Source organism: Phascolarctos cinereus, unplaced genomic scaffold (genome assembly GCF_003287225.1).
Source record: "Phascolarctos cinereus isolate Bilbo 61053 unplaced genomic scaffold, phaCin_HiC Scaffold_4;HRSCAF=312, whole genome shotgun sequence".
In the NCBI taxonomy this organism is placed as follows: domain Eukaryota; kingdom Metazoa; phylum Chordata; class Mammalia; order Diprotodontia; family Phascolarctidae; genus Phascolarctos; species Phascolarctos cinereus.
The window spans coordinates 660,239,138-660,311,226 of NW_027555847.1; the positions used below are offsets into that span (position 1 = coordinate 660,239,138).

Below are 72,089 nucleotides of genomic sequence, written 5' to 3' on the forward strand. Positions count from 1 at the left end.
TCGAGACCAAGTAGATGAGTGAGTCAAAGAAAGTTTAAGGGTTTTCTGGGGCCATAGACAAATGGGACCCAAATTCTTTTTGAGGCAAGGGGCAAAGGCCTGGGCTTGAGCCCATACCCCATCAGAATATTTACCTTGGGACAGAGACAGAGCTATAGACTACATTTAAAAGTCCAAGAAACACACAAGGCATATTTCTCCCAAGTTTATTAAGTTCCAAGAATATGTATGTTATGGTCTACTTTCCATGAATAAGTCAAGAAATTCAATTCAATAAGCATTCATTGAATAAGTACTGTGTAAGAGCGTGTGCTAAGTGTTGGTGATAGAAAAACAGAAACAACACAGCCTCTGCTATGTGGAAGCTTATAATACATTTTGAATACACTTAGTATTTCCTTATATAGGGCAGCTCAAGACCTGGGAGGCTTGTTGATGGCCAGTTATGCAGAATGAGGGCAGGAATACAGACCAGGTAGGTAGAAGACAATGACATTGTCTGTTTTTCTTAGCTTTTATTCTGATTCAAATTTATTTTCATGTCAAACCAGAGATCTTGAGAACTTTTAAGACTAAGTAAGATGTTTGCGGAGGGGCAGGTAGATGGTGCAATGAATAGAGTGCCGGGCCTGAAGTCAGGAAGGCTCATCTTCCTGAGTTCAAATCTGGCCTCAGACACTTACTAGCTATGTGACTCTGGGCAAGTCACTTAACCTTGTTTGCCTCAGTTTCCTCATCTGTAAAATGAGCTGGAGAAGGAAATAGCAAAACCATTCTGGTCCCTATGTCAAGAAAACCCCAACTGGGGTATGAAGATGGACATCTCTAAAAGGACTGAACAATAACAACCAAAGATGTTTGTGTGTACAGAGTACTGGGACTTGACCTCAAGGAGTCAAAAGACAAGAGTTAATCTGAGCTGGAGGGCATTGTGATGGCTTTGGTTCTGCAGTCCCCATTGCTAGAAGTGGTGGCTCACAGGCTCTAGCACTAAGAGCTAGAAGCTGTCTGCCCTCCCTTAATCACAAAGTAGTTTTATAATCATTACACCCCATCAAATGGAAGCTGAGGTGGGCAGCTGGTAGTCCTGAGGAACTGGCCTAAAGCCAAGAAGCTGGAAACATAGAGAAACTTCAAAACCATGACCAGCAGGACACTGCTTGGCAGAGACCACGAACCAGACCTGCCAGTGGGAGCGGTTTTATGACATCGCCAGTTCTAAAGGGTCAGATGTATGAATTGCTTTTCCCTGCTTGTGCCCTGGCCCCATGTATTCCCTATATGTGTGCCCCTCTGCTACAAGTACCCTGGGCAGACACGTTGCCTAAGTATGGCCACTCTTTCCACAGATGGTGTGTATCTATGAAAGAATATGTCCCAGGTTTAATGTTCAATTACTTCTTTTCTTGCTATACTATTTCTTTAAATGTCTTTGCTTTGAACTAATTAGTAAATTAAATTTAAAAAACTAATTAGTAGAAGTAAATACATGGTGTCATGAGCTATAGTTTTGAGTAGACACAGACACACAGAACACCTTAAGCCTGGGGTAGGTTTTTTTTTGAGGGGGGTCCCACATGGGAGAAGGGGATGCCCCAGATGCTATACTTGTCTGTGTATATATTTTATCTCCCTATAAAATGTAAGTTTCCTGAAGCAGGAGATGTTTCATTTTTGTCTTTATTGCCCAGGGACCTTGAATGCAGTAGATGCTTAATAAATGTTTATTGAATTGACAATATGGATTGTATCTTTTAAAAAGTTTTAGCAACAATGTTTTATCAGCAATTGTTTTCCTTTAAAATGTTTGCTGCATTGGAATATAACCTTGGATTCAAGCCTGGAGCATTTGCAGTATTTCCTCATTGGTGGAGAGAATGATTCACTAATGCGTGCCTCAGTGAGGGTGGGGTTGCCATGAGAGCTTGGGAGAGAAGAGTCATTCTTCTTCCTTCCTGAAACCACATGTGACTTCAAACCTCCTTTAGAGAAAAACCCCCAAAAGAAAAAGGATAGCCTTTTTTTTAAGGCAGAAATATAAGAGAAATTCACATCCCAATATGTCCTGATTTTAAGCTTGCTTCCCTAGAGACTTCAGGAAATTTCCCTTTGGGTGAGACTGGGGACTCTTTTTTGGCTGAGCTAAGATATCTCTTTTTTTTTTTTGTGATGCATTCAGTATTAAGTGGCTTGCCCAGAATCACACAGCTAATAAGTGTCTGAGAATGGATTTGAATTCAGGTCCTGCTGACTCCAAGGCCAGAGCTCTATCCACTGTGCAACCTAGCTGCCCTGATATCTCACTCTTAGTAGAATTCATTCACTCTGTGTATTGTCTGGTATATTCTAATCTATCTAATTTTTCTGATTTCTGTTTAGTGTTTGGATAAATGAGTTCACTCACTATTCACTTTTTGTGATAATCTTTTATATAACTAACATTCGTTGAGAAGGGGTCAAGCCAATCCCTTCTTTAAGGTATACCAATCAGGAAAGCAGCTTGAACCTAAGAGGAAAAAAATTCTCTAGACTAGTAAATATTCAGTTGGCAGACAGATATAATTCTAGTCCAGTTCCCCATCCCATCCCTGCTATGGAGGGCAGAGTGGCCAGACTCATGTCCCCTTCTGCTCTCCTCCAGGCAAGAATCAAAGTATCTTCTGGAGAGGGCTGAACAAGATTCCAGAGCTATCTTTCCAAGCCTCACTTAGACAACCCCATGTGGACATACACATAGCATAGATGAGCAAAATGCACACCCTACATTTAAATGTAATTTTAGAGCTCAAAATTTTTTTTCATCAAAATGAAGCTCCAATTTTTATTAAAGTTAATGGGGAAATACCATTTAGAGAAATTCACTTTACAATCAACTTTTGAGAGAGACATTATTTATATAAAATGAGATTCACCTGTATAAGAACCCAAACAAGAGAAGAGTAACACTTTTTCATAAAAAAAGAATTATAGACATTCAATTATTTTAAATTAGGTTTCTTTCCTAAAACAATATTTCACCCTTTTGGAATTCTGTATCATGCATCCTTGCATTCTACTTTCCCCTCCTCCTTCCTCTCCCTCCTGCTTTTCAGCTTCCTTTTTTGTGTTGTCTTCTTCCATTAGACTATAAACTCCTTGAGGGTAGGGACTATCTTTATTTTTACTTGTATCTTCAGCACTTAGCACATAGTAGGTGCTTAATAAATGTTTCTTGACTGACTTGATTAACCATATACAAAAGGACCTAAAAGAACACTAGCTATGTGAGCCTCGGCAAGATTCTTCAGGCCTCTCTAGGCCTTATTTTTCTCATCTAGAAAATTAAGTGACAGAATTCTCTATAAGCCTTTCTGACTCTAAAATTCTATGATTCTAAGTCAACTATAGATAATCTTGGAGCACAGGAGAGGAGCAGTAAAAAAAGACAATCAATGTGGCTGCTTCTCATGGTCAGGAACAAAATGTCATGAGAATGGGGATGCCATGCTAACCCTTCATTACGACTGTGAAATCCATTTCCCTAAATTTGGATTTAGTAAACAGAAAAAATTCAGCAACACTGCAGTGATGTAGCTTTTACTGGCCAAACAACTTACTGAAATTGGAAACTGGCCTGTTTGCTTGCATTCAGTCTGTCCCTGGTACAAGTAAATTCACTGTTCCTTACAAAAGATAGATTGAATCCAAAGTCACTTTCTGCTTTCCCTTTCTTGTCTGATGCTGTGCTTTGATACCCACTTTGAAGGGCTCCCCTCAAGCCATGGAAGATTGGCCACCAGACATTCTATACACATATCTGTGGCAGCAAAAAAAAAATACGGGGGGAAAAGGATGAAATATTGAAGCTCTGCCTTCCTCCAAAGTCCAGCTGAGCCAGCCCGTGTTAAATCACAAGTACTGGCAGAGCCCTAGCTCTCCTCTTATTAACAGAACGATAACTGCTAGGCTGTTAGAACTTCATTTGATTGCCTGAAAAGGGAGAGGCTCCCGGGCTAATGTTGTATGACACTTATTTCCCAGAAGCTATGCCTATAACCGAAATGAAAGGATGAAGAGGAAGCTAAAAGATTACACAGTGACCCATACACTGTAATCATGGGCTGCTTGTCGCTAAGAGCCAAACCACAGGTGTTTGCATTTGATCAATGTCATCTCAGTTAATGGAAAAGAACAAACTAGAATGCAAATCGGCAGAACATTATGTTCAGCATATATATCTTAACCAGGAGATCATTGTACAAAGTAACAGCAATATTGTACGATGATCAACTGTGAAAGACTTAGCTATTCTCAGCAATACAATGATCTAAGACAGTTCCAAGACACTCATAATGAAAAATGCTATCCACCTCCAGAGAAATAAATTATGAACTCTGAGTGGAAATTGAAACAATACACATATATCTACATGTATTTATATATGCATGTGTACATATATACATGTACACACACATTCTTTGTGACCCCATTTGGGGTTTTCCTGGCAAAGATACTGGAGTGGTCAGCTCATTTTACAGATGAGGAAACTGAGGCAAACAGGGTTAAGTGACTCGCTCAGGGTCACACAGCTAGTGTCTTGAGCCCAGATTTTGAACTACTCCAGTCCCAGCACTCTATCCACTACGCCATCTAGCTGCCAGACAGACACATAGATACACAGATAGAGGTATATGTTAAAACTATACATAAAGGCGGCTTGCATACGAAAATGCTCATTTTTCCCCGCGTTTGTCGAGTTCAGGATGACAAAGAATAAAAAAGCATATTAAAAAAAGGTATAATGGGGAGCAGCTAGGTGGTGCAGGGGATAGAGCACCACCCTGGAGTCAGGAGGACCTGAGTTCAAATCCGAACTCACACACTTGATACTTAATAGCTGTGTGACCCTGGGCAAGTCACTTAACCCCAATTGCTTCACCAAAAAAAAAAAAAAGATATAATGAATATGGAGACTACTACAAAGAAGCTTGGGGAGACATATATAAACTAATGCAGAGTACAATAAGAAGTAGAAACAGGAAAACAATGTAGGCACTTGGATTGGATCATTTACCTTGGAGTCAGGTCTCTTCCAGAGAGACATGCACTCCCTACCCTTTCCTAAGGGACATGCACAAACTAAGGCTCCTGACTGCTCCCTTGGTCTCTATGCTAGGGAGGGGGGTATCACATAATAATATTAGAGACTGAGCAGAACTTGCCACTCACTCGGGGGCTTTACAGAGCAAGAAGATGTGGCTCAGTCCCTTTCAAGGCAGCCTCTTTAATGGAACAAAGTGCTCTATCAATATACATTAAGACAGAATTGTAAATGGAAAGAACAAAACAAAACAAAAATGGCTGCTGTGTAATTATAATGGCCAAATCTAGTCTTGGAAGAAAGTGTAGAAAATGTACCTCTTCCCCTTCTTTGCAGAGCTATGACTGTATAATATTGCATATGTTGGCAGAAACAGTGGATATGATCATTGTTTTTGCTGAACCTCTTTTTTTCCTCTTTTTTTAAATTCTTTGTTATATAGGATGGCTCACTGAGAGTTAGAGAGTAAAGATATATTTGGAAATGAAGGTAACACAAAATCAAAAGATACCTATTTTTTTTTAAGAAAAGAAAATTCTGGGATAGCAAGGTGGTGCAGTGGATAGAGAACTAGTCCTGGAGTCAAGAGGACCTGAATTCAAATTCATCCTGACACTTATTAACTGTGTGACCAAGGGCAAGTCACTTAACCTCAATTGCCTCAAAAAAAAAAAAAGAAAAGGAAACCACGGAACACTTGCCTAGAGATAGAGGACAAAAAGAGTCAGGCATCCAGGGCTGAAGAAAAGTTGTTTGAGGGATTTTGTTTGTTTGTTTAAATAGAACAGAAGAAGGTATATTTCCAAAGAAGCCAGTGAAATAAACCTGAGGGAGGAAGAGATTGGATTAAGGAAGCAAAGCTAGGGTTCTGGGTTGAAGAAGAAATGGACTTCCTAGTATCTAACATGGCGATACCCTTACAATGATGCACTTGAGAAATGTTTAATGAATTTAACCCAACCCAAAGAATTGGAGAAAGAAACAAAGCCATCAGAAAAACATCATGAAGCTAGATTCTGAATCTATCTTATTCTTCCAATTCATCATAGTTCATATTGTTGAAGAAGTAATTTAACATGCCAAGGCATTTTTACCACTTTGTGTACACAAGAAGATAATTAGACCATGGGTGGGCAAGTAAGTCTCATAATCATAATCTCTAACCAAATGGAATATGGCTAGTCAAATCTGAGTCTTCTGTTTCAGTTGGGAAGACAAAGAATAAATTGATAGAGATAAATAAATAGATGATAGAGAATTGAAAGATGGCTAGAAGGGTTGACTGGGTGGTTATTGTCCTTCGTTCTTGAAGAGGACCAAAATGACATCACTATGTTGGAACCACAGTGCAGTGTTTGACTGAAGTTGATCAGACCAATACAAGCTTGAAAAACTCTGCTACAGGTCAGGCACAAATAGTCCATATGAACATTGAGAGTGGAGATGTCTCTAAATTTACATATCTCACATTTCTTTTGAACCACTGCAATTCTGCTTTGCTCATACAATACAGGCCTTCTTTCATGTGAGGACGCCATGCTGGATGGTCCTGTGCCAATGTCTGTCATGTCTCATAATCAATTAGGGTAGTATGTTTGTGAGTGGCTAGGTGGCACAGTGAATAGAGTGCCAGCCTGGCGTCAGGAAGACCTAAGTTTCAATCTGGCCTCAGACACTTACCAGCTTTCTGACTCTGGGCAAGTCACTTAGCCCCATTTGCCCCAGTTTCCTCATCTGCAAAATGAGCCGGAGAAGGAGATGGCAAACCACTCCAACATCTTTGCCAAGAAAACCTCAAAATGAGGTCATAAAGAGTTGGTAACAACTAAAACAACTGAACAACAACAATAAAACAATTTTGGGATGGAAACTGAAGAAAGCATGATTAGTGATTGAAACATATTAGAAAAAAGTTCTATAGACAGCATTCTTTCCCAGAGGCAAACCTTTTCCCATCATATCTTCATGTTGGCAATGCCTACTCTACCTACAGGTCTTTGCAGTTGTATCAGACTCCCTAGGTGCACAGCAAAATGAAATAGGCCTAGCCAGGGTCCTGATTCCACAACATCTCTAAGTCCTTCATATCTGGAGTAAAGTAGTTGCTATCATAATTTATTAAAAAAAAAAAGTTGGGGCAGCAAGGTGGCGCAGCAGATAGAGGACTCGTCCTGGAGTCAGGAGGACTTGAGTTCAAATCCAGCCTCAGACACATAACACTCACCAGCTGTGTAACTCTGGGCAAGTCACTTAATCCTGATTGCCTCACAAAAATTAAAAAAAAAAGTTGAACTAAATGCTACTGGAATGATTTAGTAGCTACCTAATTTTTCTCTCATATAAAAGAAGGGACACAGATTTATAAGTAATAACAACAATGGTTAGCATTTGAGAGATAAATCATTCATAAGAAAATAGCTACCTGAGCTACCAGGAAAGTAGAAAAGCTCCCAATGGCTAATCTGTGATCTTATCAATATGTCTCCTAACTTTAAAGAGAAAGTGTGTTTCCACATCTTCTATCCCTCATTGTACTATAACAAATAGAAAGCCAATAATAGGCCCAAGGAAGCTGGGCACTCCATTTTCTTTCTTCACTAAGAGTTTCCTCTCAGCTCTGGACCCATGTGCACAGACCCTGGTTCTGTCCAGAGGAGCGGGACTTCCAAAGAAAAGAATCAGGCACTTTTGTCTCATTGCTCTTAATGTAGTACCCTGGAGAAGCACTACTTAAATCTTAGGTTTTGGCTAATGTATAGGGTCTCCCCAAAGAGGAGAGCAGAAAATTAACCAGTGTACTATATGAGTCAGGTATGGGACAGCCATTTATTTCCTCCACACAAAAGAAATACTAAGCACAAAAATGTCTCATAAACAAAGACTTAAAACAAGTCAAAGTAATATAACTACTCTTTTTGTTTTGTTTTTTTGTTTTGTTTTTTTTGGCTAGGCAATGGGGTTAAGTGACTTGCCCAGTGTCACACATCTAGTAAGTGTTATGTGTCTAAGGCCAGATTTGAATCCAGGTCCTCCTGAATCCAGGGCCAGTGCTCTATCCACTGTACCACCTAGCTGCCCCTATATAATTACTCTTTTAAGAGGCTGAGACTTAAAACAATAAAAATATAATGGCTTTTGCAGAACTGTTGAACAGGCATTTTACATTTCACTTCAGTTCTGCACTCAGGGACCTTCGAGGGGCTAAGCTCTTCCCAGTGTTGGTGGTCATCGTCTCCAATGCAAGAACTTCTCCTGTTGCCAGTGATTTCCAACCTAGGGACTCAGAACTTCTTAAACTCACAAGGGAGCCTACAAACCTGGACATGTCGGTTTCAAACTGGCTACATAATCACCTATGATCAGGCAAAGAAACACAAAGCAGAAGAGGAAACCAGAGGCCCAGGCTCGAGTTCATCTCATTGAGCCCTAACTCTAGTTATCATATGGGACCAGTTGCCATGCTGCTGGCTTGGGGGAAAAGTCACTCCCTTTTAAAGATCCACTGAGTCAGCAGCTCGTCCTGCTTAGCAGACAACAAAGTTATTGCTTCATTATTCCAAAACATCCAAGTCCTTCAGCCCCAAGCTGTTTCCCTGGAAGTGGCTAGGGCACAGGCTTAGCACTCTATGAGGTTTCCTCCGATCCAATTCCTACAGTTTGCAAAAGGAAATCACAGGGTCATGGATCAGGTGGGACAGCGGAGCCAGCACTCAGAGATCAGGCACACCACTGTACCCTGCCCACCACATGCTTTCTGCTCAATAGGAAGTCATGCCAACTAGTAAGATAGATGATCTTCTCTTATCTTCTCTTCAGGCTTCTCTTTCCCAGAAGTCTATAAAAACAGTGCCAGACAACCAAGGTCAACTCAACTGGTAAATTCTGCGATGGTCTTTGTTTGAGTCTCCCATCTCCATAGCAAGGTCTGGATGTAGATGCTATATACAAATAAAGAACTATTCTTTGGGAATAAGAACTGGGCAATGTTCCTTGGGCAGCAGTGCCTGAACAGATTGTGTAAGAGGTGCATTTACACCTTCCATTTCCCCTTTTTCTTGTACCCTTCACCAAAGGTCTTCCTTTATTCCCCAGAGATAACCAAAACCCAGAGTTTTCCCCACATGAAAGCTAAAGTCTGAAATCCAGCTCAGTCACCACTTTGAAATCTAAACACTTGAAATATTAATTCTATAATGCATTCCTTCCCATCTACCCAGAAATAGCCTCTTAACACTGAAGAGCAGGAAAGGAAAAAGGGGAAGTGACTTAAAGGTTGCATTGCAAATATTAATACATAATTACAAAGCTAGCCTCTTAAGCTGTCATTAGGGCCTCAGCTCTAAACATTGGACAATATCTACTAATTCCAGTAAAAACAGACATGAAAGAGCACTGTGTTTTTCCCACAATATATAATAAAGTGCCTCTATTTACCTTTCAGAGCACCTGCTCCCATACTCCAACTGCCTTGCAACAATAGAACCTCTTTTATGGAAAATAAAAAAAGCTTCCTCATGAATAGGCATATCACCTCATCCCAGAACTAAATAGATATTTTCTCCAATCTGGAACTAAAATTCTATCTGAAAAGCCCAGTTTTTCCTTATCCTTATGTTGTTGAATACAGGCCTAAAACCTGAACATCTCTTGGCTTGATTAACTTCATTCTTTAACTTCCTTCCTCTACCTTTTTTGTTCTCCTTAATTGCTGTAAGGGATTTCTAAGTAGGCATCTCTCCCTGTTGGCCTCAAAGAGTCAAGTTATATTTATGGCAGTAACTGCTGCTCAATACTGCAAGCAAGATTGCCTCTTAACCATATATCATGTGATAGATTTAGTGAATGCTTAAATAAGAAGTCTCCTGTCAAACAATCAGGACATGTGCACTCCATATACATTTATCAATTTTTTTAGAAAGACAAAAAGTTAATTCATCCTACAATTAAATCAGAGAAATTCCCTTAGAGAAAGGCTAGGTATTCTATAGCTCTGGTACAACTGTTAATGCTACTTTACCCACTCCCCATTCTAAACATATTTCTCTCTCCCCATCTCTCTTTACTATTAAGTATCTGTTTAATTATTAATTATCATTTATATATTTATTTATTAATATAGTTCCATTCCAGGCACTGTGCTAAGCACAAAAGCTCCCTGCCTTCAAGGAGCTTACAATCTAAGGGGAGAAGACAGCATGCAGACAAATATATACAAAGCAAGCTATGTGCAGGAGAAAAAGAAAATAAGTAACAGAAGGAAGACAGAGAGTTTGGGGAAGGTTTCCTATAGAATATAGGATTTTGGTTGGGACTTAAAGGAAGCCAGAGAGGTCCGTACTTAGAGAGGAAGAGGAATAGAGTGCCAGGCATGGGGGACAACCAGAGAAAATACCCAAAGCTGAGAAATGGATTGTCTTGTGCACGTAACAGCCAAAAGGCCAATGTCACGGGATCAAAAAGTACATGTCAGGGAGTAAGGTGCAAGGAGACTGGAAAGGTTAAGAAGGTGCTAAGTTATGAATACCAGAGTATTTTGTATTTGCTCCTGGAGGCAATAGGAAGCCACTGGAGTTTATTGAGGGGGTAGGAGGGGAGGAGTGGTTGTGATCAGACCTGCACTTTAGAAAAATCATTTCAGTGGCTCAATGGAGTATGGATTGGAGTGGATTGAGACTTGAGGCAGGCAGACCCCACTGAAAGGTTGTTGCAATAATCCAGGCATGCGGTGATAAGGGCCTTCACCAGAGTGGTGGCAGCATCAGAGGAGAGAAGGGAGTACATTTGAGAGATGTTGCAAAGGAGAAATCAGCAAGCCTGGCAACAACTTGGATATAGGAGGAGAGAGATTGTGAAGAGGCCAGGATGACTCCTAGGTTGTGAGCCTGAGGGAATAGAAGGATGGCATTGCCCTCTACAGTAATAGAGAAGGTGTGGGTGAAGGTGGTTTAAGGGGAAAGATAATGAGTTCTCTTTTGGACATATTGAGTTGAAGATGTCTACTGGACATTCAGTTGAAGATACCTGAAAGGCAGAGTGAGATTGAAGGTCAGCAAAGTGACTGGGGCAAGAAAGATAGATTTGATTTGAGAATCATCAGCATAGAGATGGTAATTAAATCCATGAAATGGGTGATCACGAAGTGAAGTAGTATAGCAGGCAAAGAGAAGAGGGCCCAGGATGGAACCCTGAAGGACATCTATGGGGTTTTTTTAAAGGCAATTGGGATTAAGTGACTTGTCCAGGGTCGCACAGATAGTAAGTGTCAAGTGCTTGGTCTGAGGCCACATTTGAACTCAGGTCCTCCTGACTTCAGGGCCGGTGCTCTATCCACTGCGTCACCTAGCTGGTTTTTAGACAGGGTGATCTGGAGGAGGATCCAGCAAAGGAGACAGAGAAGAAGGGGTCAGATAGGTAGGAGGAAAACTAGGAGAGAGGAGTGTCATGAAAACCTAGACAGAAGAGAATATCAAGGAGGAGAGAGTGATCAATAGTGTCAAAGGCTGCAGAGAGGTCAAGGAGAATGAGGATTGAGAAAAGGTCACTGGATTTGGCAACTAAGAGATCATATGTAACTTTGGGGAGAGCAGTTTCAGTGGGATAATAAGGTCAGAAGCCAGATTGTAAGGGGTTAAGAAGAGAATGAAAGGAGAGAAAGTGGAGGCACCTAATGAAGTTGGCCTTTTCAAAGAGTTTAACTACAAAGAGCAGAAGAGATATGGGATGATAGTTAGCAAGGATGGAAGGATCAAGGGAGAATCTTTTCAGGATAGAGGAGACATTTGTAGGCAGTGGGGAAAGGGCCAGTAGAGATGGAGAGATTGAAAATAAGTGAAAGAGTAGGGATGACAGAGAGGGCAATATGTTGGAAGAGACAAGATGAAATGGCATCTCTTGAACAAGCAGAAGGATTAGCCTTGGTAAAGAGTTGAGAGAAATTATGATTTTGCTATTATATTAATAGCCAATTTTTAAATTAGGATCCAGGTTTTTTCTCCTTTATGTCTTCATTTAGGGCCCAGCCCCTGTAGAAGATCAGTCAGTATCTGAAGGACGTGACTGTTCAACGAGATTGCCCTAATCCTCAAGAAACAGGCTCCTCAATCTTGGGCAGGACCCCACCCAATAAGGAGATCTTACTTCTTTTTAGATTGTAAAGAGAATCTAATCTAGGTGAGTTCTTGCCCCAAAGAAAACAGCCCCGTCCTTGCACCCCTCCATTAGAATTTAGGGTGACTCAGCTTATGAAGGAGAAAACCAACCATAGTGGTCTGGGCAGAAATGGAGTCCTCTGCCCAGACTGCTGGAGGTAGCTGAGCCTCATGATCAAGCCACATTCTGAGCAGGAAGGGCTGACAACTCCTAGCCTGCCTACTCATGAAATTTCCACCAATCAGGGTAAATTTTCATTTCCAAGGGAATTCCCTTTAAAATATGTATACTTAAGGCATTCAGTGTCTCCATTAGGGGTCCTTAGTTACCAAGAGAAACCAATTTATTGATCATTAACTAGCCTAATTAATAAATTGGTTATTAATTACCCAGAAATTCTGTCTCTCAGGTTTTTTTCATTGTCACAGAGTAAAGCCACTTCATCATATGAGATAAGGGTGAAGGAGATAGTAGCAGAAGATCTGAGTGATAAGAGATGAGTAAGAAGGGTAAAGAGGGAGTTTATGGCCTCATCTTTTTCTGTCAAATATGAGATAAGACATATACCACCTATGTCAAATTGCTTGCCTTCTCAATGAGTGGGGAGGAGAGGGAGGGAGAAAATTTGAAACACAAAATTTGAAAAAAAAAAAAAAGAATGTTAAAATTGGTTTTACATGTAATTGAGGAGGAAACAAAATATTAACTGTTAAAAATAAATAAATAAATAATGAGGTAAGGTTCTCTACTAAGAGAGTAGGGTGAGGGGAAGCTGTGGGAAGTTTGAGAAAAGATGAAAAGGTTTGGAAGAGCTGCTATGGAAAGTGGCCTAGTGAGCTAATAAGAGAGGTATATAGTAGGATTACCTGGCACCAATGAGAACCCAGTTGAAATTATATAACATAAATTTAGAGTGGACCCTTTCTTCTCTGACTGTACTGTTCTCTTTTTTTTTCCTTTTGTTTTCTTATTCTCCCTTTTTCTCTCTTGCCTTGTTGTGCCTTGTGTGTGCAGTAGACTATGTAGTCAAATTCTTAACTAGACCTAAACCTAGCTAACCCAGCCCTAATTTAGTGTCGGACATCTGATCATGGATCTGAAACACACTGTCCTGAGTGAAAGCTGACTTTGTAAAATGCCTCTTTCACATATAGATGAGGAAAAGAATACGGATACATGAAAAAAATTTCTTTTAGTTCAGAGAATCACTGAGCTAAACCACCATCATGAACTTCTCTCCTCAGGTACCAAAGTGGAGAAAAATGAATACAATTGTTATAAAACTGTGAAACTTAGTACAGTAGGAGACGCTTGAGTCTGTCATACAATTCAAAAAAAGAAAGAAAAAAGAATGAATGGAGGTACAAATCTGCTGGGAACCATCCTACTGTTGAGTTAGTCCTGAGGCGAATGTGCCACCCTATGGACATTTGTGTGATACAGTGACACAAGAAGGACATGGGTATTACAGCAAAAAATGCAGGGCATTTCACGTGGCCTCTCCCACTTTTCTAAGTATAGCCCCTCGGTAATTTTCTTGGGATTAGCACTGGTTACCAGGGACATGATGGTAGCTAAAGGGAATTTACTCACCCTAACATAAATAGCAAGCAGGCCTGGAGGGGCTCCTGCTCAGAAGCAGCAGTTGTCCCCCCAAATGACTGGCTTTTCTGTTTAGGTGTGCATAGCTACAGGCTTGAGTAACAAAAAGCTAAAACAATCCTAGATATTTTACGAAGGTTTTAACATCACACAGTTGAAAAACTGGAATGCTGGTGATTAGTACACTTTACCTGCCATTATCACAGAACTATAAGTTACTCAATCAACAGGTGTTTGTTAAGGGCCTACTGTGTGCCAGATAGTGTGCCAGGAACTGTGCAGACAAGAACAAAACTGAGTCTTTACCCTCAAGCAGCTTACTTTCTACTAATGTGGAGGAAGAGGTAAGTATAACATGCAATGTGTGTGTATATGTGTGTTCAGTCATTTCAGTTGTGTCCGACTCTTTATGATCCCATTTGGGGTTTTCTTGGCAAAGATATTGGAGTGGGTTTGCCCTTTCCTTCTCCAGCTCATTTTACAGATGAGGAACTGAGGCAAATAGGGTTAAGTGACTTGCCCAAGGTCATGTGAGTGTCTGAGGCCAGATTTGAACTCAAGAAGACGAGTCTTCGTGATTTCAAACTCAGTGCTCTATCATGTAGCAGGAGGGGGAATTGGTCCCTGACCAACCTCACAGCCCAGGATGTAATCAAAAAAAGTAAGAGGCAGAAAACAAATTGCTAAGCTAAATGTAAAGACCTGAATATACCCTGCATCCTTTTAGTAGTATAAAAAAAATTCCTTGATTGAATTAGGAGAGCATAGCCACTGGCTGGGGCCATGCTGTAGAGAGGAGGAGGGGAGAAGCAGGCAGCAACATGAGGACTTCACAAGGAGAGAAAGAACATCAGGGTCCTGTGGTGCCAAAGGTCTAAGTTGCTCTCACCATATGCACCAGTGTACCCTAAACTGGTAGCAATTTTTCCTGCTAATTTTGTGTATATTTATAGTAAATACACATCGAGTTTATAAGGACAATGTTTTCTAACTGCTGCTCTTAGTTAGAGCCATCTTAGTAAGTGCCTTTTCACTAAGCTAATTGTGTCTAATGACTGCCTATTAAAGGTAAACTCACTGATGGGGACACATAAGCTGTCATTTTAGGAATGCAGATCCATACAGCACCTTGAAACCTAAGGGTAAAAGCTAATATATGGGAAGATACCCCAGAGGGAGAATTACATATGAAATAAGTAAGTGATTTGAGGAAGGAGCACCAGTAACTAGAGCTTCAAAATGGTTTCTTATAGGATGCAGGATTTGAGTTGAGCCTTGAAGGGAGTTAAGGGCTGCAAGAAGCACAGATGTGGAGAGCATTCCAAGCATGGGGCACAGCAGCCAGAGATGAAATGATACTCAGGGGGAATCCTAAGGAGGCCAGTTTGGTGAGAACAGAGAGGGAGAAGGACAGAAATGGATAATCAGCCTGGAAATAGACTGCAGCAGACTGCAAGGAGCTTCAAATGCCAAGTTAAGGAGTTTGTATTTTATTCTGAAGTCAAGGGGTAGCCATTAAAGCTTCTTGAGCAAGACAGAGGTGGGGAGAGTTTGGGAAAGGAGAGGTTTTTAATTCTGGCTTCTAGCTTTGAGAGAAGATGTTCTTGGTTGGAAGATCTCTTCAGGGAGAGGTCCCTGGAGAGAGAGAAATATTCTGTGAAGGAGCTGATATGTAGAGGAACCAATGACTCAAACATGTTCCTATTTCCAGCTTGTCTTCTAGCTTCAAGGAATGTCCCATTGCATAAGATCAAGATGTCTGTCCATCCATCTGTTTCTCTGTCTCTGTCTCTGTCTCAGTGTCCCTGTGTCTCTGTCTGTCTCTGTCTCTGTGTCCCTGTGTCTCTGTCTGTCTCTGTCTCTGTCTCTGTCTCTCTCTCTCTCTGCATCTCTCTATATTGTCTGGTATCGTCTAATCTGCGTAACTTCTATGATTTCTGTTTGCTATATACTTGGATAAATGGGTTTATTCACCACTCACCACATATAACAGTCTTCATGTAACTGGTTTTTTGGTGGGAAGAGAATCAAGCCTTTAGACACAGCTTTGGGCACTCCTCCCTCAAGGAACAGGGAACCAGGAAAAGTAGCTTGAACATAAATGTTATTTCTTCTAGACTAACAATATAGCAGGGAGAGCAGAATAGATATGATTCTCATTGGATATCTGCTAAGTAGAACTGAGTGGTCAAACTCATAGCCCCAGTCTCTTACTACTCCCCTGGCAGGTATCAAAGTCTCCCTTTAAGAGGAATGGACAAGGCTCCAGAAACATCTATTTATATCTCCTACAAGCCACATTTTGACAAACACATGTGGATATATACACATGACCTACATGGGAAACACATACACATCTTACATTAGCAAACAAAATTCTATGATCAAAACTTTAACATGAATGTCTTCACAGGGCCACTCCACTGTTGGTGGAATTGTGACCTGATCTAATAATTTATGAAAACAATTTGTGAAGACAATTGGAATTTTAACAAAAAAAGTAACTAAATTGCTCATACGCTGTGGCCCAGAGATTCCACTACTAGGAAAATACTCCAAGAAGTTCAACAACAGAAAAAAAATGGAAGTTCCCATATGTGCTCAAATATTCATAGCAGCACTTTTTTGTAGTAGCAAATACTGTTAACAAAATGGATGTCCATGGATTAGAGAATGGTTAAATCAATTATGGCATATAATGTAATGGAATATTGTTGTCCTGTTAAAAAAAATGACTATACAGACTACATAGAAACACGGGAAGACGTAGATGAAGTAATGCAGAGTAAAGTTAGAAGGACAGATAGGTGACACAGTGGATAGTACACTGGGCTTAGAATCAGAAAGATTCATCTTCCTGAGTTCAAATCTAGCCTCAGACACTTCCTAACGGTGTGACCATGGGCAAGTCATTTAATCCTGTTTGTCTCAGTTTCCTCATCTGTAAAAAGAGCTGGAGAAGGAAATGACAAAAGGCTCCAGTATCTTTTGCCAAGAAAACCCCAAATGGGATCCCAGCCACAATTGAAACAACACAATAACAACAACAGAAGTTAGAAGAACCAGGAAAACTATGTGCACACTAATTACAATAATATAAATTAAATTAAAAGAATATTAAAATAAAACTAAATCCTGTCTATTTGTAATGATCAATCTTGTCCTTGAAGAATAGAAGAAGAAATATGCTTTCCTCCTTTCTGGAGAGGTGAGGGACTGTAGGTACAAAAAGTTGTATGTGATGACAGATGGATTTACTGTTTCAGTTGGTTTTAACAGATTTCTTTTGTTACAAGGGAAGGCTCCCTGAGGAGGGAAACAATAGGTTCTATTCAGAAATGACTGTGAAGGAAAAACATAAGACATTAATAAAATATTCACTTAAAGCAAAATTTTTAAAGGAAGACAGTTAAAGAGCCAGATCTTCTCATCTTTTTTTTTTTAAAGATGCTTCTATTTAAAACAAAAAAAAAAAGCAAGCCAAGGTTGAACAAACAAGAAGCCAGAAAACATCACACTAATGAAAAGCCTTTGAATTCCCATATATTATTGAAGGTACCCTACATGAGGCCCAAGCACGTGGATCCCAGTCTGAGGTCCTAAAAGCAATGGCATAGTCATGAAGGAGCAATTTAAAAAGCTAAAAGACCTATAGGAACTTCATGGGATGATAAGACTGAAATTATATATAATTTTTTAAATTAGAAAACTTTAATAGCTCTAAAAGTGATCCAGGAAAAATGATCATTAAAGATACAAAAAAGAAACACTTGTTTAAATTGATCAGTAACTGGAAGAAATCATAGACTATATAGGTATATAAAGGTGACTGTAACTACAAATTCTTGACTAGATCTGAGCCTCTCTGGGTCTGGTTCTAACTCCTTTGGTTTACCAAGGGAACTCAAAAATGTTTAATACATTAAATGTTTAATAATCATATGGCCAATACTAAGAGCCCGAAAGGGGGCTGACTCCTCCTACCTTACAGACTACTGATCTAAGGTTCTAAAAAGGGTTTTAATCAAATGTTCAAATTTATGCTAAAGATTTATGCAAACCTTTGTTGTCCCACAGTGAAATATTGATTTTAGTAACAGTCCAGGGCATCTAGATGGTACAGTGGATAGAGTGCCAATCCTGTAATAAGGAAGACTCATCTTCTCTTTCCCATTCAAAACTGGTGTCACACACTTACTAGCTGTGCTACCCTGGGCAAGTCATTTAACCTTGTTTGCCTCAGTTTCCTCATCTATAAAATGACCTGTGGAAGGAAATGGCAAACTCCAGTATCTTTGCCAAGAAAATCCCAAATGGAGTCATGAAGAGTCAGATATGACCAAAACAATGGAACAACAATAAACCAGTTAAGAAGACATTTAAACATTATTTCCTCTGGCTACAGGAAATTTCACATGAATTTTGAATTCAATACATTCCTTGGCAGCAGCCTGTTAAGTGAAATATAGAAGGAAATATGAGAATTATAAAAAATTACCATCCTCTATCACTGATAACTCCATTCCTTTATCTCCCCCTGAAGGTCTATGTTCAGTGATAGGGCACTGAAGAGATCTTCTATGCTTCTGACTCCACTGTAAGTGCTCTGAAAATAGCATTTTTTTAAACACCGGTCTAGAAATTATTCCAGGGTAGAGGAAATCTTGCTTCAGGTCAAATCAATAAGCATTTATCAAGTTCTTACTTAGTCTTGGGCACTGTGTTAAATTTAAACCAAATTTAAAAAAAACCAGTCACAGTCCTCAAGTAACTTAACATTCTAATGGGAGAAAACACACAAAAGAGAGATGAAAAAACTAGAAGGGGTGTGGTACCCACATATCTGGAGAGTCAGGACCAGAGCAAGGAGAGGAATAAAGGAACTCATGAGCATGGCTGGCTTGGGCACCTCCTCAAAATGGAGGCTGTGGGAGGAGCTCACCAATGAGGGGTGGGGGGCAGGCAGCTACAGGGATGGAGAGACCTCCCAGAGGTCTTCAGAGATGAGTCTTGGGTCTTAGGATTTATGATTTGGTGGTGGTGGGTTGTGCCTTATGCTTTTAAGTGTGAAAAGGTAATTAAAGTTTATTTTTCCTAGTTTTGTTTTGGGTGGAGAAAGAATTGAAAGATGGTTTGATGTGGAAATGGGCACATCATTGCAGAGGCAACTGGAAGAGAAAACAGGGGCCCTGCTGATAGAAGAAACATGGCAAGTGAATGCTTCACTGCCCTCATGGAAACAGATTTAGTTGAGGTAGTGGGTGGGTAAGGGAATTTCTTTGCCAAGATCTCAAAATAGAGCTGTTTAAAACGCCCTTTCACAGCATGTCAGACAAATGAAGCGTGTGTATTGCATACATTTCAAAATGATTAAATGTCAGAAGAAGGCTTTGAGAAAGGGAGAAAAACTATGCTTGAAAAAAAATAATAACCTGTCATCTATTTCCAAATCTAGGTATGAATGGACAACCATGGAATTAGGACATGTTATATTCTAACAGTTTCCTTAACCAAGTCCTTCAAAATGTCAAAACAATTAAGACTTGAATTATAAATTTGGGAGGAATCACAGAATTTGAGAACTGGAAATAACCTCAGCTGCCATCTAGTCCAACCTAAACTCAAGGAATCCCCACTAGAACAAGTAGAGGTCCAGCCTCTGCTTGCAGACCTCCAAGCAAGGGGAACCCACCACTTCCTGAAGTGGCCCATTCCACTTTTGGACAGCTCTGACTGTTAGGAAGGTCTTCCTGACATCAAGCCGAAATTGATCGCTTGGCATGATCATTGCCCCTGGTTCTGCCTTCTAGTGTCGAACAGAAACAATCAAATCCTTCCTCCATGGGACAATCCTTCAATTTCTTGACCACAGCTACCCTGTTCCCTCTGAGTCTTCTCTCCTCCAGACTGAACATGTCTATTTCCTTTTACCAAATCTCATATAATATAAACATAATGCCCTTCATCATCCTACTTGCCTTCCTTCTCCAACTTATTAATGTCCTCCTTAAACCATGGTACCCAAAACTGAACACAGTACTCTAGGTGAAGTGTGAGCAGGACAGAGTGAGCATATAATGGGATTATCACCTTCATATTCCTGGAAACTATAACTCTCTCAATAAAGCCCAAATATGTACCAAGTTTTTTGGTGGCTACATCATATGGTGGCTTATATTGACCTTGCAGCCCACTAAACCCCAAGATCTTTTTCAGAACAAGCATTGTCTAAATAAATATGGCTCTCTCTTCCCCCATGTGGTACATGTGATGTTGATTGTTTTGTACCCAAGTCTAAGACTTTGTATTAATCCCTACTGAATCTCACCTTACTAGATCAATGCTCTAGCCTGTCAAGATGCTTTTGAGTCAACAACTCTGTTATCTACCTATGGCTCCAAATTTTGTCACCTGCTAATTTGATGAGCATGACATCTATGCCTTTGTCCAAAACAATATTGAAAAGATTAAATAGGACAGAGACAAGCCCAGATCCCTGTAGTACTGCACTAGAGACCTGACACAGTGATGTGAAATTAACAACTGCTCTCTGAGTCCAGCCATCCAATCATCTCCGAATCTACCTAATTGTATTATCATCTAATAAGAAGTGTAAACCGAATGAGCTGCACTGTGGCCTGCAACACTTCCCAGTGTGACTGGTATGGTTTAGTGACCCCATTTCTTTGGACTTTGACACCACTGGTTTAACCCATATCTCTTCATCTTCTTCATGAGAATAGTATGAGATACTTGCTCAAAAGCCTTGTGAAAATGAAGGCAAACTATCCTTGTTGAGTTTTTGCTGCAATTTCTACTCAGATGCTCTATGTTACTATCTTCTGGGTTGTAGCTACTGGTAAGCTTTTCTCTTATAAGAGAGGGTTAAACTCTTTTCATCCAATAGCCCTAGAGCATATCACAGGGAGTATACAGCTGTATCCAACCTGGCATCCAACAAAAGCAAGCAGAAGCCCTCAGGTTAGTATTAGCTCTGTTCTCAAATCCCTGGCTCCAGCCATCTCTGACTTACAGTAAGAAGATTCCAAGCCCAGCGCTCTATCCACTGTGCCATCTAGCTGCCTTATTCATTCCTATCAAATCCCCAGTGGTCAGTCTGTGTCCCTTCGGCCCATTTCAGCAACTTTACTCAATAAAATCACAAAGGAGCTGTATGGAGAGAAGGGGACCTCAACTCTCAGCTCTCAGCTCTCACAATGTTCCCACTTGTCAAACAAATCAAAAAGAGAACAAGAATAAGGTCTTATTCTAAAATCCTTTCTTCTGAATTCCTGCCTTTATTGTGCATACCTGCAAAAAAAAAAAAAGAAAATTTCCTGTCTCTATTTAGCATTCCTCCATATGACATATCTTGCTAGCCTCCCTATACTTTTCAATATAAAATCAAATAATGTTCTGTGTTTTTGTCTCTAATGCTTTCTTTCCTCTCTTCAGCAAGGCAATGTAGCATAATTAGAAAGTTCACTGGATGTGTCAGAGGATCTGGGTTTAAACCCCAGAACCACCAATATTTCTTAAGTGCATAACTTTCAGCAACTTATTTCTCCCGTCTGAGTATCAATTTCATCATCTGTAAAATGAAGGAATTTGACTCCATGATATCAGAAGTCTCTTCCAGTTTTAAATCGATGTCCCTATCTATGACCCTCTCATATCCTATCATGCTGACTCTAATGATAATCTTAAATTGATCATGCCCCACCCATGGTCTCCCACGGAAACATCAGAATCTAGCTCTTGTCTCTCAAAGGGCCCTCAGAGCCCTAGGAAGTACTTAGGATAACAGAGCTATTAAATAAATAACAGGTTATTTAAGGCAATAACGAACCCCCCCAAAAAGAGTTTCCTCAACTATAAAATTAGGAGACTGGATTGGATGACCTCTTTCTTCCAAATCCTCACCAAAACAATAAGGAAAGCCACCTTCAGTGGCCTTTGTTTCTCTCCTCACAAGTTCAACTCACAATCGCCACAACCTCTGAGCACCAATTAGTGAAGTCTCTGAATCAAGAGTGGAATGACAGCCCTGATAAAAATGCCAAGTCAGCACCTCTGGTGCAAGTACAGATGTAGCATCTCTTCTCTGCCCCTGACATGGCTCCAGTAGGTCACAGCCATTTTCTTGACTCTGGGATACCAGTCTCTCTTACTGGCACTTTCAGACTTCAGTGTCCTCACTCTACTAGGCCTTCTCCAGTCAACCTGATCTATTTCTGGCCACTGGACCCAGATGGTTCTGGAGGAGAGAGTGAGGCTGGTGACTTTGCACAGCCCTCCCTCATTTAAATCCAATTCAATTGCAAGTCATGGTATCATCTTCCTGATGTCATGGTACTCTTCAAGAGCAAAGGACAAACCACAACTCTGCATATAACTCCCTCACTCTAAACAATGTTCAATCCTACCATGATCATCAGCTCAGAAATTTCTATTTGGTATTTTTTGTGCCTGTACCTTTTGGATACCCCCTATACTTGGGGCCTCAAACACACCAGCTATTTGTTGTTTGTCCTTCTTTCTTGAAGAGGATCATGACATCAGGGAGGTGATGCCATGGCATGCTAGTGGATTTAAGTGAGGCTGTGCAAAGTCACCAGCCTCACTTTCTCCTCCAGAGCCATCTGGGACCAGTAGCAAGACATAAATCAGGATGACTGGATGTGGCCCAGGATGCAGTGGGAGACCTTGGCCTTTTTAAAGTAAAGTCTTTAACAGGTCTCAGTTTGACTAAGGCAATGCCCAACCCAATCAATGATTAAGGCTATGTAAGAAATGAGGCAGAGAAAGGTCTCTTTTACCTAGTAAAAAAAAAAAATCCCAATCTGGGAGGGGAAGACCCTCAGAGTTACTGGCCAAAACAGAAACAATTGCTGTTTACATTCACTCTGAGCCAATCAGGGCCCAAACAATGACCAAAGTGGGGATTGGGCTAGGACCTATTGTTGGCCAATCCTTGAGAGCCAGGGTGATTTGCATTTAAGGTCTGGTCCTTAAGAAAGAAATCTAGCCTACAAATCCCAAGATATCTTTCGAGGTTTCAGCGATCAGCTATTTACAATCTACCTGAAACTACTACCAAATTTTCTGGGTCCCAATGAACAATTAGAAAGGTAAAAATGAAGGAAGTTAAAATCACTGAGTAACTAGGCATCATACAGCAGTGATGGAGGAACTCTATTCAATAATTCTCTATTATAAGATTGATAAGTGTGTTCCAATCTTGGCACCAACTCTTCTTTCCATAGACAAAATCTAGAAGTCAAAGGTAAAATGAAAGAATCCAAAGGAGCCATGTACACTTTAAGTATCTGTTGAATTCAGCAAACCCTAAAGATGAGAGGGTGGGAGGAGAGAGATGGGATAAGGGGGACTATAAAAAGGTGCAGGGCCATAGGGATGGCAAACACACTTATTTCTAGTTTAGAATAGAGTTTTTCATAGCACATGGTGACATACTAAGTCAAATGTGGGAACCATTAGCATTCCTCCCTGGTAAGTGACTAACGCAGGATAAATACAGAATGTTTATTCATATAAGAGGAAAAAAAAAAAACAAAAACCTGGACTGTTCTTAATAAAGTATGTCCTTAGCCAAAGGTCACTCAGAATGACAAGACAAAATATTTCTTTAGCATGGTATCTGAACCAATTTTAAAACTCGTGTCCTGTGATCTAGGGGAATTCCAAAGTTAAGGACTCATGGATCTTAAGAAGCATTTCTTTCTTTCTCATCAACAAATGAGACAGGAAAAAGGCAAAGTTTCTTCCCAAAGTGGATAATGGAGCAGCCTCATATAAATGATTCCTGTTGGTGAGATGTTTGAGATAAGGCTTTGTTATAATCACTGGATCACATGGAGAGAATGTGGGAGTATTGAGGGGAAACAGCATGACATAAAAAAAAACAAATGCTTTCTTGATTTGAGAAACAGCCTCCTCAGTGTGTATAATAAAAGTGGGTTAGAAAAGGAAAGGGAATAAAAGAATGACTGTCTTCCTGTTCTGTGTATCCCCTTGAGTGCCTAACACAGTATCTTTTACATAGTAGGTGCTAAATAAAATATTTACAGAAAGAATGAAATCTAATACAAAATTATGTGCCTATGCTAGATAATAACAATAATAATGATGATAGCATTTGTGTATATATAGCACTTCATGAGTTGTAAAGTACGAAATATTATTTCATGTTTATCTTGACGACAACCCCAGGAGATAAGTGCTATTATTATCAATGTTCTTATGGATGAGGGAACTGAGGCAAGTTGCAGTTAAGTGACTTGCCCAGGGTCACATAGCTACTAAGTCTCAGGTCACTACCTGTGTGCTTTGGGATAGAATGAAATATTCTTTACTAGGGCAATAAGGAGTGCAGTGGAGAGAGTGCTGGACTTGGAATTCAGAAGATCTGAGGTCAAGACCTCACTTGCTGGCTATATGACCCTGGGCAAGTCACTTGACTACAGCCTGCCTCAGTTTCCTCATCTGTAAAAACGGCAATAGTACTTACCTCCCAGGATTGTCATGAGGATTAAATGTGGTAAAATTTGTGCCAGGTACTGTGCTAAGTTATTTAGTTAGTTATTATTATTATTATTATTATCACCCTCTGACTACCATCACACTGAAGAAACATGAAATACACAAGGGCCTTTACGTATAGTAGGCATTCATTTCAACTCATTTCAACAAAACTTTACTCACATTTTATTCAATTCTTATTAAATGTTTTGTTTGGTGAATGGTAGAAAATTCAATTATAATAAAAGATAGTATGGCAGCCAATGTAGTAACAAGTTCTAATGAGGATACATCGCTGAGCACTAGGACAGTCAAAGACTTATGAAAGAATCTGGGATTTGAAAGATGGGTTAGAGGAAAGAAAGAGGCTGAGCAGAACATGTCAGACTGGGAAATTAACATAAACAAAGGCAAGCAGGTGCCAATGATCTCACTCTAAATCTGTAATGATACTTATGATCAGGGTATTTTCAGAGGAAAGTATATGGACTCAGAGACATAACTATAAAGGGGCAATTAGGGCTTTGCCTCAGAACTCCAACATGGTACAGACATAGAGGTAATATTTCCCTCCCTGAAGCAGCCCTATGACCTATCAGCCTCTCTCTGTGAAGTGTAACCACCTCTGCTCCCTTGCTTTCTCCAGGACTCCACAAAAAGGGTCCCATCCTATAGCACCCCTCTACCATCATGACCGCAAGCAGCTATGAGTAGTTCACACATAGTCAATGTAAGTGAAGGACGGCTAGCCAGCCAGAGTGTGATCCTGAGCCCTACCTACACTTCGCTTTCTCTGGACCTATTCTACTTTATTTTCTCTTGCTGCAGCCACTTCCCCAGCAATAAGTCCCAGGGTCTCTGCCCCTGGGTCCAATCCTGGAGTTCACCAGGATTCTTGTTTTGGAGCCCTCTCCTCAGCGCCACCTTTTCCTGGCTGGATTTGCCTTTGCACCAGATTCCTAACAATGGCTCTGAGGAGACTAGTCTGGATGAAGCCAAAGATTTCTGTTGGGCAATAGTGAGAGATAAAATTGGAAAGGTAGTTTGAGGAATGCTGGAACACGCTGTGGCACATGAATGTAATGGAATATTATTGTAATGAGGAAATGAGGAACATTAGCTATTCAAAGAGACATGGAAAGGCTTATGTGAACTGCTACAGGGTAAAATAAACAGATGAACCAAACCTCCGAGCCCTTAGTGGAGGGGTGATTAATCAGAGACGCAAAAGGAAGCATGAATTCTGACACAATCATTGAGTTGGCTTGTTTTTCTTGACTGTGCTCATGTGTTACAAGAGAGGCCTTCTTTCTGGAAGGGGGCAGGTTAGGAAGCAGTGATAAGAAAGAGGGGAAAAAGAGCGTCAACAAAACATTTTTAAATGCACACAAGGGGAAAAAAAGAAGGGAACACAAAGAAATAGAGTAATTTTGTTACTACTTTGTTAAATTTTTTAAAAAATTATTTTTTCTTAACATTATACATAGAGGTTTATAGTTTCTTAAATAATCCTCTTTTGGGGGGTTTGTTGTTTTTATACATGGAAATGTCCATGTTTGTTGATGATCAAATTCACAGTCTAAAAGAAAATTAAATTTTTTTAAACATAGTTTGAAACCAGATTCCTGAGAGTCCTGAATGGTAAACCAAGAAGTAGGATTTTTACCCTAGAACTACATCATTGTTTTAATGTCAACTTGAGCTGCTTAGGAGCCAGTATGTGTAGATTTCTGAGCAAAAGCAAAAAAAAAAAAAGGGTTTCTACTTTTGTTCCACGGTGTTGATATTTTCAAGTATATATCTCCAGGATCTGAATTTAAATTTTAACTGTCAAAAATGTCACCAGAGAGACCCTTCTCCAAACCCTTCTGAAAAGATCTTTGGATTGCCTAATACACCCAACATATACACAAGAATATCACGCTGTCTCTTTGTGAGTGTATCGGCATTCTCCATCTTTGACCCATACACCCCAGTGCAACTGGACTTTGGTGAACTGGCAGTGAGCAAGAAGGAAGTGTGGAAGTGATGAGACAAGGCAGCCAGGAGAGGTAAATCTAACACTCAGAGGGGCAAAGCAAGTGTAACATACCCCTCATCCACTGCAAATTTGAATGGAAGGCCTCTAGGTCAAAGATACTAAGTTGGAACACTGGGGACCAGCTTCTCTTTGCCAGGTTCTGGTTCAGACCCCATTCCCCCATTCCTCAAGATAGACCTGCTGTTGGATGAGCAACAGTCAGAGATCCCTGCCAACAGTAGAATACAGCTGTCAGATGCTTTAGTACACGTCAAGTCCCAAGTCCCTATTCCTTCTGCTATGAGAAGGAACAGTCCAGAATTTCTGAGTCTTCAATGAAAGGTGGAGCTGGGGAATAGAAGATGGTCCATTCTCTAAGAAGCATAGGGAGCTTGACACTTCTCCAACATTCAATTGGGTAAGGGTCATAATCACCACAGCGAGCCCAAGCTCTTGATCTTTACTATTAAACAAGATCAGATTAGTGTGGCTAACAGTACCACATCCTGATTAAATGAGTCCAAGATGGCACTACCTCCACCAAGTAGATCTTCTCTGGTCCTGTGCTATTTAACAGTTTTATCACTGAATTGGATAAAGGTGTAACTCTTGACTCAAAGGGCCATTTACTTGGAACTATTCTCATCAGTGGAGATTGCACCTGCATGAGAGGCAGAACTGGTAAGATCTGGAGAGAAGAAAAATCCTGGTCTTCTGGCTTCCAGCTTTGAGAGAGAAGACACATGGTTCCACATTCTCTTCAGGTCCCTGAAGGGAGAGAAAGATTCCGGGAAGAAGTCAACAGGAGAGCAAATAGCAATCTCAAACGTGTTCCTTTCCCCAGCTTGCTGCACTAGAGACTTGGAGAAATTTCCACTTGGGAGACATCTGAGACTCTCTCTCTCTCTCTTGATTGGACTGAATTAGCTTACTCCCAATGGGAAAACTCATTACTCTGAATGGTCTGGTATATATGCTCCTCCGTATACTTAATCTACTTTCTGTTTTGTTATCTATTTAGATAAATGAGTTTATTCACTATTTGCTACAAATGTTCATTGTAGAGCTGGCATTTGGTAGAAAGGGAGACAAGCCTTGGCTACATAGCCTAAGCAACTCAGCTTAAACCTAAAAATTATTTTTCAACTAACAATATTTAAATGTGCAAATAGATATAATTCTAGCCCAGTACCTCCTATCTCTGAGGACAGCACCCGTAGCCTTTCTTACTTTCCCTCCTGATAGGAATTAAAGTCTCCCTTGGAGAAGGGTGAGGGGAGGAGCCTCTAGAGATGTCTATTCTTGTATTCTTCCAGCCACATCTAAATATCCATGCAGACACCCCTGACCCAGAGAGGCAAAATACACAATATATAACACACACATTACTCCAAAGGAATAGATGGCATCTTTAGCAAATTTTCAGATGACTCAAAGTTTGAAGCAGCATCTAATATTGCCCAATAGAATCAGGATCCAAACAATCTTGACAAGCTAAAAAATTGGTCTGAGTCTAATAAGCTGAAATTTTTTAAAAGGATAAATGTAAAGCGGTACACAGGTTCAAAAAATCAACTTACAAGTAAAAGTTGAGACAGTCATGTTTAGACAGAAACTTGTATAAAATTTAAAAAAAATTGTGCCTCTTAATGGACTAAGAGCTCAATGAGTCAGTAGTGGGATTTTGCCTTTGCTGTTGTTCAGTCGTTTTGGTCATTTTCTGCTCTTCCTGACCCCATTTGGGGTTTTCTTGGCAAAGATATTGGAGTGGTTTGCCATTTCTCTCTCCAGATTATTTTATAGATAAGGAAACTGAGGCAAACAGGGTGAAATGACTTGCTATGGGTCACATAGCTAGTAAGTATCGGAGGCCAGATTGAACTCAGGAAGCTGAATCTTCCTGACTTCAGGTCCAGCACTCTTTCCACTGAGCCAACTAGCTGTTCTCAGTAGGGTGGTATGGAAGGCCTCCCCCAAAAAAATGTAATCAAATGCTGGTCTGCTTTGAGAGGCACAGCAACCAAGAATGAGAAGGTGTTCGTTCCTCTGTTCTCTGACACTTGGGGAATGTTGTTTAGTTCTGAGTGCTCAGCCTTAGAAAGGACATTGATAAGATAGTATCCAAAGATTGGCAACCAGAATGGTGGAAGCCCTCAAGCCTATACAGCACAAGTCTGAATTGACTGGAGGAACTAAGGGTGTTTATCTTGGAAGGAAGAAGGCGGGGGAATGAGGAGTGGGGGTGGGGCAGGGGAAATACACATGATAACTGTCTTCAAGTCTTTGAAAGGCTGTCATGTGGAAAGACTTCACATTCTATTTAGCCCCAGAGGTTAGCACTAGAAACAATGGATAGAAGTTGGGAAGATGAAAATTTAGTTTTCCAGTACAGAAAATCTCAACAATGAGAGCAAGGCTGATGCTGGAATGGGTTGCCTTGGAGACAAGGAGGTCCTATGCATTCTTGGAAGAAGAAGCACATGGTTTGGATACTGTGAATCTTTTTTTTTCCATTTAGTTTGTTACCTTTTCAAATTGTTCGGACCCTCTTGTAATATTAAGAGCTATTCATATAAATGGAAACCCAGACTTCTAAATTTTGTCAAGAGAATACTAATAATAATTTTAAACTGTATATAAAGAACTGTAGAACAGAAACTAGTGACATGGATCTTTGCACTTTATGCCTAGAAATATCTGAGGAAATATTATCCCCATTGCCAAAGGGGGAACACAGATGTCTTCTCATTTCACTGCCTCTAGAGGTGCTACTAGCATGTGTTATTAGATCTGTGCAGAAATACCTTTGATTGGAGGTATGCATAATACAGGTCAGAGAACAAAGGGAAAGCAACATGACTCATCTGGAGATTGACGAGTGAGAGGAGTCCCAGGAGGAAGAGGTGGTAGCCATGTTACTCTGCCTCATTTGTCACTGGAGACCTTCAAGCAAAAGCTGGATGGCCATTTGCTAGGTGTGCTCAAAGAGAGATTCTAGAATTAGCTGGCCACTGAAGTGTTTTTCAAATTCAAAATTTTATGACTCTGTAATGGTAATGTTTCTAGAATTGTTATGTCATCATGTGGTCGACAAGAAGATTGAAATTGGGGGTAGCTAGGTGGTGCAGTGGATAAAGCACCGACCCTGGAGTCAAGAGGACCTGAGTTCAAATTCAGTCTCAGACACTTGACACTTACTAGCTGTGTGACTCTGGGCAAGTCACTTAACCCTAACTGCTTCACAAAGGGGGAAAAAAAAGATCGAAATAGCAGTTCAGTTTTGTATGTAGAGCCTAGCAATCAATAATATCAATTATAATCCTCCCACTATGCATGAAGAAGAGAGACTAAAAAAATAACCCTGAGGAGATCTTTCCTGTTTAGACTTGATGGCTAGTAATAGGTTAACTTTTTATAAGTTTTCTAGTCTAAAAAATAGTCAATATTAATTAACTATAAAGGAGAGAAAAAAGGGGGGAATTGTAAAGAAGACTTCTGAAAAGTTTTACAAATGTGAAGAGATTAAATTTTAAGGAGGAGAAAATTGGGAGACCTCAAGGAAGAAAAGCTCACAATCTCAGTTCTTCTCTGGAGAATACAATTTGTCTACCACCTCCCAGCTACTATGATGCAAGGAAGTTAAAGTCTCCACTTCTCATGGTTCCAAGAGCCTGGACATCTCCCACCCAAGTGAAGGTCAAGAGAGGGTTATGGGAATGGGAAGCTGTTATGGACCAGGCCTAGCTCAAGGAAGTCTAATGATTCAGACTCAGGAATGGAATGCAATGAGATATCCATGGAAAAGTCAATGAAAAGGAATTTACTTAATAAAAAATGTTTACAGGATTCAGATGTGCACAGCTCCCTTCCATCTGCATTTGCCCACAGCAACAGCACTCATCAGAAAATTATACCAACTGGCTATCAACGGGGGATTATATCAAGCCTAAGGAGCACTAACTCCCCTAAAGTTGGACGTTTTAGGCCTCATGCAACCAGAAAGCCTCACCAAAGTGTTCTGGTCTCCAAGGCCAATCAAGTGCTTGCTACCTTAAATAAAAAACAGCCCAGGCTGTGGAAAACAAACGGTGTTCCCATCACATCCCACTCTTTGCTATAAAGGTTCCAAAAATCTTCTTGGTGACCTCAGGGATGTAAAAAGCCTGGAACAGGTAGCGTTGGAAGACCTTAGTGTAAATATAACACATGGATAGATAGATAGAAAGAACACAATATAAAAATCCCCTGAGAAAGTCCAGCCCGTATAATGAGAGTAGGATTCACAAGTGGATCTCCCGATTCAATGCACAGGAACAGCAACAGGAAACTCTTATTATTATTAAAAATAAATTTAATTTGCATTCATCTTTAATAATAATAGCTAGCATTTATATAGCACTTTAATGTTTGCAAAGCTCTTTGCATATGTTAACTCAATTTATTCTCACAACAACCCTGAGGTAAATGAGGAACCTGAAGCATGGAGAGATTAAGTGACTTGCCCAGGGTAACACAACTAGAGAGGGCCTGAGGCAAAATTCAAACTCAGGGCTTCCTAACTCCAAATCTGGTGGTTTATCCCCGGTCTTCATAGGGTCAAGCAGGCACTATTATCCATCTCAGTCACCAAAGAGACAAAGGACTTTTCTCGGTCAGGGTTTCTAACTGATTTGACAGGCTTTACAGAAGTAAATCTGTGAAATGCCCAAAGCCTAAGGAATCTTTGAAAGGAAAAGGTCAGCATTGGTCCCATTGGACCACACCCTAAGCAACCATTGGCCCAGTGACTCATTGGGTTGTTTTTCTTTAAATTTCTGCAGCCTCTCATGTTTTGGGTGGTGGAAGCCTGCCCTCCCTCAACAGGAAACCATGCCCCCTCCAGCCCTGAGGCTGTCTCATTAAGCATAACAAGTTCCCAGTTCTCATCTTCACTCCTATTTCTTCCTTTATGTGCCTAACTTTAACAGGATTCAACACATTTTCCAGTGAGACCCCAAGTCAGAGACGACCCTTCCTACCTGCAATGTATCAGCCCCCTGCCCCACCAGCATCACCACCTTAATCTGCACCATCCTTAAAAATCATTAGGGCATTCACATGAATTTCTAGTGGCTGAATGCACAGTTTATTATAAAGAATACACCCAATACTGTCCACTTTTTCTATTTATATCCACAGCGCTAAACACAGTGCCTGGAATATAGTAAGCCCTTACTAAATGCTTTTTATTCATTCATTTGTACATTGGAAAGAGCACTGGCTTTGAAGTCAGAAGACCCGGATTCAGACTCCACCTCTGATCCGTATAACCCATGTGATCTTCGGCAAGTCACTCAGCTTCCCTGGGCCTCAGTTTCTTTATCTATAAAAGGAGGGGATTTGACCAGATGGTTTCTAAAGTCTCTGCCAGCTCTAACTTTATGAATCTGTGGACCTATGACTCTATGGAGGGCCCTGGCCCCTTGCTACCCACTGTCTAGGTCTGAACCTCATCTACAAAAATAAGAACAGGAAGAAATGGGTACCTAGGGTCACGTGAAGATAGAGATGATATGACTAATATGGAACTATGTTTTACATGATTGTTCGTATATAACCTATATCAAATTGCTTACCGTCTTAGGGAGGGGGGAGGAAGGGAGGGAGGGAGAAAATTTGGAACCCAAAATTTTATTAAAAAATGAATGTGAAGGGGCAGCTAGGTGGCACAGTAGATAGAGCTCTGGCCCTGGAGTCAGGAGGACCTGGGTTCAAATCCAGCCTCAGACACTAGACATTTATTAGCTGTGTGACCCTGGGCAAGTCACTTAACCCCATTTGCCTAGCAAAGAAAAAAAAATTTTTAATGTTAAAAATTGTCTTCACAGGTAATTGGAAAAAAAGAACACTATTTTTAAAAAACATAGATGATAAGAGGAGAGGGGAAAGGCAAGTAGATTATTGAAGTTCATCAGCCCTCTCCCACTTGTTTAAAATTACATTTTTACAGACCTATTTAATAACTGACACAGGAAAACAATTATAAGTAATTATTTTTGAGAATCATTTAACATGAAACTATACAAATAAAATCTAGATAAGCACAAATCCATATCTGTTATAACATAGATGGCAAAGGACAAAGTAAAAACAAGACCTACTTTCAGGGGGTTTTTTGCCTTTTTTTTTCTAGACAATTGGGGTTAAATGACTTGCCCAGGGTCACACAGCTGGTGTCAAGTGTTTGGTCTGAGGCTAGATTTGAACACAGGTCCTCCTGACTTCAGGGCCAGTGCTGTAGCCACTGCACCACCTAGCTGCCCCTAGATCTACTTTCAAGATCTGAATTGGCCACTATGTACAACTGGACACAGTTGTGTCACGTACACCAATGCCTTTCATCCTGACACCCTGACCAGGTATAACCTAACCATCACTAATGAAAATAATTAGTTAAAACTATCTTCATGTATTTTCCCTCAGTCAAACTCCCAGAAAAACCTTCTATACTCCCTGCCTCCAATTTCTCTCCTCCCTCTCAATTCACTTCTCAACCCATCTTCACCACTCATGTGAAATTGCTTTCTCAAAGGAGACCAAATGTACTATGGGGGATTTGTTCCCTCCTCCACATGCCCAGCCTGATTCATGTAATCACAGAAAATAAAGGGAAGGTAACAGGTTTTGTGGCATTTCAGTCTTGTGACTCCATTTGGGGTTTTCTTGGCAAAGACACTGGAATGGTTTACCATTTCTTTCTCCAGCTCATGTTATAGATGGAACTGAAGCAAACAGGGTTAAGTGACTTGCCCAGAGTCACACAGCTAGTAAGTGTCTGAGGTCAGTTTTGAACTCATGAAGATGGGTCTTCCTAACTCCAGGCTGGGCACTCTACCCACTTCACCATCTAGCTACTCAGTAACAAAGGGGATAAGATGTTAATATGTTACCAGGGGTGGGGGAACCTTCAGCCTCGAGGCCACATGTGGCTTTCTAGGTCCTTGGGCATGGCCTTTTGACTGAGTCCAAGTTTTACAGAACAAATCCTTTTATTAAGGGGATTTTGTTCTGTGAAGTTTGGATTCAGTCAAAGGGCGGCACTTGAGGACCTAGAGGGCCACATGTGGCCTCAAGGCTGCAGGTTCCCCACCCCTGGAACAAAGTGTAAAGATATGGGTACCTTTTATTATCCCTTTATGAATATGAAGTTGGCCCTGAAGAAATTAGAAGGGCAGCATGGCCATTAGCTAACTGAAGATCATCCACACCTCTGGTACCGTTTGGAAAGCTGAGCCTCTAAACCAGAGGCTGGTGCAAAGCAGTGTGCTCTAAGTTTGTTTCCAACCTGCTCACAAACTGGGGGTATTTGTGGAAGAGTAAGCCCACATTTACACTGGTAGTAAGGCACATATATGGGGAACATACATGACTAAGGCAACTCACACACCAGGCCCCGAAGTCCTTTTTCTTAGGGAGGTGCTCCTACCATTTCTCCTCCCTGGACCCTGTGTCTCTGATGGGCAGGTCACTCAGCTGGGCTTTCTGCTCCTGCTCTTTTCCACCCCTCAGCTTCTCTCTGCCTCTCTTCTTCCTCCAAGGTTCTCCTTTCTGAGCTGCCAGCTGGTTCCTGCCCCTGTTGTCTTTCTGTGCGTCGCTCTCTGTCCCTTTCTCCCTTAAAAAGTTGGCAGGCTTATCTTTTTAAAGGCCACCAGGAACTTGGCAATCAGAACCTATCCTGATTCCATCAGGGAAAGCCCCTTCATACTTTCTAAAGGGATAGCAGGGGATAGTTTACTTTAACATATTAACACTTTCTGTGATTATATCAGCTAAGTCAAATCAACAAGCATTTACCAAGCCTTCTCCTTCAGAGCCTGACTGACTTACCTACAGGGGCTGGTTGCTAAACGGGGAAATAATGGGGGGGGGGAGTCTTAATCCTAATTTAATAATTGGCTGTTATATAGCAAAATAATAATTTCTCTCAAAAGGCAAAAAAAGGTAATCCCTGATCTTCCCATTGTAATGCAAATAATTATGTACAAAAGAGATATAGACAGGATAAATTAGAGATAATCATAGAGGGAAGGCACTGGCATTAAGGCGGATCAAAAAAGGCTTCTTATAGAAAGAGGGATTTTAGCTGGACTTGGAGGAAAACAATGAAATCAGGAGATGGAGATGAGGAGGGAGAGAATTTTAGGCATGAGAGACAGTAAAAATGCATGGAGTTGGGAGATGAAATGTCTTCTGTGAGATACAGCACAAGGCTGGGAAGGGGAGCACACACACATACACACACACACACAGAGAGAGAGCTTTTAATTGTTAAATCCAAATGGCTTTTCTCATCCCTCATCTTTCTCTTCCTCTGCAGCTCTTGACACTGTTGACCATCTGATCTTCCTACATGCTTTCCCTTCCCTCAGCTTTCCTGACATTGTTCTCTTTTAGTTCTGCCTGTCTGACTATTCCTTCTTAGCCTCCTTTACTGGATCCTCTTCCATGCCCTGACTCCTAACTGTGGGGCCCTGTCCTCTTCTGGGCCCTCCTCTCTCTCTCTCTCTCTCTCTCTCTCTCTCTCTCTCTCTCTCTCTCTCTCTCTCTCTCTCTCTCTCTCTGTCTCTCTCTCTCTCTCTCTCTCTCTCTCTCTCTCTCTCTCTCTCTCTGTCGCTCTGTCTCTCTGTCTCTGTTGCTCTGTCTCTTTCTGTCTTTCTGTTTCTGTGTCTCTCTGTCTGTCTCTCTCTCTTATTGCATTGGCTTCCATGGGTCCAAGAGTTCAATTATTTCTTTGCAGATAGCAACTTGATCTATGGATCCAGTCTCTCCTGAGGTCCAATCCCACATCACCCACTCCATGTTAGAAAACTCCAACTCGATATCCCACAGATATCTCACACTTTGCATGGGCAAAATAGAAATCATTATCTTCTACTCAAGCCAAATCCCTCTTCCAAACTTACCCTTTTTTGTTGAAGATACCACCATTCTTCTAGTCATCCAGGTTAATGATCTCAGTATCATTCTCAACTATTCCCTCTCCCTCACCTCCAATATCCAATCAGCTGCCAAATCTTAATGATTTTGCCTTCACAATCCATCTCACAACCATCTACTCTCTCCTCAGTCAATACCCTAGCTCAAGCTGTCATCACAACCTCCATATCGGTTGTGGCATTTCACCATATGCACACACACCATTCACTGCCTTTGTTCTGATATCTGGAATGGACTCTCTCCTCACCTGCATTTCTTAGGCTCTCTACCTTCCTTCAAAGCTCAGCTCATGTGCCACCTCCTACGAAAGCCTTTCCTGATCCCCTAGTTTGTTAATGATCTCTCCCTCTTCAAATTATCATGTATGTTCTTACATAGCCCATCTTTGGAACCACCCCCACAGGGAACAGTAACTGGAGAAAGTTGGGGAAGGAACTAATTTGCTGACTGGGCTATTTACCCATCATTGTCAATTTTCAGTGTTGAGCCCTGACCTTGAAATGAAGGGTCTCGTGGGAAGAAAAAAAAGGAGAGAGAGAACACCAGGAGCCATGGAGGGGGGGGATGATGGAGACCTTTGTAATGTGTGAACTGAATCTTTGTTGCTTTCTTCCTCTCCAAGGAAAAGCTAAAGGTCTATGTGTGCTATTTACTCTCTCTTACTTCTTTGGGGTGTCTGGATACTCACAGAAGACTAGTATCTCTGATGTGAGGGGTGCTGAGCATGTTTCAGGGCTGCTTTTCACCTTTGGTGCCCACCTGATTTACCCAACTCTCACATGTGGCTCCAGTGGCTGTACCCTGGTAAACCATCTCAGCAGATGGGCTAAACCAGATTGAGGGTAAACTAGGGTTTTCAAACCATCAGTGAGTTGGGGGGGGTGTCTACGCCAAGCTTGTGAAGACTTCCCCAGGTAGAGCAGGCAGATGAGAACAGTTTCAACAGACATGAAGGCAGCTGAAGCAGGCACTGTGGAGTGCTTAAAGCTTGGTCAGACATTGAAGACACCAAAGTCATCCACTGCATCCCGAGCTATCACCAGTCATCTTAACTTTTATCTTGCCACTGTACTCCAATGACTCTGGAAGAGAGACTTTGCACAACTCTGCTTCACTTAAATCCAATTTATGTGCGAGTCAAAAGACATCGCCCATTCCATGCTTTGCAAATTTAGAGACATCACCACTCCATATGTTCACATGGACTATTCGTACCCCAACCTGGGGTAGAGCCTTCTGAGCTCATATTGTTCTGATCAGCCACAATAGGAAACACTGTACCTTGACCCCTAACATAGTGATGTCATTTTGGTCCTCTTCTAGCACGAAGGACAACAACCATACTCCCTCTTTCCATTTAACCCTACTAGGCTGTTTGAGAAGCAGCTGCATTTTGGAAGTGTTGTTTTTCTCCCAAATGATTACTTGCTTTCTTAAGTTGTTAACCCTGAAATAAAGTTTGTGGGTCAACAAAAGACAGCAAAATTCCCTCTTTCAGGGGGCAGCTAGGTGGTACAATGGATAGAGCACCGGCCCTGGATTCAGGAGGACCCGAGTTCAAATCCGGCCTCGGACACATAACACTTACTAGCTGTGTGACTCTAGGCATGCATCACTTAACCCCATTGCTTAGCCAAAAAACAAAAACAAAAACAAACCAAAAAAAAATTCCCTCTTTCAGAGATGAAAATTACATTTCTGCCCAGTAAGGTTAGGCTGGGAGCTGGATCTGCAGAGGTAATGAGACACAGCCAGTGCTATCTTCCACAAATCTTTCAAAAGTACCCAAAAGATAGAATCCTGCTTCTATTTACATTTCCTTAAGGGGGTAGCGGGGAAGCAAGCTATAGGGAAGAGAGAGGCTACTACTGCTTCAGCCTGAAGGCTTGAAGCAACCAACTTTTCCTCTTCTTTCCAAAAGAATAACCTCTACAGAAGAGTGGAAACTGTGAGTGGAGCAGACACAGTAGCTCAGCTACAAAGCACCAATTGGGCATATATGGTTACCATAGTGATGCTGCCATAGAAACTTAATGACTAACAGCTTCTGAATTCACTGACTGGTACTCCCCCTAGTGGTTAGACTTATTTGTTCAACTTTTGAATCTTGATGGAATGTAAACTCTTTAAGGATGCAGAATGTTTTGTACCACCAAAGCTTAAGACATTATTTTGCTCATAATAGGCCTTTTATAATAATAATAATTATAATAATTATAATAATAATAATAATAATAATAATAATAATAACATCTATGCATATACATAGCTTATATCAAATTGCTTACCTTCTTAGGGTGGGGAGAGGGAGGAAATTTGGAACTCAATTTGTTATTAAAAATGAACGTTAATGGAATGTTTCGCATGTATACATGTACACATGTATAACCTGTGTCAGAGTGCTTTCCTTCTCAATAGGGGGGAGAGGAAGGGAGAGAATTTGGGAATCAAAATTTGAAAAAAAGGATGTTGAAATTGTCTTTACATGTAATTAGAAAAAATAAAATACTATTAAAATAATAATAATATCTAGCATTTATATAGCTGCTTTAAGGTTTGCAAAGTGCTTTATAAATACTATATCATTTGATCCTCATAACAACTCTTGGAAGTAGGTACTATCACTATCCTCATTTTACAGATGAGGAAACTGAGGCTAAGAGAGCATAAGTAACTTGTCCAGGGTCTCACAGTTATTAGATGTCTGAGGCTGGATTTGAACTCAGAATTTCCTGACTCCAGGCCTGGCTCTATCCATTAAGCCACCTAGCTTCCCCTTTATAACTATTTATTGGATTAGATTGGAAGTTACCATCTGATCTACAGAAGAGAGCAGTTTCTTGTACTTTTCTTACGGGAAAAAATGAAAAAAATATTAGTACAGTCAGATAAATTCCCCAGGATGCTTGGGCCTGTGATGCTTAACATTTTTTATCAGTATCTTGGACAAAGATAAAGATAGCACATTTATCAAACTGGTTCCAAAAGATATTCTAAGTCATTTTTAAGCTAAGATTCCAACTCTCAATTCAAAAGGAACTGGTCAGGGAGGGGAGGTGGGGCTTTGCTTCTAGAGACTCATAAATTGGAAGCTGAATCCATATATGCTCCCTCTACAAGTAATTTTTGGGTTATGCCTCATCCGGAGATGGTAGGGGTTGTGAGTCTGCCCAGCCTGCAGAGATCTATCCTCCATGCAATTCTTCTTCCATCACCAGGGTTTCAGACCTATGAGATATCCTAGGCCTCTAGACATGGGCCAAATGACTCCATGCTTACTACATTGCAAAACTCTAGATGTAGTCCTAGATTGAAGTTAGGAGCCCTGATCTCTGATCATCTTATGTGCTGTTACTGTCAAATTCTCAGCTCCTGTTTCCCTTATCCTTGTGATCAAAAATCAGCCTCTGCTGAGACAAAAGTTCTCTCTCCTTCCTCTTACCTATTCACCTCAGCCTTACCACGGTCCTTCCATGGTCCATATCCTCCTCTCTTTTTCTGTTCTACCATGCTCTTCAGAACCCTAACAACCCCTATTGTTACAAAACTCCTCTTTAACTTGGAACTCTTCTCTTTATACTCTTTCCACGTTCAAGGGCCAACAAAAAACTGGCATTCCCAGAAGGTACTGCATCCCTAGTCATCCTCTCCAGCACTAGGCATTCTGCTCATGTCTCCCAAAGCAGGGTCACTGTGTGACCCTAGGCAAGTCATTTAACCTCTCAGCCTCAGTTTCTCCATATGTAAAATGGGGATAATAATAGCACCTACCTCACAGGGTTGTTAAGAGAAGTAAGCAGAGTCCTTGCCCTATACTAGCTGTTCCATTTTTAGCTTGCTCTCCCAAAGTATTCCAGACTGCTCTTTGCCACCATTACTCAACAATTGCTCTTAAATCAATCAATTAATATGCATTTATTAAGCACCTACTCTGTGCCAGGTGGGGGCCATCTCCACTTGTCCTAATCTATACAACTGTATACAAAGCAAGCTCTATCCACTATGCCATCTAGATGCCCTAATATAAGGGTAAGGGTATATTGAATCAATTAGTCCTATCTCAATTAATTTAATTAACAAGATAAGCCCTGATACCTTTATCAGGTGATAGAAAATACTGCTACTGAATCAATTACTGGCAAAAAAAAAAGCCAGCTGGAAGAAATCTTTGATTAATTCAGAAAATATGAAATAGGGTGATTCTGCACAAGAGGTTTATTGAGATTGACTAAAGAGATTTATTCACATCCTGTGTGTCTTATATAAAATAGCAAGCCAGTTTGGAACCTAGAATTCCAGTGTCTGGCCAGCAGCTCCATGCTCCTGAGAAAGAATTGTTTGAAGTATAAAGGAGAAAAGCTTCTGTCTCCCTCCCCACCCTGTCCTCCATTAGAGGATTTGGACTTCTCCTCAGCTGGATGATTTGCAGAAGTGTCTACAATGGGAGTCAAAGAGAAGGTAACTTCAGATCTCTACAAGGAACCCAACAGAAAACCACCCCATATTATGGTAAACTTCATAAGAACCTCATGAATCCAGAAAAAGGACTTTCCTAAAAAGGATTTTGAGGAGCCATCTATCACATGCTCTAAGATTGAAACCACTTCACCCTCCAGGGATGGGGAGTCTGACTGAATTCAAACTTCACAGAACAAATCTCCTTAATAAAAGGATTTGTTCTATAAAACTTGGATTCAGTCAAAGGGCTGCACTTGAGGACCTGGAGGGTCACATGTGGCCTGGAGGCCAAAGGTTCCCCACACTTGCTCTATACACATATGGGACAGGGTTTGAGAGTTCATCACAGTCTTTTAGAGAGATGTTCTGTACCAACTGTTCTTACCCTAACACTTTAGTAAATACCCATTTCTAAAAGCTAATTAAGTCTGGCTGACTAATTGATATCAACTAATAATCCTGGATAAAAGTAGCTGCTATTCTCTGGGACCCAACCTGCCAGTATGACCAAGGCCCTAGTAGCCCCAAAGTATATCCTGCACCAAGATTATCCTCTGGGCAATTACTCTTTCCCTCACAGCATCTGACATAGAGTGTCTGGGGCATTCAATAAATGTTTACTAAGTTAATGAATAATGATTTAGTTCATTCATTCTGTGGCTATAAGATATGAGCAGTAACCTGTAGGGCTATGAAGAAGGTATGAAATATATGGAAAAAGCCAACAGCTAGACCCACTGATGAAAGCTAAATTAAATGGTATTTTGTGATGACTGAGGGGCTAGAGAAGCTAAAGGTCACAATCCTACCACAGAGTCCATAATATTCATGTACAGTCCTGACAGTTTGTCCCAACATGAAGTGGTAAAAGGTAGAATAGGCCTTCTTTCCATATCATAACCCATCCAAATTATTCGAGACCTCTATGTTGTTATAGGAGGCAGCTAGGTGGCACAGTGGATAGGGCAGAAGCCCTGGAGTCAGGAAGACCTGAATTCAAATCCAGCCTCAAACATTTACTAGCCATGTGACCCTGGGCAAGCCACTCAACCCTATTTGCCTCAGTTTCCTCATCTGTAAAATGAGCTGGAAAAGAAAATGGCAAATCAGTCCAGAAAACCCCAAATGGGGTCACAAAGTGTCAGGACTAAAAACAACTGAACAACCAAAAATGTTGTCATAAGCTCAATTTACATAGCATGTCCCCAAAAGAAGTGTATCAAAACTGTTTCTGGGTTAATCATAACAAAGTGTTAAGAGTCCTAACAAAGAAACAACAGGGTAACATCGAGGAGTGTGCTGTAGCTAGCTCCAGCAGGCTTGGGAGAGTTCATTGTTAAAATTTCAGTGTGAGCATTTACACCTCAGATATTGGGCAAATTGCAAATCAGTTTTGATGATTGTCTAGATTTAAGAGAGTGATGGGGGGGCTAATAACTCAGATTAAACTTATGACCCACCCACAGGGAGTGCAAGGAGTGACATCCAATAAAAATATGAGAACAGAAAAAGCCGTTTCCAGAGGAGCTGTCTACGTGTGAGGACAGTGTAGGCAGTAAGTGGGTTTTTTTGTTTTTGTTCTACCCATCTTTGTATGATATTTGGTGTGGCATTTTTTTGGAGTCAGAATTTCTTTACCCATAAAATGGAAAGGTTAGACTATGTGATCTTCAAGGCCCCTCTCAGCTAGGAATGATCCTATCAAAATCAGCTTTCAAAGGTACAATGAGGGGTAGCTAGGTGGTGCAGTGGATAGAACACCAGCCCTGAAGTCAGGAGGACCTGAGTTCAAATCCAACCTCAGACCAAACACTTGATACTAACTGTGTGACCCTGGGAAAGTCACTCAACCCCACTTGCCTAAAAATAATAATAATAAAACGGGGGGGGAGGTACAGTGAGTTACAGCCTTTTAGGCTGTTTTGTACAATTTTGCTTTTGTTTTTCTCACAAGGTTCTAGGTGTGGGCCTGAGCCAGTAAGTAATCCCCAAAAGTGGCCTAGAGAATCATAAAATATCCAAGTTAGAAGGAATCTCCCAGCTATATAGTCCAACCATACCCTAAGAATCCTCACTCAGCTGACAAGTTGTCATCCAGTCTTTACCTAAAGCCCTCCAGTGAAAGGGATCCCACTACCTCTTGTGGAAGCCCATTCTACTTTGAGATGGCTTTAAGAGTTAGGAAGGTTTTCCTTATGCTCTCATTTTGCCCTAATAAAAAAGGGCTACATATTCTTCCTTAGAAGGCTGTATTTTAGTCTTTCTGAGCTAACAAAAACTCCCAAATAGCCTCAATAGTGCCCTGCCCCTTCCATCTTACCTCCTCATCTTCCTCCTTTCCTTATTTTCTCTTCACTCCTTTAATAAGTTTAGGGAATTGGTGGGAAGGGATACTCAACATTGCAGAGGCAGAGAAAAAACTGAACCCACTCCTTTTTTTTATTTCTCTCAAGTTTTATGGGATATTATACACTGGAGAAGACATACTTTAGTGGTTGTTGTTTCGGGCAGTTCCCGGGCTAGACATGTTTGTGCTGGGTCAGTTTTCTGCTTGCCCAGGAAAGGGGGGGGGAGGCTCTTGACCAAACCTTAGTTGGGCAAGAAAATTCCCATTCTTCCTAAGGAGGCAATGAAATTAAGTAGGAAAGGCCCTAGCCTGGAAGTCAGCAGAGCAGCTCTGCAAATTGATTTAAAGTCGTTTTCCTTTCCTGGACTTCAAATTTCTCATCTGTATAATAATGAGTTATTACTAGATTATCTCCAAGGTTCCTCCAGCTCTTCCTGGATTTAAGTATTTTGTCCCCATGAATGTGGGTGCTCCCCCCAGAGGTGCCAATCATAATCTGTTTAGTCTTCTCATTCTTTAAAAAAAAAAATTGTCCACATTTTTTCTATAAAGCCTTCCAGAGGAGCTACCCAAGTGCTACAGGCCTTCCTCTGGTACTTTCAGTATTTCATAGGTACCAGTACATATAGCTTTGGGGTCCCCCATTTCTTACTCCTCCCTTTTCCTGAATCCTCCTTCTCTTGTAATTGCAAACTGGGGAGAGAGAGAGGGTTCCCCAAGGCCTCTCCCCCTGCCCTAGGGACCATCTCCAGTCGTGCTAATCTATATCTGGGCACTGGACCCATATAGCTCTGGAGGAGAAAGTGAGGCTGGCAACCTTGCATAGCCTTCCCTCACTTAAATCCAAAGTCATGATATCATCTTCCTGATATCATGGTCCTCTTCCAGAACGAAGGACAAACGACAACAATCTCTCCAGGCTACCACTGCTAATGGGCTGGAATTGGAAAGGTCCATAAAAGTAAGCCAGGCTAGGCTCACTCTAGCAACAAGAACTGGTTCGTTCTGGGGCCTTGGCCTGATTCTGAGCAAAGGAAAGTCAGAAGGGCCTGAGGAGGACCTCTCATTCCAACAAGGGATTTTCCTCACTGCCTCAGTGACCACGGAATGCGCCCAGGAAGCTTGAGGGCGGGGAAGAGAGGAGGGAAGGAGATGCTTAAGAGCTGGGACCTCAAGAATTCTGGTCCAACACCAAGGCGAGTGATGATTGTCCTGGCATATCCTATCAGTGGGATATGGAGATTACAGATGATGTAACTGAAGCATTAACAAACGTGAAGGATATACATATAGTAGTAACTTAGTGTATTTGAAAATTTTAATTTGTATTTATGTCTTATACGCAAAAGAGATTATGAACTCTGACGCGTGCCGGTGCTGCATTGTATCCAAACTGTGCAGCTCCCCCAGCACCTCGAATAATGCTCTGCACACTGCGATTATATCCAATTTGTCCTTTATAAAGCTTATTTGTACATAGTTGTTTGCATGTCGTCTCTCCATTAGACTGTAAGCTTCTTGTAGGCAGGGGATTGTCTTTTGCCGTTTTTTTGTATCCCGAGCGTTAGCACTGTACCTGTCGCATAGACTTTTAATGGAGCCTCGTTGCTTGTTGACGAAGAACCAGTCGGTGCACTCCACCCCTCCCAAGATCTGGCACCCTACGCCCTCCTCCCGGGGTGAGCAAGCATCCTGTTCCCGCGTGCCTCCCTCTCGGTCTTTATAGGGTGATGGGGAAGCGTGCCCTGGGGGCCCTAAGGCTCACACCGTGAGAGAAGGGAGCAGTCAACAAGTAATAGGGATTCCGACCATGGAACCCAAAGGCTTCAACTTGATGGAAGCCGCGAAAGAGCTCTCGGACCAGGTGAGCGAGGTTACCATCTCCCAGATCACCCGCCCCTATTCCTGCGTCGCAGTGGTGCCTCCCAACCCCTTCCGCTGCCCGCCCCAAGCGGGGCTGCATTATACCACTCGCTCTTGCGAGCGCTGAGAGGGCAGGAGCGGTAAAGGGCGGGACTAGGTTTGTTCGCATATCTTTGGGGGCCAATTTAAAGGAAAAGTGGATGATTTAGGAAACATGGAGACTTTTCTGCACTAAAAGGGTGGGTGGTCTATTTTTTTCTGTTGTCGGATGGGTTGTATTTGAGGGGACTGCAGACAGCCCCTCTAGAGGCTAGCGGAGGGGCGGGAAAGACTGACAGTTGCTTGTGCCATGTGCGACCCTGGTGACTTTAAAAAAAATTGTAAACAAATTTTTTGGATTTGAAGTTGGCAGGAACCATCTAGTCTAATCCCTTCCGTATACATTTATCATTCAATAAACATTTATTGAGCGCCTGCTCTACGCCAGGCACTGTGCTAAGCCTGGGGATACAAAAGGAGCCAAAAGACAATCTCTGTCCTCAAAGAGCTTACACTCTAATAGGGGATCTAATGTGCAAATACATACAAAGCAAACTATAAACAGGATAAATAGGTGGTGAAATCGTGGGCCAAATGAGTTAAGAAAAGTGTCCAAGTTTACACCGGTAGGAAAGTAGGAAACGCGCCTTGGAAGGTGTAAGGGGCTTGAGTATATCCTCCTCCCCAATTTAAGTATGCACACCTAAAATTGTTGCGTTCTTTGATCTGTCCAATTTGACCTTTGCTTTAGCACTGAATTTTGAGGCAGAAGGCCTGGGTTTGAATACGACTCTGTCACTTACTAGGAATTTGAGCTTGGGTAATTAATTTTCCCTTCCTAGGCCTCTATTTCCTTTTTTTTATCTGGGTGAGGGGGGGTGGGGCAGGGAGGGAGGTAAGGAAATTAGATCGTTAAGGTTCCTTTGCAGTTCTAAAATCAATTATCCTAAGATAGTAAGAGCCGTCAGCATTTCATTTAGTCTTAATTTCATTTAGTCTTTAGTATTTTCAAGTGGTGCTAAGAAATTTTCCAATATCTTCTTAAATTTTTGTAATAAGAGTGCTTGCACCATCTAGCTTTCTGATTTCATGCCCTGTTCCATTTCTGGCGCTCTTAGCAACTGTTTTTACCTTTCTTTACATCACCAGCTCCTAGCACAAAGTTTGATAAATGCTTGTTGACTGACTTAAAAGAAAACAGCAGTTTAGTTGTTATTGGGTTTTTTTAACCTGCCAACTACAATATAGGCTATTTTGAGTAGTGCAAACAAGCATCTCTTTAATAATATTGAATCCCATGTATAATTCTTCATGATTACAACAAAGAAAGAGCTGATGAGACTTTAAAATGGAGATATGCCTCCACATTGAAATATATCCTTTCATTACTATTACCTGTGTGATTTGGGGCAAGTCACTAAAATTTTGTTTCTTCATCTGTAAGATGAGACTTGGATTAGATGTTATCCAAGGTTATTTCTAGGTCAGAATCTTATGATCCAATGTGCCAAATCCAAAGGGTCTGATATACTTTATTACTTAGTTCTTATTTCTACAGTGCTTTAAAGATTACAAAGTATATTCTTCATAATAACCCTGTGAGGTAGGTGATACAAACAAAACAAAACAAAACAAAAATAATTATTCCCTTTAAAGATGAAACTGAAGATCAGAGAGTTGATCTTCAACTCGCCAAAGTTGTCCAGAGTCCAGAATCACACAGCTAGTACGTAACAGAGACTCAAATTCAGGTCTTCTGACCCCAACCTCAGTATTCTTTCCAACCATGACTGTCCAGTTGGCATTATGATCCCAAAATTAATCCTTTTTAAAAATAGAAACTCACTGCTTATATTCAAAATCCACTCTCTCATGAGTCATAATCATCGATTTGGGTGTAGAGAACCTGGGATAACAGGTTGAGTAATAGCAGTAGAAACCAACTAGATGACCACTCATTACCAAGACAGATTCCAGTTGTACTACTTAAACTTGGGTAAATCACCACCCTTCTCTGGGTCTCAGTTTACCCATCTTTAAAATGAGGAGATTGGATTAAGTGATCTCTAAAATCTTTTCCAGTTCTAAATTCTATGATCCCGCAGATCATAAACCTTTTTTATTGCCGTTTTACAAGTAGATGCAAATATATACTAATTATTACCAGAAATTGAGGATCAGGAACTGTAATACATTGATCTAGGTTTGTTGCTGCTTTTGTCAGTCAACTAGCATTTACTACATAGCTACTATGTGCCAGGCACTGTACCAAGCACTGGGGTCACACAAAAAAAAGGCGAAAGACAAGCCCTGCTCTCAAGGAGTGTTGTCTTTAGCCAGAGAACTAAAGTCTCTCCAGGGCTGAGATAGGTGGCTTTTTGCATTCCATTGTCAAAATTAGTTGATCTGTTTTGGTTATTGGGGCATAATATGAGTAATGATAAGGGCTTGGAAATGGGAGTAATCCTGGAGCAGTTCCTTCATCATCCTGGGGCTTCAGTCATTTAACCTCTCTCATCTTTAAAAGAGGGATTTTATTGTTGTTGTTCAGGTTTGTCTGACTTCTTGTGACCCATCTGAGGTTTTCTTGACAAAGATACTGGAGTGATTTGCCATTTCCTTCTCCAGTTCACTTTACAGAAAAGGAAACTGAGGCAAATGAGGTTAAGTGACTTCCCCAGGGTCACACAGCTAGTAAATGTCTAAGGCTGGATTTGAACTTAGGTCTTCCTGACTTTTGGTTCAGAGCTCTATCCACTGAGCCACCTAGCTGCCCTAACGGAGGGAATTGCACCTACCATGTCGTAGGGTTGTTCTGAGAATCACATGAGATAACCTATAAAAATGAGATCCTTCCTCTGCAAAATGAAGGAACTGGACTAGGTAATCTTCTAGGGCCATCCCATCCACCTGTGACAGTCTATAAGTCTTTGACAAGGGGTTAGCTGCATTACTTGCCCAGTCTCACGTAGTTTGACTTCTGGGTGTCATTTCTTGGCTCTTGCTCTGCCTCCAGCCTCAGAAGCTGGCCCCACAAGCACTTCCTGTAGTGGCAGCTCTTCTCAAACTATTGTTACCATTCAGCTGTGCTCATTAATCCTAACTCTAACAAGTAGATTAGGGTGGTGGTGAGCACAGCAGCAGCTTGTTTGTAGGGAATTATGGTGTTTAAGCACAAGACATCCTGGTGATATATTTCATAGCCACATACATGGAAGGGAGAGGGGGAGCAGGACTTGTAGTTTTGCTGCTGTTGCCATGTTAAATGATTTGGAAACTTCTACAATTTACACCATACGAGATTTCGTACCACCTGTCCTTCGAGACGGCTTAGAAGCCACCTATTCCTGAAAACTTTCCTGTTTTCTTCCCCTCCTTCCCAACCACTATTGAAAACAATCATTTCTAGGGGCAGCTAGGTAGCATATCGGATAGAGCTCTGGCCTTAGAGTCAGGAGGACCTGAATTCAAATCTGGCCTCAGATACTTGACACTTAACTAGCTGTGTGACCCTGGGCAAATCACTTAACCCCAATCGCCTTGCCAAAATTAAAAAAGAAAATTATCATTTCTCCCTTGGATTTTACATAATGCTTATTATGTCTTTATCATGTTCTTTTCTGTCTTGTAGTCATTGTACAATTATTGCATATTCATTTGAATATATATGCCCTATTTCCCTTACTGAATCATAAGGACTATGAGAGAAAGGACCTCAATTTAATTACCTTTGTGTCTTCCCCAGTGCCAACAGTCCTTTGAATGGATTGGGCACTTAATCAATGACAGCAGAATCCAGGAATGAAAAAAAAAGATGCATTTAAATTCACTAATTCAGTTAGATATTTATTGATTACTATACTGTGTGAAGTGTCCTGTGCTAAGCACTGCTACTGATGCAGAAATGAAGTCTATGTAGTTCTTGCCTTTAAGAAGGCTTATACCTTCTTAGGAAAAGTAAGACCACTAATAATCTTTGTTTTTCCATTTTTTTATTCAGTCATTTCAATCATGATCGACCCTTCCTGACCCCATTTGGGGTTTTCTTGGCAAAGATACTGGCAGGTTTGCCATTTCCTTCTCCAGCTCTGAAATCCAGTTGTTGTTATTCAGTCATGTATGAGTTTTTGTGACCCTATTTGGAGTTAGCTAGCACTTATATAGTGTTAAGGTTCAAAAAGAGCTCTTTACAAATGTTAGCTCATTTGACCCTCACAACTACTCTGGGAGTTGGTAGGTGCTACCCCCTTTGTATAAATGACAAAAGTTGGTTAAGTGACTGGCCTAGGGTCACACAGATAACCAGTTTCTGGGGCTCGATTTATATTCAGATCTTTCTAACCCCAAATCTTGCCTTCTATCCACCGCACTACCTAGCTTTGGTATTGACTTCCCTGACACCAACATATAAACTATATAGCTGCCTCCAGCAGATGCATGACTAGAGTGCAAAGCAGAATATGATGAATGCCATGAGAGAACAAGAAAATACCACAGGGGTTCATCATTGGGGGCCATTACAATGAGTTGGGATGGGGAAGGCACCATAAATGAGGGAGGATTTGAGCTGGGCTAGAAGGACTGGTAGGATTTTGACAGGCAGTGATGGGGGAGAGAAGGGACACAGTCTAAGTAGAGACAACTAAACCATAAGCTATTATATGAGCACAGTGATGTTCTTTCAAGAAGTTTTACAATAGCTTAGAGGCAGCAGGGTGGCTCAGTGGCTATAGCACTGGGCCAGGAGTCAGGAAGACCTACATTCAAATGTGACTTCAGACACTTACTAGCTGTGTGACCCTGGACAAATCCTATAACATCCATTTGCCTTAGTTACCTCATCTGTAAAATGGAGATAATAGTAATTCCTATTCCCTTGGGGTTGTTTTGAGGTTCAAATAAGATATTTTGTAAAGGCTTTGCCAAACTTAAAGCTACACAAATACTAATTATTGTTTTATTTTGTTACTACTCTCTAGCATCAACGTCTCTTTAAGAGGCCTTTTAAAGACCTAGTCTGTAGAAGTTTTAGAAGAACAGAATCCAAAGTAGGAATTCCAGGGTTCTGTTCCCTAAGGAATCTTAAGAATAAGGAAACAATAATAATGATGATCATGGTGATAGCTAACATTTATATAGTGCTTACTATGTGCCAGGCACTGTGCTAAGCACTTCAAAATTATTATCTCATTTGATCCTCACAACAACCCTGGAAAATAGGTACTATTATTCCCATTTTATAGATGGGGAAACTGAGGCTACATGACTTCGAGCTTCCATGACTTGCCCAAGGCCACACAAGTAGTATAAGGTAGGATTTGCAATCAGGTCCTCCTGACTCCAAGCCCAGTGCTCTATCCACTGGGCCACTAGCCACTTCAAACTTGGAGGTAATATCCCTAGGTCTGCAGCCTCCTGGCCATGGCACCTTTGAATTAGCCATCTTGTATCAGTTTCTCTACCAGTACACTAAGGTGCTAGAGCCAGGATGCCCGAAGAGGAGCATACAAAGTGTTCTAAGAATCCAGAGAGATAATGCCCTGCCTCCCCCCACCCCCACCCCAAACTGGTCTAAGAATTTATGAATGAAGCTACTTTTGAAGGCATTATCTGATACTAGTATCTTAGAGACATCTCCCTGTTCCCTACCCCTCAACTCTGCATTTTCTGCCTCCTTATTTTCCTTTTGACCCTTGTATTTACCAGTTCCTTCGCCTAACAAAGAGATTCCTGCCTCATCTGGCTCGCCTCTGTCTGATCAGCACCTTCCTAGAGGATGGCATTCATACCTGGTGGCAGTGGAATGAACAAAAGGAGTCCGTTAAGATGTCCTGGGTTAGAAGCTCTTTCCTGGCATTAATTTTTGGAATGATTAATACTTTTGGGCAACTGGGTAAGACTTCTTGCTAACCCAGGCCTCGTCTCAGTGGAGAAAGGTTCCTGGAAGTTGGAGACAGAAAAGTGAGTGGGTCAGTATGTGGGTAAAAGTCTCAGTGGACACATCTTAGGGAGGAGGGGGATGGGCTGAGGAAATGGAGGGAGGAGAGTGAATGCTATCACTCCCAAAACAGGTTCTTCATTCTTTCTATTACAGTGGGATGTGTGTTGATTTTGATCCAGAAGTGCGTTCCTTATGCCTGTTTTGTGCTATTTGGAATCATTTTCACGCAGGTAAGTTAATAGGCAATTGTCTCAGTAAAGATCTCCAAGGAGACTGATATACTTGGAGTAAAAATAGCCTGGGTTCAAGTCCCAGTTCTGCCACTAACTACACTCTTTGTGACTTTGGTCAAGTCACTTCCATTCTCTGAACCTTGGTTTTATCCTCTGTGAAATGAGGGCTTTGGACTGAGGCCTTACCCCCACCAGTTTAAAATCATATGAAACCTATGATGTTGCTGAAAATATTGGCCACCTCACCTAAGCAGACTTTCCTTGCAATGTCTGAGAAACTGACCTTTGTTTAGCAATGTACTTTGCAGTCAAAAGCTGCTTGCCTGACCTTTCTGCTTGCAGAATATTTGCATTACAAATATTGACTTCCCTGACACCAACATATTCTTAGCATAGAAGCTGGCAGGTCCCTTGAGCTGCTTCCAAGAGTCTCTTCCTATATCTCAAAGGTCACCGGAACCTTTCAAGCAACAGTTTAATGGAAAGAACAGACTTTGAGTCAGAAAAGTTTGGGTCCCTGTTTTGCTATTTACCATAATCTAGGAAAGTCCCTTCCTCCATCCAGACCTCGGTTTCCTCATCTGTAAAATGAGAACATTGGATTAGTTGGCTTATAAGGGCTCTTCCAAATTGAGATCCTGAGATCTCCTGGATATACAAAGTATTCCTCTTTTCCTTTCCATGTTTATAAACATCAGTGAATTCAGACGACAGAAGAGCCACATTCCAAAGCTGCCGTTCATCCCAAAGAGTCATATCTGAAGATTCAAGAAGAATAAGGGCCAGTAGGACAAGAGTCCGGCTCTTCTTGTGTCTTCTATTCCCTGCCCCTCAACTCCAGCCATTAAAGGTACTGCTGACTATGCTGGCTTGTTCAGAGCTGGTTCAGAGCATCACAAGAGATAAGGATACTAGCGCAAATATAGAAACCACTTCCCCTTTGGATAAGTGGTCAAAGGAGAGGAGCAAACAATCTTCAAAAGAAGAATCACAAACTATTAACAACTACAAGACAGAATGTTCCAAATCGCTAAAAGAAACGTGAATCAAAACAACTCTGCGGTTTCACCTCACACTCAACAAAATTGGCAAAGATGATAAAAGGTAATGTGAGAGGGCCTGCAGGATGACAGGTTCTCTAATACATCCACTAAGGCTTCTCCGTAGCGCAGTGGATAGAGTTCCAATGGACCTAGAATCAAGAAGACCTGAGTTCAAACTCAGCCTCAGATGCTTCTTAGCTGTAAAGGCTTACACACTTGCCCTAAACAAGTCACTTAAGCTCCATCTGCCATGAATGGAAAATCCACAGGTATTTTATTAATGGGGACGCTAGGTGGCTCAATTGATAGATCACTGGCCTTAGAGTGAGGAAGACCTGGCTTTAAATCTGGCCTCAGACACTTACTAGCTGTGTCACTTTGGGCAATTCACTTACCTGTGTCTGCCTCAGTTTCCTTATCTGTAAAATAAGGACAATAATAGCACCTACCTCCCATGGTTGTTGTGAGGATAAAATGAGATATTTATAAAGCACTTAGCAAACCTTAAAATGCTATGTAAATACAAGCTATTATTATTATCACATACAATTGGTGTAACTTGGAATTGGTCTGCCTATTCAAGAAAACGATTTTGGAAAATCTTTGGGAAAAATCAGCAACCCACACCTTTTGACCCACAAAATCCATTGGTAGAGCATATATACCAAGGAAGTCAAAGATGGAAAGAGTTTGCATTTATCTACAGAAGCACTTTTCATGGTAGCAAAATACTGAGAACAAACTATGTGCCCATCAGCTGGGAAGCAGTTAAACAAATTGAGGTATGTCAATATAATCCTCAAGATTATTTTAAGGAATTCAAAGATTTGAAAAGATTTTACATAGGAAAGATTTATAAGGTTGATACTAAACAAAGAAAGCAAAACAATATATACAATGACTACTAAATAATGCCCCTAAAATGAAGTCAAACGCTATATAATTGTAATAACCAGTCTTGGCTTTGGAGGCAAGATGAGGAAATGCACCTTCCTCCTTTCTAGAGAGGTGGAGGCTATGGGTGCAAAATACTGCATATACAGTCAGATGTAGTCATTGTGTCAGTTGGTTTCATTTAACCATTTTTCTGTTACAAAGCTAGAGTTGGGCACGAGGAGAATGTTTCCATATCTGGAAATTACTGTGATGTTAAAAAAAAAAAGATTGCCAATAAAACATTTAATTTAAAAAAGAAGAAGCAACGAGGATTTGGTGAATAAAACATCACCACTGAACCAAGAAAGCAGAATTGAAGAGCTCCTTTCCCTGTATCTTCTTTGCTCTTGCCAAGGTACTAACAGACCTCACCTTCTCCTTTCACCCATATCCCTGTTTAATAACTCATTGCCAAGACTTAAGAAAACCACAGGCAGTTGGTAATGAAACATGCTGCTTTGTCCCCATAACAAAGAGATGGTGGACAGCAGGTGCAGTGCCTGCCCGGTTGGTCGATTTATTTGGAGTAAAACAAATTTCTTATTTTTCTTTTATTTATGTCATTTATCCTTTATTTTATATTTTAAAATATTTTATTTTATTTATTTTTCTTCATTACAGAAGAGGTTCTGTTGAGGATGCAGAGACACTGAGACGTGATGGTACATTTTTTTTAAGCATCAATAAAACATTAAAAAAAGAAAAAGAAAGAAAAAGAAAACTGATACTTTGTGACCAATCTGAAAAAAGATAACTGATTCTTTGTGTCCAATCAGAAAAAGAAAACTATACTTTGTGACCAATCAGAAAAAGAAAATATGCATTGTATCCAATCAGAAAAAGATAACAATGCTTTGTGTCCAGTTGGAAAAAGGAAATTTGATTCTTTGTGTCCAATCAGAAGAAGAAAACCTATGCTTTGTGACCAATCAAAAACAGTATGGGTATCTTATGCCTCCAAACCTAATCTTAAGATTCCAGGAATAGTAAGATCATACTTCCCTTCCTAGAGCACCCAGTACATCGACCAACATCATATCTCATCAGTTAAGTGGCAGAGGATTGATTCATCTGGTTCCCAAGAGACCCTCTTCACTTTAAAGCCCTTAGAACCTTCAAATGAATGGCAGCATCTTAAGTAAAATCGTGTTGCTGTGATGGTGAGCAGAAGCACTTGAATTGATTGGAGCTCCCCAGGCTAAAGATATCTTGACATCCTCTCTTCCTGCTGCAAGGCCATAAGGCATTGGGATGGTGTCTGGCTGGCCTCACAGATCCCCTCTTATCAATAAAAGGGGAGGATTTCCCCTTCTCTTACTTTTCTTAGGCCCCCTCTTAATTCTTCTGCCTTGTTGCTTAACAAGTATTTGTCCAAATGAATTGTATTAAGGGAAGGAAATGAATTGAATTATTGTACACATTACAATTCGACAATTAGTGGGATAAAAACCCCTCCAAGCTTCCCATGGTCCCTCACAGGCAGCATGTGAATGAGTAATTGTGAACAGATGCTCTTTTTGTTTTGTTTTGTTTTGCTTTTTAAAGTCCATTCTTTATTAGAGGATTTTTGTAAAGGATGGTCACACATAGCCAGTGTTGAGTGGGAATCTGTTCTTGAATTAATTTTTCCCTCTTTTTGTAGGTCATGGCCTATGGCCTTTTGTGGAACCTCAGATTCCTGATGAGGTAAGTGAGATTAACTGTTGGGGATTGTCTAGCACGCTCAGGGCTGCCATGGGTGAATCAGTCATGGAAGAGCAGAAGGCCTGGCCTTTGGGGAGTGGAGCCAGAAGGGAGGGACAAAGCAGTTATTGCATGGATAGCCTGAGCCTGGGCATACTTAATGTGATGCTCCTTTCACCAGAAGGTGGCCATGTGTATGGATGCACAATGGACTTTCCCTAGGGACCATTGCAAAACTGGGCATTTTCCAGCCTCTGGGTGATCACTTCTAGCTCGAGAAGGGGAACAAATTGGGGTTTGGGTCATATATGCCTTTCCTGTCTCTGTCATCACAATTTCAAGAGCAGCTCCGGAAAGCAGCTTTCACACTCAGTTTAACAAATATCTATTGAGCTCCCAACAACAACAAAAAGATTTTAAAGCCCATCGAGCCCGATCCGATTATTTTACAGATGAGGAAACTAAGGTTTAAAAAGATTTCATAGCACCAAATAGTCACCTTTTTCCTGAACAACGAAAATAAATAGAAACATTTTCCAACATCTACCCACTCTTAAACTGGAGGTGTTTGGATGGCCAAGAAAGAATGTGTCTACTCAACTGCCCTGTCTGAGATCAGGAATAAGGCCAGTGTGGAACTTTCTACCAAGGATTTACTTAATTTTGTTGAACATTTTCATTTGTCGCGTGTTTCTACTTTGCTGGATTTGAGCTGCATGACATCTTGCTCTCCTTTTTTCCCCTTCTGCTCCCTTGTTTTCCTAGGAATATTGCTTTGGGTGGTGGTCTGCTGTTCCTCTTAGCAGAGAACCAGGGAGAAGTGAAGTCCATGTTTGCTGGTGTCCCCACCTTGGATTGCACCTCTCCCCATCGGTACATTCAGCTGGGAGGAAGGGTTCTTCTCCTCCTCATGTTCGTATCACTCCTACACTTTGAAGTTAGCATGTTTACTGTAAGTGACTTGCAGATTTCTCTTTCATTCCCCTTTCCTTGACCATTTATCCATTTTTTTTCAACATTTCAGAGCCTTGTCCTATCCCCATAGTAGTCAAACAGGCTTCTGTTTCACCCTTGTCCCTTTGATTTTTCCAATTACTTCCCTTCTCCTGACACATTGCTATTATTTATTTCACTTTTTAGTTCAGCTCATCCCTTTTGTCTGTCTACATATATTAGCAAAACAGACATATAGAGAAGTCCATTAGGGCTTTAAGATTTGGGGGGAGGCCTGTTCAGAAGACTGATCAGAAGGATTTGCCTCCTGTTCCCAACATGGCCAATGCCCCTCACCATGATAAGGGAGATTGGCCAGTAGCTCACCCATACTTAAATTAACCCAACTGCCAGCTTAATACAAGTTATGTTACAACCCTCATAAATGTATCACCCTCATATCCTCTGAAGAACACACTACAGGCTATTAAGGCCTGTAGCCCATGTTCTTTGGTCTTGTTTATTTCAGGCCATAGATATTTATGGGGGCCATGTAGATTTGGGCCATTTAACACCATAGCCCATTGAGTCTTTCCAGTTATATGGCTTCTTTCATTATCCTATGGGGCTGATCTGTCTCAGAACTAGCAATATATTCTAAAATCAACCAATTAGTTGTGCAATCAGAGCACTGTTCTGTGAATCTATTTCTCTTCTCTATTTCAGTCACCCACAATTTCATTAGAAGTGTCACTGTCTTCTGTGAATTTGGGAAATAAAGCCAAAGGCAATGCCATCTTTTAAGTAGGCTTAGCTTTAGGAGGGTGGGGATACACTCAAGGAGTCATTAGGCTGATTATGTTTCTTTCATGTCCCTTCCTATCTTGCTGCTTAGATCTTCCAAGATGTCTTCAACATGGTTCTCATTATCCTGGTAGCCACTGGGTTCAAAACAAAACTTGCTGCCCTCACTCTTGTGATCCGGCTTCTCCTTATCAACCTGTTAGAGAACCCATTTTGGACCATCCCTGCCAACAGGCCCCTCCATGATTTTATGAAGTATGACTTTTTCCACACCATGTCGATAATGGGAGGCCTTCTCTTGGTAGTAGCCTTTGGACCTGGAGGATTTTCAATGGATAAACACAAGAAGAAGTGGTAAATATCACAGCAAAATAATGAGTAATAAAAGAGATGGGTCTATTGCATTTTTTACTTTTAACTCCTTTCTTGGGGAGCAGAGGAGAGTGTGGCCCCCTATATACTCATACGTCTTCCAAACATCTCTTACAACTGTCTGCTGCCTCAGCAGAGCAGTTTTTGTTTCTTTCCCTGGGCTAGACAGAGATGCGTATAAAGTGGATATCTGGGAGTCGTTCTGCGTTGAGATGATTCTTGAACACATATGGGAACAGATGAGATCATCAAAGAGAGGGTCTAGAGACAGAAGAGAAGAGGACCCAGGACAAAATCTTCCCCTTGAGGAAGATTCTACAATATGGATGATGATTCAGTAAAGGAGTAATCTGGCCCTTTACCATCTTATGCTGGGACTTTATTGAAGAAATTTTGTTAATTCCATGGTATTGTGAGAGCTCTATGTACTCACATGGGCCACAGGGAGATGTTCAGTCTTCATTCCACTTTGTGAACCTAAAAGAACTGATAGTACCATAGGCACCCAAATTATGTGTTATCAGGATTGGGTATATATCCATTGCGGCTATCATTTTCCTTGTTTTCTATGGAACTCTATGTCTGGGGACCTCCTTTTTGGCTAACTTGGTAGAATCCAGTCCCTATTGGTCACAGAGCTATTATGGTGGTCCCTTTCTGGAGATCAATTTGAAAACATTAAGCCTGCATATATGCCTATGTCCTTCAGTACCAATTAACTTATTTTACAGGGCTCTGCAGCAACTCAGGACTTTCCCCCTCCCTTATCCCCCATAAAGCTTTCCTTCGTAGTTACTTATCACCAACCTGTCCAGACTTAGGTTGCCATCATTTTCATTTGCATAAGTCACATTGGCTGTTGTTAGTCACCTGTTATTAGCCATTGAACAGAACAAAGTATCCCATGCACAGCAGATCCACAGCTGCCTCATTATCCATGAAAGCTCCAGTAAGTTGGCTTTTGTTCTGACCTCTGCTCTGCCCAAATGGAAGGACTTCAAGGAACCTATGGGAATAAAGCAGCTTCTCATGGGAAAAGGTGGGAGAAGAGGCATCAGAGGTCTGTGGACCCAAGGGCTTTTCTGGATGGATTCAGTTATCAAAGTGTGTTTTTGAACAGTTTACTAGAATCGGATTCCCTTTGAAAGCAGCATAAAGAGATCCAAAGGAAATTCAGCTAAAGAAACTAGGCCAGGAGTTTTCTATGTTGCTTAGCACATAGTAGTGCTATGTGCCTAGTATGTAGTGGGCACTTTATAAATCCTAGTTGACTGTGTAAAATAGGTGTTGCATATATGTGTGTATGTTTATATTCACACCACCTCAGGTTTATATAAGCCTGTTTTGTATAAGCCAACTATCAACAAAGGCAGAGTCTCTGGCTTATTGGCAGGAAGATCTAACCATTCAGTATCAAAAACCTATATTTAGTATGCTATCTAGATGCAGTAAACATGTTGACATTCACTTTTGCTCAATATTTCCTGTATTAGGTGATCTTGTCTCTGAAAAAGATTAATAGGCAAATATAGAGGGTTAAAAATGGCTAGTCATACATCACAAACAGGCAAGTTTAGAGGAAAGACAGTTTTAGGAGGGGAAATGATGAGATCCATTTTAGACATAGAGAGCTTAATAATAGCTAGCATTTATAATGCTTAACACAGTGCCTATATACAGTAGGTGCTTAGTAAACTTTAAGGATTGAAAAGCACTTTACAAGTATTATTTCACTTTATCCTCACAACAACCTTAGGAGATAAGTGATGTTATGATCTCCATTTTACAGTTGAGGAAACTGAGGCAGACAGAAGTTAAGTAACTTGTCCAAGGTCAAACAACTAGGACCTGAGGTCAGATTTGAACTCAGGTCTTCCTGACTCTGGGTCTAGCACTACATTCACTTGCACCATGAGAGGAAACAGCCAGCAGATGGAAGAAACTGAAGATGAAGATGAGGGAATCATTGTTGAAGGAAATGGGAGGGGATGGAGGGCATGGGCAGAGGGATTCATTTTGGCAAGGAAAAGGTCCACAGGAGGAAAGAATGGATGAAGATGAAGAGGACTCTCATGACAGATGACTTCAATTTTTTTCAGTAAAATAGAAATTGAGGACATTTACTGAGAGGGAAAGGGGAGGCATTGAGAGACAGAGATAAAGTCTGGAACAGCTCCTGAGAGAAGGATATACAAGTTTTACCACGCCACAGCAAAGATCAAGTGAAGATTAGATGACTTTGGGTGACACCCTGTTAACAGGGTGAGACATAGATGATCTCCAAACATGGAATTTGTATTTGATCCAGTCAGAAGCACATGAGTAGGAGCAGAGAAGGAAGACAGTGACAGTGATTCAGGCCTGAGAATTAATGTGGAATGAATGGTAACAGAACAGGTGGTCAAGGGAGCCAAGGCTGGAAGAAACAAAATTTGGCCAAGATCACTTTAGACATGATTAGATATGTAAGTTAAGAGAGAGTGAGTAGTGAATGATAACACTGTGGTTAAGAACCTGGATGATTGGAAAGATGATAGTCCCTCAACAGCAATAAAGAACTTCAAAAGAGGGGGGGAAGGGGAAGGAGGGAATGAGTTCTGTTTTGGACATGTTACATTTGAGATGCCTATAGGACCTACAGTTCAAAATGTCCTGTAGACAATTGGTGATACAGGAATGGACCTCAAAGCCAGTCAGTTTCTCCCTGTGGTCTATGGTATTGATTTCTCAAAGTCCATTAGTACAAAATGAATAATACTTGTCTTGGTTTAAATCAGAAATGAAAGATCCAGCTGCTATGTGCAAGGTTAGAGGTACGCACTTCCATAAGGCTGGCACCCGGAAACACACTGCACATAGAGGAGAGGCAGCCAGGTGTAGCAGTGGGTAGAATGCCCAATATGGAGTCAGGAAAATCTGTGCTTGATTTCTGCCTCTGACACCTACTATTTGGGTGACGCTGAGCAAGTTATTTAATCTCTCCGAGCTTCAGTTTTCTCTGCCTCGGTTTTCTCACCTATAAAATGGGGATCATAATAGCACCTACCTACCAGGATCATTGTGAGGATAAAATGAGATATTATCTGTAAAGCGCTTTGGAAACTTTGAAGTGCTATACTATATAAAGTGATATATACATATATATATATACACATATATATGTTAGTTATTAGGCAGAAGTGCCTCCTTCACAGGGTTATGAGGCTCAAATGTGATCATATATGTGAAGAACTTTACGAACTTGAAAATGAGACATAAATAAGCTATTTTTTAAAAATATGTACTTAAGAATGCCCCACTGCTCTATGCCACAGGCATTTGTCATTTTCAAAAATCTGAATGAAAAGTATAAGGGAATAAAAGGGAGACTTCTTATTTGAGATACTTTTTTCTCCCTTTAAGTAAATAATGTATAATCAGCTTACTGTAAAATATTTCTAACTGAACAAATAAATTGCATTAAATGTCTTTAACAACTTATCAGTCACTCCCTCTGAAACACCTTTAGCTTTCTATTTGGGGTATATGCACAATACTCTCACTAACTGGTAGGTGATATAATCTCTACTCAAAGTCTTCCAATTCCAAGTACATGGATACTGATGGTTTAATTTGTAAGACAGCTTTGCTCTGCTGGTTTGAACCCCCATTGGCAGCCTCCTAGGAGCTAGGTGGAACAGTGGATAGAGCACCAGGCCTGCAGTAGGGAAGATTCATCTTTGTGAGTTCAAATCTGGCCTCAGGCGCCTACTAGCTCTGTGACCCTGGGCAAGTCATTTAACCCCCTTTGCCTCAGTTTCCTCATCTGTAAAATGCGCTGGAGAAGGAAAGGGCAAATCACTCCAGTATCTTTGCCAAGAAAATCCTCCAAATGGGTTCGCAAAGTTAGACACTATTGAAACAACTGAACAATAACAAGAAGCCATATATTTTCAACATGCATACCTATACATTTTTCCTTTCATATATTCATAGCTAGTATATTTGTGATTCTAATTCTTCATGTCAAATAAAGATCTTACCAGACTTCTTGATGGCTTGCATACTTAATCATATTGCATAGTAGTCTATATTATCAAAGGCAGCTAGGTAGTACAGTGGATAGAGCTCTCAACCTGGAGTCAAGAATACCAGAGTTCAAATACTACCTCAAGCAATATTATTATCTGTGTGGCCCCAGACAAGTCATTTAACCTCTACTGGCTCCTCACCTATAAAACAGGGATAATAGGAGCACCTACCTCCCCAGGTTGTTATGTGGATAAAATCAGATATTTGTAAAGCACTTTGCAAATCTTAAAGTACCATATAAATGCTCATGAATATTATTATATCAAACCCTATTCAGCCATTCTCCAGTTGTTGAACTTTTAGGCCTTTTCCAGTTTTTTGCAATTACTAAGAATACGGCTATAAATATCAAACAGATAGCTGTCCTTTTTTTCCTCTTTTAGATAAAAGGAAACTGGCCAAATGTTTATTTGCCCTTCACACATGAGATGAATATCTTCTAACGTCCATATTTTTAGAGTTCCTTTAAATTTTTGCCTACAGTCCAACTAGAAAATGTTATATATCATCTGAGACATGGATCTAAATTTATTTTCTGCCATATTGTTAACCAGTTTTTCCAGCCAAATTTACTAAATAATGAATCATTGCCCCAGTTTTTTATTTTGTAGATTTCATCAAACATTAACTTTCTGTATTTATTTTAGATTCACACCTCTGATCTTTGATCTCTACCATTGATCCATTTTTAACATTTTCCCCCCAGTGCCAGATAGTTTTAAAAAACTGCTTTTGTAATCTATTTTAAAGTCTAGAAGTGAAAACCTACCTAGGTCAATTTCTCTTTTTCATTGTGTGCTTTGAAATTCCTGCCCGTTTTCCCAAAGTGCGCTTCGAACATTTTCTGAATGGTGTTTAAAAAAAAAATCACCCGGGACAGGATTCTCTCATCTCTCCCTTACAGCTTCTCTAGGCCTAAGAACGACTATGTGAAACAGCCTAAATCCTGAGATCTCAAGAGTGCCTTCTGGAAAATCCAACCCGGTTTTGGGCTACTCCCATTTTGTACTGTCCATGTTGTACCTTGAACTGCTCTTGTGCTGAAAACAACTTAGGGGACTTAGATCTACAGTTGAAATGAGAATAAGTTTGTTGCCCTGATATAATTGACTTTATTTTACATTAGGCCAACATTTTGTGGTGAAGTTTTCTATTTGTTTTTCATAACTTGTTTTTCAATATAAGATAAGCTTGTGTGTGATGTAGGTAGGCAAACAACATGTTTGTCTTTATAAGCAACACATAAACCTATGGAACCCCTGCAGAGTACAGACCACCAATGAGGAAATTTGGTAAATAATCTCAACATGAATTTATGTCATGGAGCATCAAATTAATCAATAAACAAATTAAGTGGTTGACCACCAATCAGAATTAGGGTGTAACCAGCTAATGATCATTGCTAGAACTATAAGAAACTCACCAGACCCCAGATTTGAACTTGACCTTAGGTCCAGATAGAAGTGAACACCTACCTTCCCCCAACACTTAAGACTCAAGCACCCCATTTTTGCTTGAGGGTGGTTTGGATTAACTGAGATTTGCCAGCTTTCCAGAACACCACCTCAGAAAAAAGACATATGATCTCCAGATGAGCAAGGAGGGAACCTTCTCAATGAGTACCAGTAGGAGCCATACTGGGAAGCACTAGGAAATCAGGTTGGTGGTTCCTAATGGGGTTAATGTTTATATTACCTAATAGATAATATAAATGAACATTTGCATGAATTAGATTAATAAAGTTTTATTGCTAGCATTGGGAAGTATAAATCTAATGTTTCTGTTACACTAATTAGCATAATTAATGGTAAATTGGTTTTGCTTGTGCACTGTACATTACAACGTTCCATATTAGCAAAATGATTAGTGAATTTTTTGTGCATAGTTCATTCACTAAGCAAAGCACTACAGAATCACAGAATTAGAGAATTAGAAGGTAACTCTGGCCGCCTAGTCCAACCCATACACCAATGGAATCCCTGCATAACATGCCCAATAAGTAGTTGCCTAGCACAGACCTCCAAGGAGAAAGAACTCATTCAAGTTTTGGACAGCTCTAATTTTGGGAAGCTTTTCCTAACACCATAACTAATATAAATTTGCCTCTTTTGTAACTTCTACCTCTTGCTCCCAGTTCTGCCTCTTGGAGCCAAAGGGAACAAATCTAGTCTCTTTTCCTCATGATAGCCTTTCAAAGACTGCCAAAGGTGTATACTTTTTGATCTGGCAGTACCACTACTAGGTCTGTATCCCAAAGAGATCGTAAAAAATGGAAAAGGACCTATAGGTGCAAAAAGTATTTATAGTAGCCCTTTTCATGGTGGCAAAATATTGGAAATTGAGGGGATGCCGATCAAGTGGGGAATGGCTGAACAAGCTGTGGAATATGAATGTAATGGAATACTATTGTGCAATAAGAAATGATGATCAGGTAGATTTCAGAAAAACCCAGAAAGATTTGTATGAACTGATGCAAAGTGAAATGAGAAGAACCAGGAGAAACATTGTACACAGTATCAGCAACATTGTGTGATGATCAACTAAGAATGACTCAGCTCTTCTCAGCAACACAATGATCCAAGACAAGTACAAAGGACCCATGAAGGAAAATGCTATTGATATCCAGATAAAGAACTGATGGACTCTGAATGCAGATCAAAGCATATTTTTTTCATTTATTTTATTCTTTCTCATGGTTTTATTTCCTTTTGACCTGTTTCATCTTCCACAACTGTAATGAATATGGAAATATGTTTTACATGATAGCACATATATAAACTATATCAAATTGCCTACATCTTTTAGAGAGGAGGGGAGGGAAGGAAGGAGGGAGAAAAATTTGGAACCCAAAATCTTGTAAAAATGAAAGCTAATTTTTTTCTTGATAGGTAATTGGGGAAAATACTATTTAATTTTTTTAATGAATATTAAAATTGTCTTTACATATAATTAGAAAGAATAAAATACTATTAAAAACCAAATGCTGGCAAAGAAAGCTATTATATCTAGGCTCTACATGCCCACTTCTTTCATTTGATCCTTATATGTTATGTATTCAAGGTCCTTCACCTTCCTGGATGCCTGCTTCTGAACACTTTCCAGCTATTCAAAGTCCTTCTTAAACCATAATGTCACAGTAATCCAGATGAGGTCTGACATGGGCAAACAACAGTAAGACTATTACCTCCCTATTCGTGGAAAATGTTATGTTTCATGCATCCCTATAAATTTTTCCTTTTGTATATTCACAATTCGAGTTCTTCACTTCAAATAATTTCATAAAGATCTTACCAGATTTCTTCATTGCCTCCATACTAATCACATTGGATAGTACTCTTTATATCAGAAGCAACTAGGTATGCGATGGATAGAACTCTGGACCTGGAGTCAGGAAGACAGCAAGGAGGTTACAGCATAGTGGAAGGGTGAGGTATGTACACAAATAGTGCGTTACAATGAAATAAATTTACATTTACAAAGAGGCATGAGACATCTAGAGAAGGGAGAGTTCACCCCTAGCTAGAGCCCTCTTGAAGGAGGAGGTCCTGGGGATAGCCCTTAAAAGACAGAGAGTTGGGAGGAATCTACTTTAGACCTAAGTTTCACAAGGACATAGAAACAGGCAGTCTAGCTTGGCTAAAATGTAGAGTCTTTGAAGGGCAGTGAAATAATGCTGGAAAGATAGGACTGATCCAGACCATGAAGACCCATGAATGCTAGGCTAGGTCAAGGAGTTTATACATTGTACTGTAGGCAACGGATAATTGCTGAAGATGTATAAGCAGAAAGATCATTTGGGCAGTGGTAAGCAGGATGAATGAAGAGGGGAGAGACTGGATGGGGAAGGGAAGGGGAAGAGCATTTATTTGTTTGGTTTTTTGTTTTTGTTTTTGGCCAGGCAATGGGGTTAAGTGACTTGCCCAGGGTCACACAGCTAGTAAGTATTATGTGTCTGAGGTCAGATTTGAACTCAGGTCCTCCTGAATCCAGGGCTGGTGCTCAATCCACTGCGCCACCTAGCTGCCCAAGATGTCTATAATTTGGGGGGTTTTTTTGAGGCAATTGGGGTTAAAGGACTTGCCTAGGGTCACACAGCTAGTAAGTGTTATGTTTCTGAGGCCGGATTTGAACTCACGTCCTCCTGACTTCAGGGCCAGTACTCTATCCACTGGGCCACATAGCTGCTCCTGAAAGAGCATTTATTAAATGCCTATTATGTGTCAGGCACTATGCTAAGAGCTTTAGAAATACTGTTTAATTTAATCTTCACAACAAACCTGCAATGTAGGTGCTATCATTATCATACCTATTTTACCATTGAGGAAACTAAGTCAGATAGATGTTAAATGATTTTCCTAAGGTCACACAGCTAATCCTGAAGCTGGATTTCAATTCAGGTCTTCCTGATTCCAGACCCAGCCCTCTATCCACTGAGCTACCTAGCTATCTATGAAGCTGCTGCACCTATGAGGCTCACCACCAATGAGGCTCCTGCAATATAAGCGAGATAATGGTGACCTGAATCATGGTGGTAGCCATGGTAGTGGCATGGAGGGGACAAATCTGAAAGTAACTGCTGTATTTCAACAGCCCCTATGGGGGAGTGAGGGAATGGGAAGTCAAAGATGACTCCAAATTTTCAAGCCTTGATAAATGAGAGAATCATGGTGCCATAAACAGAAATAAGAGAGAAGATGAGTTCAGCTTTGGTCATGTTAAGTTGGAAATATGGGCATTATTAAATTAATAAATTAATGAATTTATTCTAGACATGTCCAGTAGGCAGTTGAAAATTCAAGACTAGTGAGAGATTGGTACTATATTTAATAGTCATCTTAAGTTTAAGAGTATAAAGAAATCAAGTCATGAAAAGGAGAACCAATTCCCTGAGCCAGTGAATAAATGGTCAAGGGATATGAACAGGCAGAAATCTGAACTATCAACAATCATGGGAAAAAATTCTCTAAATCAGCTAATAATTAGAGAAATACAAATTAATGCAAATTTGAGGTTTCACCTCATACCCATGGGATTAGCAAAGATGACAAACTAGGAAAAAAACCAAATGTTGGAGGGGCTGTGGGAAAACAGGTATACTAATATGCTTTTGGTGAAGCTGTGAATTGGCCCAATCATTCTGGAAAATAATTTGGAACAGAAAGTTGTCAAACTATGCATAACCTGGGACCCAGCTATACCACTACAAGACAGGGAAATACCTCAAGGAAATCAAAGAAAGAAGAAAAAGAGGAAAAAAGATTTGTAGCAGCCCTTTTTCATGACAACCCAAAATCGGAAACTAAGTGAATATCCTCTTATTGGAGAGTGGCTAAACATGGACTAAACATGTGTCAGAACTGAACTAAGTCAGTCAGTCAACAAGCATTTCTTATGTGCCAGGCACGGTGCTAAGCTCTGGGAGTACAATGTAAAATTGTCTCATTGCAATTTACACCGGCTGTTCCTAGCTCTGCCCCCTGGAGCCAAACAGAACAAGTGTAATCTTTTCACATTAAGTCTTTCCATGCTTCTCTGTAAGCATCATAAGCATCATTTCCTGCAGCTTGGTTGGTAATATTCCATGACATTCAAGTACCACACTTTGTTCAGCCACTCCCCCCAGAGCAGCACTTTTTGTTGTAGGAAAGAAAGTGGGGCCACAGCCAGCAATTAGGGAAAGGTTAAACAAATTGTGGTACTTGAATATCATAGAATACCATTGGGCTGTAAGAAATGAGGAGTATGTGAGAGGAAAGGAGAGGCAGACAGCTACCAGAGGACTAATCTGAGGGGGGAGCCCAGACTGCCACCACCTGGACCATGAGCAGCTGAGCGAGCCAATCCAGAGAGGGGGAAGGAAGCCACATCACTGAGCCAGTCAGCTTGCCCCAGTCAGCCTCACAGCTGCCCCACTAAGAGAGGAATTTACTTCACACACAGTTCTCCCTTCACATGAATTCACATTATGCAAATTTGACTTTATAAGAATTCTGAAAGAAATCCATATGCCAAAAAAACACCTGTGGTAACTTCGTTGTCTCTCTACTCCCACCTCTCCCCTGGTGTGCCACAGCCTCCCACCCCCAGCCCCCTAAAAAAAACCAGTTATCCTTTCCACATCACAGGGGTTAGGAGTGCAGCATCCCCTCAATCTGGAAAATCTGCGTAAAACTTTTTGGCCCTCCTTTCATACCAGAGGAGAAGTCTGAATTATGATGGTGTTAAAAGATAAAATATGTTGATATTATATAATACTATGCATATATTTTATGCATTTCTGAGCTTCTAAGCTTTTTCTGTGTCATCTGCTGGCCTTCATGTGTCATCTGTGGCTTCCCAAAACTCCCCAAAAATTCCCATTTAATTTCTCATGCCAACCAGATGTATCAGAAAGTTGTCAAGTGGAAGGGATAGCTGTAAAACTAAAAAAAAAAACATATGCTAAAAAAAGTCCTCCAAGTGAAAGCAGAAGAAGGGGTACCTAGAGAAATCATCACTACCACTTCCAGATAGGGCCTGCTTGAGACTTCCAGAGATTTGCCCAGCTCACTCACCTGCTCATGTGTCCACCCAGAGTGTCTGTCTTCCATGGGTCCACTCTGGGATCCCAAGTATCTGTCCCCTGCCTCTGTGTGTGGCTAGTCCACTTCTGTCTATGGCTGTATCCAGACTCCTCCCACCTTCTTCTTCTCAGTTTGGTCAGGTTCCCACATGGCTGGCTCCGGCCCCATGTGTTCCTCCTCCTGCTCTCCTTTCTGTGTCCTGACCCCCACACGTCCTTGAACCTCATGCTGGCCCCTCCAAGGGGGCACAACTCCTTCCCATCTCCCTTCCTCCCTCCTTTGCCCATATTTGTGGGCAAATTTGTATCACCAAAAAATCACTTTATGTAGAGGTCTATGGGATGCTCCATCTATCTGAAGTGAGAATTGTCTGTACTTTTCTGGATTGAATTGGTCAGGTGGTCAAGCTGTCAAGTATGCCAGAGGAGTGGAAATGATTGTTTAAAACCATGGGGAGAATGTATACAAGCAGGGCCACCCTGTGGGTGGTGCATGAGTTCATCATTTCTAAACAAAGAAATGCCTACTTCTGCCCAGTGTTGGAAAGAAGGGGTTGCAATCCAGAGCACAATCCTGGAGGCCACAAAGATATCAGGAGAAATAAAAAGGTAACAAATTACAGTAAAGGTACAGCAGAGAAGCTATAGTCATAAGATGTTACCCAGATCCAGCCACCACAATTAATGCTGAAACTCCCATCAGTTGATGAGGTGCTTGGGTATTTGTTTTTGAGTGCTTGCACTTGAACCTAAATTTCTCCCTAGCCTCAGAAACACTGTCTCTGACAATTTCTCCCCAGCCCGAAAGGACACTGTGCCTAGCAATTACTCATGAGTGGGCCCCAGCAAGACCCTTATCTCTTTCCCTGGTGCAGTTACAAACAGCACCTGAAGGAATTATTAATTCAAACTGGCTTTGCACTGGGTCATAAAGACATTCTCACCCACTGGACTATCTATACTACTGCCCTACCTCATTATCTACATCCTGGACTCTTCACTATCTGTATTCTAGACTTAAGACATATGTATACTCCCTACATCTATCTTGTCAAACAAGGCATTGACTGGTGGCAGACTGGACAACTCTCAGTTACTCCTGAACTCTAGTTAACTTAATGACATAGCAGGGCTAAAACCACACCTCCGTGTGGCCCCCCCCCCGTGGGCTTTTCCTAGTGAACTCTGGGTAAAACGCCTGCGCAGTAGGTACAAGAAGTGGGGTATGACCATTATGTGAAACTTTTTAAAGAGATTTTTCCGGGGGAGCTAGGTGGTGCAGTGAATAGAGCACCAGCCCTGCAGTCAGGAGTACCTGAGTTCAAATCCGGCCTCAGACCAAACCTGCACCAGCCCTTTCTGTTACAGAATCATGCTCAACCTAAGAAATAAAGGGGAAGTGTTTGATGAGCTTAGAGGGAAACAGCACACGACTGGTCCTCTGGATTCTCCAGAAGGTGGGTTTGATGCAATCCTGGAAGTTACTCTTTGTGAGTCATTAATTAGTTGGAGAAATATTACAAGAGTATTTTTTCCCACTGATGTTGGGTTTCACTTTGCCAGAGACAGTAAACTTGGCAGAATATTCTTTTTCCAAATGAAGGACAACGGAAAAATTTTTTTTTAAATGAAGGACAATGTCACCTAGAAAACAAAGCATACACGATGAACCCTCCATGTAAACATCCCTCTATTGCTCATCTTGTCCAGAAACTCAACAAAAGTAACATCCAGACAATTTTTGCAGTCACAGAAGAGTCTCAAGCTGTTTATAAGCAACTGAAAAATTCAGTCCCGAAGTCAGTAATAGGAACACTGACTGCCAATTCCAGCAACATAATTCAGTTGATCATTGATGCGTCCCATTCTCTATCTTCTGAAGTTATTTTGGAAAACAGCATGTTGCCAGAGGGAGTAACAGTAGATTACAAATCTTACTGCAAGAATGGAGTGACTGGAGTAGGAGAAAATGGAAGGAAATGTTCTAATGTTTCCACAGAGGCTGAAATGCAGTTTGAGATTAACATAACTTCTAACAAATGTCCCAGTAAGGACAAAGAAACCATCAAGATTAAGCCTCTGGGTCTCACTGAAGAAGTGTTAATTACTCTTCAGTTTATCTGTGAATGTGGGTGCCAAATTGAATCCTTTCTGAATAGACAGTTCTCACTTTAAGTAAGTGGACCTCTTTTGACATAATGGGAATTTGCCTGCAGATGTGGGGAAGGGAGGAAAGGAGGGAGGAAGGAGGCCACACATGCCTATGAAGGGAGGGTCTGCCCAGGGTTCAAGGGCAAGTGGGGACCAAGAACAGAGAAGTAAGAGCAGGAGGAGATTTTTTTAAGGATTTTTTTCTAGGTTTTCTTTTTGATGGGGGAGTGGAAGGCCATGGAGTGCCAAAATGAGGGGCAGGAGCAGAGAGAAAAAGCAGAGAACTATACTGTAAAATTAATCTAGGTGTTTTTTCGGAATGTAGATTTCTTTCAGAATTCTTCACATGAAGTTAAATTTGTGTTCATGTGAATTTATATAAAGCAAAGAACTGTTTGTAATCAGGAGAGTGGTGGTAGAAGGACATTTGTGTGTGCAGCCTGCCAATACAATGAGGGATATGCTGGTAGGTATTGTGAATTTAGTGTAAATGAAGTCATCAAAGACATAAATGCTTCCTGCAGGAAAGGAATTGTTCTGAAATCTGCAGCAACGATAGATACTGTATCTGTGGACATTGTAAGTGTAAGAAGAGGGAGAATGAAAATGAAATTTATTCTTGCCAATTCTGTCAATGTGACAAAATTCAACTGCGATTGATCCAATATATTTCTTTGTGGAGGAAATGGTGTTTGCAAGTGTGGAGTGTGTGACTATAACCTGGGGTTCACTGGGAGTGCTCATGATTGTACTTTAGATACCTCTTTCTGTGTGGCATGGAATGGGACAATCTGTAAGTAGCAAGGAATCTGCAAGTGTGCTCTTTCTTGTAAATGCACAGATCTCCAATACCGAGCACACACTTGGGAGATGTCAGACCTACTCTGGGTTCTGTGCTAAGCACAGAGAAGTGGATTCGGTGCAGATTGTTTGATAAGGCAGAAAAAAAGACACATGTGCCCAGGAATGTATAGACTTCAATATTACCCTGATCAAAATTTGGTGTGGCTTGCCCCAGCCTGGCTAGTGTGTATCTCTAACCCACTGTATAGAGAAAGATGCGGATGACTGCTGGTTCTGCTTCACGTATTCATTCCAGGGGAGCCATGAAGCCATTTTCTATGTGGTGGAGACACCAGTGTGCCACTGGAAACTGCTGTTGATAATTCATGACAGAAGAGAATTTACTAAATTTGAAAAGGAGAAAATGAATATGAATGCTGTTTCAGCAAAAAATCCTGCTTACAGAGTACAGCCAACCAATTGTCTGCAGGGGGCAGTTTTTTATAGACACAGTAAGATAGCCTTAGCACAAATTGATAGTGGTTTTGTCTACTCATTATATAGCACCTACCCCCCAGGATTGTTGAGAGGACCAAATGAGATAATAATTGTAAAGTGCTTAGCATGGTGCCTGGCACATAATAACTGCTATACAAATGCTAACTATGGCTCTTATTATTAGATGTTTCCCATGCAGGTTCTGAAAATATACAGTATGTATATATGTATGTATATATATATATATATATATATATATATATACATACATATATATATATATATATATATATATTTCCAAACAGAATTATAATAAGTGACAGAGATTGACACAAAATGAAGTAAATTATCCTAGCCAGCCATGGTGACATTATGCCTTATTTTTTCACCTTTTTTCCTCCTAAACTATGGAAATCTAGATCTTTATGAAATATAAGGTATATATAAGAATATTTGAAAGGGAAATGATTAAAGTAGTCATCATGATGAGATTGACCCATTGACCATTACAATGGAATTTTAGCCTTGCAAAAGTGTGAGGGCTTGAGTTTAAAGAGACAATAAATCCAAAGAAATTGTTCATCTATTAGCTGAGTTAGAATCATTGCCCTTAACCTTCTCTCACTGAGATTTCCCTATCATATATCTCTGATTACATAGCTAAAACTGAAGCAGGTTTAAGAATTAAAAGTGTCAAAACAGTTTTTAATTATTTATTCGTTTTTCTTATTGTCTGTAGAAGGGTACTATAAAAAGCACGTAAATGAATTGTAAATGACTTTTTGTTTTGACAGTGAGTAGAGATCACCGTAAAAAGATAAGAACCTCTTGGCTCTGGAAGCACCTTGGTTTTCAACCTTGGTGAAGTGGGGAGTGAGGGAGGATGAGATCAAGGGCAGTTCATAGTAAATCTCCTGAAGTAAAGCTATAATAATGGGTGGTATCAGGAACATCAGGACAGTACCTGGTACATAGGAAGTGTTTAATAAATGCTTGTTGATATTCCCAAAGGGCTACAAAAACTGTGCATACCCTCTGATCCAGCAATACCACTACTAGGTCTATATCCCAAAAATATTTTTTTTAAAAAGCAGGGGGGAGAGGAAAGGACCTATCTGTTCAAAAATATTTATAGCAGCTTTTTTTGTGGTGGTAAAGAATTGGAAATTGAGATGATGCCCATCAATTGGGGAATTGGCTGAACGATTTGTGATATATGATTGTGAGGGGATACTATTGTGCTATAAGAAATGAGGAGGAGGATGGTTTCAGAAAAACCTGGAAAGACTTACATGAACTGATGCAAAGTGAAGTGAGCAGAACCAGGAGAACATTGTACATAGCAGCAGCAACAATGTTCGATGATCAGCTGTGAGCTATTTAGCTCTTCTCAGCAATACAATGATGCAAGAATATTCCAAAGGACTCATGATGAAAAATGCTATCCGCCTCCAGAGAGAGAACTGCTGTGTTTGTGTGTGTGTGTGTGTGTGTGTGTGTGTGTGTGTGGTTTTTTGGTCTGTGTTTTCTTTCACAACATGACTAATATGGAAATATTTTTGCATGACTGCACATGTATAACTCATACCAAATTGCTTACCGTCAGAGGGAGGGGAAGGAGGGAGAGAAAGTTTGGAACTCAAAATTTTTAGAAACAAATGTTAAAAATTGTTTTCACATGTAATGGGGGGAAATATTACTCAAGAAAAATGAAATGCTTGTTGATTGACTATAGACTGAGCCTCTTCATGACTCAGGGTCATCTGTAAGAGGTCCTTACCTTGTTGTATGAAACTCAGTTCTGAGACCTGAGTCATCACTGAGACTTGCCCTAGATGCTCCCTAAGCTAACAGCCAGAGCCTCCCCTTCCCTGGGAGGCCCATTAGGGAGATTATACCAAATCTTTGCCCCTTAAAGGGCTCTCCTAAGGAACTAACTGCACCAAGGTTGTGCTGATATTCAACAATGGGCTTTCCCCGGGGGAAAAACTGTATCTAGACAT

The 72,089-nt window shown here is 40.7% G+C and overlaps 1 protein-coding gene and 1 pseudogene across 1 annotated transcript; both read left to right on the forward strand.

Moving 5' to 3' along the window:
• The first annotated feature begins 43,867 nt into the window (after positions 1-43,867).
• On the forward strand, positions 43,868-56,037 carry LOC110214452 (surfeit locus protein 4-like). The gene is made up of 6 exons (XM_078151959.1): positions 43,868-44,038; positions 49,783-49,969; positions 50,171-50,247; positions 53,872-53,915; positions 54,678-54,864; positions 55,741-56,037. The coding sequence occupies exons 1-6, from the start codon at positions 43,985-43,987 to the stop codon at positions 56,005-56,007; spliced, it is 816 nt and encodes a 271-aa protein (XP_078008085.1). The 5' UTR covers positions 43,868-43,984; the 3' UTR covers positions 56,008-56,037.
• An 8,537-nt stretch (positions 56,038-64,574) lies between these two features.
• Positions 64,575-72,089, forward strand: part of LOC110214251 (integrin beta-1-like) — a 19,260-nt pseudogene continuing 11,745 nt past the window's right edge.

Coding starts and splice junctions, on each gene's coding strand:
- LOC110214452 (XM_078151959.1), top strand. CDS start 43,985: ATGGAACCCAAAGGCTTCAACTTGATGGAAGCCGCGAAAGAGCTCTCG. Junction 44,039..49,782: donor CGAAAGAGCTCTCGGACCAG/GTGAGCGAGGTT, acceptor TGTATTTACCAG/TTCCTTCGCCTAACAAAGAG. Junction 54,865..55,740: donor TTGAAGTTAGCATGTTTACT/GTAAGTGACTTG, acceptor CTTGCTGCTTAG/ATCTTCCAAGATGTCTTCAA.